The sequence below is a fragment of the Acomys russatus genome, chromosome 22, assembly GCF_903995435.1.
Source record: "Acomys russatus chromosome 22, mAcoRus1.1, whole genome shotgun sequence".
NCBI classification, from domain to species: domain Eukaryota; kingdom Metazoa; phylum Chordata; class Mammalia; order Rodentia; family Muridae; genus Acomys; species Acomys russatus.
The window spans coordinates 37,676,807-37,748,895 of record NC_067158.1 but is presented as its reverse complement, the minus strand read 5'-3'; the positions used below and the strand labels follow the sequence as shown (position 1 = coordinate 37,748,895).

Genomic DNA, 72,089 nt, shown 5'->3' with positions numbered 1-72,089 from the left:
AGGGACTGTCCTAAATATTCAACCACCTTATTATCTTAATTATCAATTTTTCCATGAACATTTAGGTCAAACTAAATGGCTACAAAAGATTTTATCCAAAGGAGATTTTCCAGCATACCAGCTTCCTTGCACTAGTAAGTTACACGCAGATACTCTAACTTTATTTAACAAGGCGAAGGGCATCAAGAGAAGTATGTGGCAGAAATTTGGTTAGGATTTGCAATTCTATCTGGATGCACTTATCCTGATTTTGTACTGGGATAAATGGCTTCCACATTTGTTCATGTAATTTGCTAAAATAGGTGTCAGAATTTTCATATACTTCTCTCAAACTTGGCATTCTCCACTAAAGTAGTAACTGATGATGAAATCTGCAGTCAGGTCAAAATTTTGCATGTGGTAAGGATTACTATTTACCCAGTGATGATGTCAGAGAAGTGTTATTTTGGGGACTGTCCTGGCTAGTTAAATGTTAACTTGACACAAGTTGGAGTCATAACAAAAGGAGGAAGCCTCAACTGAGGAAATACCACCCTAAGACCAGGATTCTAGGAAAGCTTTTAGGACATTTTCTTAATTACTAATTGATGTGGGAGGGCCTTGAAAACTGTGCTTGGGGCTACCTTTGGGCAGATGATCCTAGATTTTTTTTTTTTTTGTAAGAAAGCATACTAAGCAAGCCATGGTGAGCAAGCCTATAAGCAGCACTCTTCCACAGCCTCTGCATCAGCTCCTGCCTCCAGGCTTCTGCGCTGAGTTTCTGCCCTCATTACTTTAAAAAAAACATTATACTTTATTCATATTATAGCCCAGTTGTTATCCCCTCACTTATTTCTTCCTATTCCCACCCTCCTTCCTCTTCTGCCCCATTACGCTCCCCAAGACTTCTGACAGAAAGGAACCTCTTCTCCTACCATATGACCATAGCCTAACATGTCTCATCTGAATAGCCTGATTCCCCTTCTTCTGTGTGCTTTCTGGCCTCCCCACCAAGGGAAAGTAATCAAATGGGGATGCACCAGAGTTCATGTCAGAGACAGTGCCCACTCTCCCCACAACTGTGGAGAATAAGCTGTCCATTGGCTGGATCTGAACAGGGGGTTTAGGTTTACTGCATGCATTGTCCTTCGTTGGGGCACACAGTTTGTGTAGGCTCCCTGGGTCCAGATCCACAGGCCTTGATGGTTTCCTTGTGGGGCTCCTGAACCTTCTGATTCCTTCTATCCACTCTTTCTTCCATACCACTCTCAGCACTCCACCTGGAGTCTCTCAGAGGATATCTATGCTGGGCTAACATCCACTTATAAGTGATTATATACCGTGCATGTATTTCTAAGTCTGGATTGACTCACTCAGGATGATCACTTCTAGTTCACCAACCCTCATTATTTTATAATGAAATATTACTTGGAACTGTGAGTAAAATAAATCTTTCCTCCCCATGTTGCTTTGGGACATGGTGTTTCATCACAGCAATAACAAGCCTAAGTAAGATAAGAAACAATCTCTGTTCATGATAGAAAAGTTTATCTTGGTGAATAAAGCATCAGAGACTCTTCATTCATGGGGGAGGATAAAATATAATTTCATACCCACTACAAAAAGATTGTGAAGATTTAAACATAAGTTAACAATGGCCTGTTACTTAAATACATGCAAACATGTGAAGCACACAGCAGTGCTTGAAACAATATGTTAAAATGTTTTCTATTGCTCAGGAATCCAAGATGGCGGCACTGAACACACATCGTGTCTGATCAGGAGGACAACTGTGACTGCACAGCAACTTAAGGTCCAAACTGAAAACTAGAAAACACCACTGCTACTGATTCCCATGTGAGAGGGGTTCACACTGTGTGGATCAGAGGTGGGTCTGGCCTCCAGCCACCTGGCTAATCCACAAAAAATTCCCTGGTTCTAGCCCTACAGAAGATAATAGAAGGAAAATTCCAACCTAAGGAGGCTAACTACACCTAGGAAAACATGAGAAATAGATAACTTCACCTTAGCAACATAAAAATGAGATAAGTACACAAACACACTACCACAACCAATATCAAAATAAAATGACCCAATAGTCACTGGTTAATAATCTTACTCAACATCAATGGTCTCCACTCTCCAATACAGAGACACAGAATAAGAGAATGGATCTGTAAACAAGCAGTGTGCTGTATACAAGAAAATTACCTCAGCCAAAAAGATAGACATTACCTGCGAATAAAGACTGGAAGAAGGTCTTCCAAGAAAATGGACACAAGAAGCAAGTTGGAGTAGCCATTCTAATATCTAGTAAAATAAACTTTCAAACAAATTTAATAAAAAGAGATGATGAATGACACTTTCTACTCATCAAAGTAAAATTCAACCATGATGATGACATCACAATTCTGAACATCTATGCCCCTAATAAAAGGACACACACATTTTTAAAAGAAACATTAATAAAGCTTAAACCACATTGCTATCCCCCACACATTAATAGTGGAAGAAACAGAAGCTAAATTGAAATATAATGACATTAACAGATGCCATGAATTAATTGGACCTAATATATATCTACAAAACTTTTCTCATAAACACAAAAGATTATCCCTTCTTCTCAACACCTCCTAGCACCTTCTCCAAAATTGACCATATAGTAGGTCACAGAGCAAGCTTAAGCAAATACAAGAAGATTGAAATGTCAGACCACCGTGAATTAAAGCTGGACCTAAACTACAAAAGAAATAACAAAAACAACTAAATGCCACATCTGGAAGCCCTAGAGAAAAAATAACCAGACATACCCAAAGGGAGTAGATCACTGGAAATATTCAAATTGAGGGCTGAAATCAATACATTAGAAACAAACAGAACAATTCAAATAACCAACAAAACTAAGAACTGGTTCTTTGAGAAAATCAACAATATAGACAAACCCTTAGCCAAACTAACTAACAGGCAGAAAGACACGACCCAAATTTTGAAAAATCAGAAATGAAAAGGGAGACATAAAAACAGATACTGAGAAAATCCAAAGAATCATTAGGTCTTACTTCAAAAGCTTATATGCCACAAAATTTGAAAATCTCAATGAAATGGACAATATTCTTGATAGATTGAATTTATCAAAGTAGAATCAAGATCAGGTGAACAAATTAAATAGTCCTATATTCCTAGCAGAAATAGAAGCAGTCATCAAAATCCTCCCAATCCCTCCAAAAAAAAAAAACTCAGGGCCAGATGCTTTCAGCATAGAATTCTGCCGGACCTTCAGAGAAGAGTTAATAGTAATATTCTTCAAACTAGTCCACAAAATAGAAATGTAAGGAATATTACAAAACTAATTCTTTGAAACCACAGTTACTTTGATGCCGAAACCACACAAAGATCCAACACAGAAAGAGAATTTAGGACCAATTTCTCTTATAAACATTAATGTAAAATGATCAATAAAAGACTCTCAAACCAAATGAAAGATACTTCAAAGAGATCATTCACCATGACCAAGCAGTCTTCATCACAGACATTCTGAAATGGTTCAATATATGGAAATCATCGATGTAATCCACCATATAAACAAACTGGAAGAAAAAACCCACATCATCATCTTCTTAGAAGCTGAAAAAAAATTAACAAAATACAATACCTATTCATGTTTAAAGTCTTGGAGAGATCAGAGATACAAACACATACTTACATAAAGTAAAGGCTATATACAGCAAGACAACATCAAATTAAATGGGGAGAAACTCAAAGAAATACTACTAATATCAGGGATTAGAGAAGGCTACCCACTTTCTCTATATCTCTTCAATATAATACTTAATGTTCTAGTTAGATAATAAGAAAACAAAAGGAGATCAAGGGGATCAACATAGGAAATGAGGGTGTCAAAATATTGCTATTCACAGATGATATGATAGTGTAATAAGTGACCCTCAAAATTCCATTAGAGCACTCATACAGATGATAAATACCTTCAGCAAAATGACCAGATACAAGATTAATTTTTAAAAATCAGTAGCCTTTATATATACAAATAACAAACTGGCTTAGAAAGAAATTAGGGAAACTATACCAGTCACAATAGACACAAATAATATAAAGTTTCTTAATGTACTCTAACCAAGCAAGTGAAAGACTTGTATGAAAAAAACCTTCAATTCTCTGAAGACAAAAATTGAAGAAGATATCAGAAGATGGAAAGATCTCCCACGCTCATGGACCAGTATGATCAACATAGTAAAAATAGCCATCTTACCAAAAGCAATCTACAGATTCAATGCAATTCCTATCAAAATATATACATAATTCTTTACAGACCTTGAAATATCAATTCTCAACTTCATATAGAAAAAAAAACAGCTTGAAAAATTATGTACAATAAAAGATCTTCCAGAGGAATCTCCATCCCTGATCTCAAGCTGTACATAGAGCAACAGTAATAATTAAAAAAAAAAAAAAATGGCATGGTCCTGGCATAGAAATAGGCCGATTGATCAATTGAATTGTATCTTTGACACATAAATAAATTCACACACCTATGGACACTTGATTTTTGACAAAGAAGCCAAATCCATACAAGAGAAGAAAGATAGCATCTTCAGCAAATGGTGCCCGTAGAAAAATGCAAATAGATTCATCCATATTTATCACCCTGCACAATACTAAAGTCCAAGTGCATTAAATACCACAACCTAACACCAGACACACTAAATCTACTAGAAGAAAAAGTGGGGAAGGACCTTGTACTTATTAGCACAGGAGACAACTTTCTGAGCAGAACAAAGACTGTAAGAACAACACTTAATAAATGGGATCTCGTGAAAATGTAAATCTTCTGTTAGGGAAAGGACACATCAACAGAATAAAGCAACATCCTTTAGACTTTGAGAAGATCTTCATGAACCTCACATTTGACAAGGGGCTAATCTCTAAAATATATAAAGAACTCAGGAAATTAGACAAACACCAAACCAAATTATCCTCAACAGAGGAACACTGAATGGCCAAAAACACCTAAAGGAATTCTGAATGTCCTTAGTTATTACGGAAATGCAAATTAAAAGGACATTGAGATTCCATCTTACACCTACAAGAATGGCTAAGATCAAAAATTCAAATGACAGCACATTCTGGCAAGGATGTGGAGAAAGGGGGACACTCCTTCATTGCTGGTGGGAGCAAAGTTGTACAACCATCTTGGAAATCAATCTGATGCTTTCTCAGGAAATTGTCAATAGTGCTACTACAATACCCAGCTATACCACTCCTTGCCATATACCAGAAACATGTTTCACCATACAACAAAGACATTTGCTCAACTGTGTTCACAGAAGCTTTATTCATAATAGTCAGAATCTGGAAACAACCTAGATGTCCATTTACTGAATAATGAATAAAGAACCTGTGGTACATTTATACAATGGAATACCACTCAGCTATCAATAAAACATCATAACTTGTAAGCTAATGATTGAAACTAGAAATGATCATCCTGAATGAGGTAACCCAGACCCAGAAAGACAGGCATGGTACATACTGAATTATTTTTGTATATTAGCCCAAAATAGATGTCTTCTGAGAGACTCCTCCACCCAGTGAAAAATGGGGACTGATGCAGGGTCAAGCTTCTTGAGTCTGGATGGAGTGTAGAGTTCAATATGGAAGAATGGAAAGACCCAGAGGGTTCATGATCCCCACAAGGAGACCATCAATGCTGGTGTATATAGACTCAAGGGGGCTCTGCACAAGCTGTTGCACCTGGCAAGGTCAATGTATGCAGTCAACATAGACACCCTGTTCAGATCCAGCCAATGGACAACTTATTCTACACAGTTGTGGGGGGAGTGGGGACTGCCTCTGACATGAACTATCATACACTGGATTTGATCAATTCCTCATTGCAGGAGGTCTAGAGGCCACACAGGGGAAGGAGAAGCAGGCTATCCGGATGAGACCTGATAGGCTTCGGTCATATGGTTGGGGACGAGGTCGCTTTCTGTCAGTGGTCATGGGGAAGAGAATAGGGTAGAAGAGGGAGGGAGGGAATGGGAAGATACAAGTGAGGGGATAACAATTGGGCTGCAATATGAATAAAATAAAATAAAATATTCTATGAAAGACCACAAGCTAGGGGATAACAATCGAGATGTTATATGAATAAATTATAATAAATAAATAAATAATTTTTAAAAGTCTCAACTGACAGGTTAAGCACAGGTGATGTTATTGAACTTATTTAGAACTCATGTTTTGAATATTATATAATAGAGCAGGTACTCACATTACATAGTTTCATTGTTATTACATTACATTAGCATACTTTGTATTTTTTTTTAATTTTTTATTATTAATTTATTCTTGTTACATCTCAATGGTTATCCCATCCCTTGTGTCCTCCCATTCTTCTCTCCCTCCCCTTTTCCACTTTTTCCCCTCCCCTATGACTGTTCCTGAGGGGGATTACCTCCCCCTGTATATTCTCATAGGGTATCAAGTCTCTTGTTGGCAACCTGCTGTCCTTCCTCTGAGTGCCACCAGGTCTCCCCCTCCAGGGGGCATGGTCAAATGTGAGGCACCAATACTTTGTATTTCTAAGTCACATTTATATCTGTACATTTTTATGTACAAGCATACTCATATAGACATAATTTTAGTAGTTATTATCAATATCACGTAAAAAATAGTAGGTAAAAACTTTACTTATCTTTTCAGATGGAAATGCTGAGATTCAGAAAAAATAATTGATAGTTCAGGGCCAACATGACAAATAGGTGAATGTGGAATTAGTATGGTACAGGTGCTTATCAGCTTCATGAAAAAATACGAATTTTAAAAACCTTGTATCAATATTGCTTCCTCAAGAGAGATATTGTCTGTACAACCACAGAAGTTTGGTCCTTAGAAACATACCTGCTACACAGATGTCTTTTTCTGTTACATATGATGAAACCAGATGTGCTAAGAGAAATACGTCTTTTACTACACTGAGATAAAAAAAAATGATGGCTTATTTATTATTTGAGACAAATAGAAATAGAAATGACTTTTAAAAAACAGGAAATATTTCATGGATGAAAAGTATCACTATCCAAACACTCAGGATGAAATGAAACTGTATATATATACACACACAGAAAGAAAGAAATGGAGACAGGTGATCAACAGATAGATAACACATGATTGATAGAAGATGATACATATATGATATATATATATATATATTATAGAGAGATGATGGATAGATAGATGATAGACTGACAGACAGACAGACAGACAGATGATAGAAAGAAAGATAGATAGATAGATAGATAGATAGATAGATAGATACTTAGATAGGTAGGTAGATGACAGATAGATAGACAGGTAAACAGACTGATGATAGACAGACAGACAGACAGACAGACAGACAGACATGCAGTTCAACCATATAAAGACCATGGTTCAGCAACTTAGTAAGGAATCCAGAAGGGATCTCATTTCACTTTCTTTATCATTAAAACATTTTATTCATGATGGAGATAAATTAATTGAAAGAGTTTCAGTTTTCATTTGTCCTTTGTAAGTTTCAATTTGTAAAAGTAATGCTAGCTGAAGAAAGCATAAAGAAAATACTTTCTAATTCTATTTAAGTTACATGGAGAAAAATTGCTTTGTTGCTTAGAGGGATTCTGAAAAGACTCTTCGAGGCAGTTTTCCTACTGCATAAATTTTCATCAAGAAAATGAGATAAGTGGCATTTTATTAATGGGAAAACATCCTTTGCTTTAAACAGAATACTGACACTTGCATTACAATCAAGTTCTGGATCTATGGAACATGAAAGTAATTGCTGCCTTTCTTTGAAGCAAAGACAGCTCACAGATGCGATTTGAGTATAAATTCTAAGAAACCTCCTATTCGTTTTGGTTGTTTCTCTATTTTAAAATTACAATAACATTTTGCTTTAGCTTTATCACTGGAGGTTGTCATCAGTGTACACACACACACACACGTAGCAGATAGCAACAGACACAAAGTCAGGAAGGTCTGGAGACAAGACCTTTTTATTAGGAGGATTTTGCTTTGGTTATTTTTAATTTATATTACAAAATAGAATAAAAGTATAACATCTCTTTATTATTAAGAATTTGATAGTCTGAACACTCTTCATTTATCCTCTCATAAAATTAGATTTTTGCTTTCATGCAATTTTGCTTACAAATGTAGGTATTATATTACGAAGGAACAAACTTCATTAAAAATAAAAGTTGTCTAAGATGAAGTTTACATTTAGTTCATTTCTCTTTAGGGCTGTTTTTCTAATTTTCCATGAATATATTATTTTAGAATTATATAAAATATAAAACAATGCAGAAGAAAAATTTAATTTGACTTTAATGAGTCTCATGGATGCTTTTAGTGTACTCTACTATTTTCTTATTAGTTTGTCCTTTCCATATATTTTATTCTTCATTGTTTTTTAATGCCTCTAAGAAAAATATATCTCAAAGCAATTCCCTAAAACTTCTCTCCAAGTTTTGTTTTTCACTCATCTATGTATCGACTATCTATCTATCTATCTATCTATCTATCTATCTATCATCTATCTATCTGTCCACCCATTGAAATGATTAGCTTTATTGTCAACTTGACACACATAACCTAGTACTACCCGAGAAGAGATTCTCAGTGAGAGAATCCATACATTTGTTCTATGGGGGGGTTAAATGTAATTAACTTAATTGACTTGGGGATACCCAGCCCAGTATAGGTGTCACTTAGCTAGGTCCTAATGTGTAAATGGTAGAATAATTGACCTGAGCACAAGCAAGCGAGTGAGCATGTATGCACTGGTTTTTTCTGCTTTTGAGTATGGATGTGATGTGATACGTCTAGCTACTTCAGACTCCCGCCACTCTACCCTCCATGACTTTATGGAGCATAACTCAAAAATTGTGTTAGCTAAAACAAACTTTTTTTCAGGTAAGTTGCATTTTTTCTCAGGGTATTTTATCATAGCAACAGAAATAAAACCAGGAAATCTACAAATATATATATATATATATATATATATATATATATATATATATATATATATATATATATATATATTCTATGTCTATGCCATTTGTATCTGTGTATGTCTACGTATCTATGTATTTTTATCTATTTAGCTACCATCTATCTATCTAGTTATCATCTATCTATCTATCTATCATCTATCATCTATCTAACCTACACATGGCTCTAGTTCAAATCATAGAAGTTGATTCATAGGGAATAAACTTAGAAACAAGTCAGGTATTGTTCTTTCCTGGCACTTTAAATATCTTACATTGATTCCTGGTATTGACTAAAACTACATGAGATAGCTAATACACAAAGGTAAATATCCAATATTGGGAAGCAAAGACAGAATCACTGATAGGTAGCTACCCAAAGCATCCTACTAAGCTGTCTTTCCACTTGTATCATTTTGTTTGTACTCCAGGAGAAATTATTCAAATTAGTGGCTTAAAAACAGAAATGAGTTATCTTTATTCTGGAGTCTAGAGATCCGAGATCATGTTTTTAGGAGGGTTCTTTTCTCCTGAGAGCTGTGAGGGGACATTTTCTGAATCTCTTATACAGCTTTGCTGACTTCTAGTACCGCTTGGTTTTCCGAAGCTTCATTCAGATGTTTCACTTCATTTTCCCATGCAACTGTGTCAACTTTTATGTTCATATTCAATCTCTTAATATAAAAACATACTCATCACATTGACTATGGTCCATTATATTGGCCTGATTTTATCTGGATTACCTCTGAAAATCCTACTTCCAAACCTCCTCACAATAGGAAACAATGCAATTACGAGATTCATTGTATCTTATGTATTATTTCATATAATAATATATTATGGCCTGCATATTTGTATACCATATCTGAGTTATACAAGGCTGTGAACAACCATGTGGGTGCGGACACAAAACCCAGATCCTCTGGAAGATCAGTCTGCTCTCTTCACAGCTGCAATATTTCTCCAACTCCTGTGACTTCGAGCTTTAACTTTATGGGTATTAGTCATACACAATTCATCTAAAAATAATACAGTAGTTTGTTTAGTTTGCACCAGACGATGTTGATTGCTTACCATAAACCTTGCTCACAATAATTGTCTGTGCTTGTGGGAACCTTAACTTTTCTTTCTTTCTTTCTTTCTTTCTTTCTTTTTAATGATGTAACCCGAGTCCATAGAATAGCACTTGGTATAGATCAAGAGTTCTGTACACATTTGTTAAAAAGAAAATGAGTGATATTTATTGAAGGTTTTGTCTATTGCATGTTACATGAGAAGCACTATCAATATTTGCTTTATCATTGTATTGCATGCATTGATTTTTAAATGATATCCTTGACAGTTCTTCTGAAAAACATTCTGAAATGAATGAATCTTCATTTTTGAGAGTGCCAATTATTAAGATTGCCTTCATTATTAAACATGCCAATATGTGCAAATCTTTGTGATTTATTGTTACAAAGTAACTTCATTAAGAAAATGTTTATTTTTTATAAAACTATAATGATATAGGTTAATAAAGTTAGAAACATCTTTAGGAGAAGCATGACTACATATTAGTCCATAGTTGTCAATTGCATTGATCAGCCAGTGATTCCATAAACACAACTTATAATAGCTTTGCCTGACTGACATATTCTAGTATGCTCATACAGTACATTTTGGTGACATTTTGAAGCATTATATAAAGTTACAGTTACGGAACTTGTTGAATCTTTATTTCTCTTATTTTTGGGAATGTCACTTTAAGGGAATGAAAATAACTACTGTTAATTTACGAAGATTATGAGCCTTTTTATACCTTACTTTTATTGGTTTATTTCTTTTAAATATTAAAGCTATATAAACATTCCCAATTAAATATCCTCAGAAGGCCCAATAAGAACCCAGTTTGGTTCATTCAGTACAACACAGGTTGGTAATAAACTTTCAGTATAAATTAATGCTGCTGTTGTTTAACAATATCCTCAGAGAAGAGACATGTGAAAGGAGGTTCCTTGGGCCTCAGGAAGTTCTAAGTTGAAACAGTCTCTCCAGATAAGAGAAGCAACACTCCTGACTAAACTCAAGAGTAAACCAACTTCACATGTCTGGAAAAGCTGAGACTTAACAAGCTTCTCTTGACAATCCTCGAGGTTATACAAGCTGGAAACTACCGCTGGGGGCTGGGGAAAAGCGACTCTACAGCCTTTTGAAGTATTCACAAGTCCAGCAGGTTTTCAGCTTTCCTATGAGATCCCCTACTGTGGGATGGACATTTCAGTGATAGCTGCCTTTTAGTTCTCCTTAACTCTGAAATTACCCCCCTCTCACATTACTGTAAGTAGCCCCAGAAAACTCATTTGTTTGTCAAATCGGTCTTTAGAAGGGGAAAAAGCATCCTGACTTCAGTGTGTTGTCATTTCTCTGTCTGGGATGAATAGATATTTGTGCTACATCCACCTTTCCAGGAAAAGTCATACAGAACAGTTGCTGTCTGTGAGAAATCATAAGCAATCCTCTTATTAGCCCCTGTGTCCAAGAGACCTTCATCAGATCTGCCTCCAAGCCAGGCATTTGTGGTCCCTTGAGACTGTCAAGTCAAAGGAGTGCTCAGAATAAATTAAAGTTAAAATATTGTCCAGAAGAGACCATATGTTTGAGCAGACTGCATTTGCCTTGATGGGGGGATGTAAGTGTTAAGAGAAATCATGTCCCACTTGTCAGAAAATTGAATTAGGACCGGAAGGAAGAGGGAGATTGTAGACTTGGGAGCCAGGAAACTTAACAGATATTCTCCTGAAATTAACAGATGTAAGACTAGTGGCCAAAACATCCTTAATCATTTCACTTTATCCCCGGAGAAAAAGGCATAATTTTTTAAAAAATATTAAAAATGGGTGCTCTTTCTTATTTTCCCATAGCATATTTTTTTAATTACAAAAAGCCTAATATTGACAAGTTAACTAAGTTTCTAGTTAACAAGAAAGTTTAAAAATTTACAATAGTATACAGATGAAACAGGTTATAGTTAGAAAAATATGTATATACATATATGTATGTAATAATAAACAGTGAGGCCATAAATTTTAAGGGAAACAGTGAGGGGCATGTGGGAGAGTTTTTGAGAGAGAAAAGGAAGGGAGAAATGGAGTGGGTTTATACTTTCAAACATGTTTTAAAAATTAAAAAGAAACAAACACCAAAATTAACAGAGGGACACATTCTATAATCCAGATGAAAACTATTATCCAAAGCAGCAAAGATGCTTCTGGTTAGAAAAAAAATATCATATTTATTTAATGTCTACCTTATACCAATTAATAAATAAAGATATGTTTTGACAGAAAACACATGTTCTTATTTACACATAGTAAATAACAATTTAAAGTGTCCCAGTTAAAGAACATGTTAATATGTGAGCAGAAAAAAAGTAAAACAAGTGATGGGGTAGATGACTACAGACCACATATTTGTCAACTGAGAAGGGAATTAATAAAAATGCTAGCCCATGAATGGATGAATGTATGGCTGTCTGGAGATATTGTTCCAAAAAGGGAACCACAGGTTAAGGGTGATTTCAGTAGTCTAGGAGACCAGCTATTTTAGTTCATGACAAAAATATCAATGGAGGTGTTGAGAATTTCCGAATGGAAAGAATACAGAAGTCTGAGAGGACAGCCAATAACAACCTCAATTTAGGTTTAAAGTGAACTGAACCAGAGATGGACTAAAACAAATCCAGTATGTGAAGAAAAAAAATAAGAAAGTAATTCTACAGTAAGTATTGTAGTGAACTTTAGCATGCAGAAGCAGAAATTTAGATTTCACAAAAGACTTCTTGTATAGATAGATAGTAAAAGTGCAGGTAGGAAGAGTAATAATAAAAATACTCATTGGATCAGATACATGATGCATGGTTAGGATATTGACAAGTGAAAGATGTTAGATGATAAATGGTAAATAGGTGGTACATACATAAATTGATAAATAAAAGAGATGATACATTATAGGTTGATAAATGATAGTTATGCAGATAAATAGATGATAAACATAGATGATAGATGATACATTAACTATACATATATGAAAAGAGATGAGGGGCTTGAGAGATGGCTCAGGGGTTAAGAGCACTGTCTGCTCTTCCAGAGGTCCTGAGTTCAATTCCCAGCAACCACATGGTGGCTCACAACCATCTATAATGTGTATGATGCCCTCTTCTTGCCTGCAGGTGTACATGCAGATAGAACGCACGCACGTATGCACACACACACACACACACACACACACACACACACACACACACATATATATAATATCTGGGCAGTGGTGGCTCACGCCTTTAATCCCAGCACTTGGGAGGCAGATGGATTGCTATGAATTCGAGGCCAACCTGATCTACGAAGTCAGTCCAGGACAGCCAACAATACACAGAGAGACCTTGTCTCAAAAAAACCAAAAAACCAAAACAAAAGAAAAGAAAAGAAAAGAAAAAAAAACCAAAAAACCAACCACCCCAAAAGAGAACAGATGGTAGGTGATAGATATATCCACACTGATTAGATAGGAAGATGATAGATAGATAGATAGATAGATAGATAGATAGATAGACAGACAGATGGATGATAGATACAGAGATGATAAATAGATGATGATAATAGGTGATAGATGATTGATGATAGATAGATATATAGATGCTATAGATGGATATTAGGTAGATAGATAGATAGATTATAGATACAGAGATAGATAGATGATAGATAGATCATAGAAAGACAGACATATAGATAGATGATAGTTGAGGACTGATAAAGTATAGCTAGATACATGTTAACTTGATTGTAGAAAGATTCTTGATGCTAAGGAAACATGAAAGGTAGCTAGATGATTAAAAGTTAGATAGGTGACTGCATGTACACATGACACTAAAGTCATAAAGCAGTTATGTAATATTCAAGCAGTTAGTGTCAAACCTCTCTTCTGGGGAATAAAGGGCATAGCTATAAAAGAAACACCAAGAATGTAAGTTTCTGCACACACAGTGAAGAAAGATTGGTGGACTAAAGAGTATAGCATTTTGTTCATGAGATAAAGGTACCTGACTGTGAGACTGAGCAATATGAATTTACAGTCACATTATAGGGAGGAAGGTTTCTGTATATGAATGTAGATATAAGCAATGAAAGAATTTTTCTTCTGATTACCACAACTTTTAGGGACGTAACTAGTTTGTTGCCATGACTCATAATGGGAAAGGATGTAATTGAAGTTTATGAAAAGAGAAAGAAGATATCCATATATAAAAGATGTAAATAAAGCCTACATTTATAAATATATGATAGCTAGTTGCTGACCATGGTGGACGAGATCCTGGGTCATGGATGTAAGAGGGTCCAGCTTCTTCGCTCCTTTGTTTTTACAAACTTTCTCATCTGCCTCCGACAAAGCAGAAACTCTGAGCTAAAAATTAACCAAGGTGATTTCTGTGCTACATAAGAAAAAAAAAGAGAGCTATGATATATTGGCACTGATCATTTATATAAAGAAAGATTATAATAAATAATCTTTAGACTTTTAAACACTCCGTTTTATGCTTTGTCTAAATCAGAATAACTTAATGCAGATGTAATCAGTCAGCCTCTATTTACCTGACCATGTTTTTTCAAAGGGTATATTTACAGATTCCTTCTCCAGGTCACCAACATTAAAGTGGGTTCTACAGATCCATCAATCGGAGTAAGGGAAATAAAGGAGTGTAGAACGACAGGAATTTGGTTACTCTTCTGAAATTTTATCAGGCAATTGCTTTAAAGTAACCAATACTCTTAGAAAATTAAAACACAGAAAGAACAAATCTGATGTAATAATTTTGGTTAGAATCCTTTTCTCAGAGGTGATCAAGATCCTAGAGGTAACACGAGCATCCTCCTTACAGGCTTTCCTGCTACCCAGTTCTATGTGATAATGACAATTCACTAGAGCAACCTATCAGGGACAGAAAAGCAGGACCATCATGACCAGCTATTGGCAAAACCAACCTTGAAAACTAAACAGATATGGGATGTTTAACAACATTTAGCCACAAAAGAGATTAAATGTTAGCCTCCCATATGGCCTGGGAAACAGAGAGTAGTGTATGGAAAGACTATACCTCAATAGATTGAGTATGCCACATAAAGAGAATGGTACATAGTGTCAGGTTTGAATTGTCTAAAGACAGTCTTCAAATATGTTTACCAATATTTGGTACAGCAGGGGATCACATCAGGTGAAGATATGCCCTTTTTCTACTGTTACTTGCCTCACTTTACAAGTCCTATCCCTGGATTGAATAATTTGATGCAAAAGTGGATGGAAAAAAGTAAAAATCAGAAGCAAGAAACAAATGTTACAATAAAGAAATATTCAATTCCAGATACTAAGGAAACTGAGATAAAACCATGCTTTTCAGGAAGAAGAAGGAGGAGGAGGAAGAGGAGGAGGAGGAATAGGAGCAGGAGGAGGAGGAGGAGGAGGAGGAGGAGGAGGAGGAGGAGGAGGAGAAGAAGAAGAAGAAGAAGAAGAAGAAGAAGAAGAAGAAGAGAAGAAGAAGAAGAAGAAGAAGAAGAAGAAGAAGAAGAAGAAGAAGAAGAAGAAGAAGAATTTTAGTGGAAGAAATCATAGAGGATCGTGAGTTTAATTTAATTTTCCCCATTGTGTGATCACTGGATGGAGAATTGGTGTCCCGATAGACAAAAGTAAAGATGAAAACCATATGTTACACTTGTCTTGTGATTGTAAACCTTCATTCACACCATAAAAGGTGCAGAGTCAACTCTGATAGAACCTTCAAAAGAAAAAAAAAATTTAAAAAGGGAGTGTGCTGGTTGAGAATAGACAGATTGCTTTGAAAACCACAATAAAGACACATCCTGCTTTTCTTGCTTTTTCTCAGCGATCATACACTGCCATGTCTTTAAGTCTTTCAATTGTGTGTGTGTTTGTGTGTTTGTGTGTGTGTGTGTTTGTGTATTCTTGCTTTATGTTCCATGAAGCCCAAATAGAGGTCAGAGCACAACTAGCAGTAGTGTGTCCCTCATTTTTCCATGTGGGACCCACAGATCAAACTTGGGTCATTAGACTCAGCAGAAAGTGGCTTAACCTGACAGCCCATTTTGTTAGCTCCTTACTGTCTGATAATTTAAAAGGTCTAAGGTAACACAATAATACCTACAACAGAAGATAATCAATACTTATCCCACCAAATGTCTAGTTTAGAGACAAAGAAAACACAGCCAGGAAATCAGATCAATTTCAGTTCACATATTTGGATCAGAACCAGAGTCACCTTAAAGTTTATTCAACTGTATTGTGCTGATGCATTCCTTTAGGAGATGCTACTTATGTTTACATTAACGAAAAGTGTTACTACTTACCCCAAAACTTCGCAGGAGAAGAACATAATTACACTTTAGTAAAAAAGACTTTGAATATTGAAAATAGTGGAAAGGGTAACTTCCTTGAAGTAGTCATACTGCCATATATATATGCATGACTAGGCTCATAAGCATAAATAATCATTTTAACTAATTTTATAGCCAGAACATGGAAACAGCCTAAGTGTCCCTCAGTAGAAGAGTGGATAAAGAAACTGTGGTACATATACACTATGGAATACTACTCAGCTATTAAAAACAAGGAATTCCCAAAATTTGTGGATAAATGGATTGAGCTAGAAATGATCATAATGAGTGAGTTAACCCAGAAGCGGAAAGACTCAAATGGTATATACTCACCTATATCTGCATACTAGCCCAAGGGGCATGTCCCACGAAAGCCTTCACCTACCAGGAAACTGGGACAGAGGGGAAGGCATCCTATTGGGACTCTAATTGAGAGACGCATGGGAGAATAGCAAAGTAGAAGGATCCAGAGGGTCCTAGAAACCTACAAGTAGAACAATATGATAGGCAGATTTGGGCCCAGGGGTCCTGCTCAAACTAAGGCACCAGCCAAGGACAATACAGGAGGTAAACTTTAAACCCCTTCCCAGATCTAGCCAATGGGCAGAACATTCTCCACAGTTGAGTGGAGAGTGTGATATGACTTTCTCACGTACTCTGGTGCCTCACATTTGACCATGTCCCCTGGAGGGGAAGACCTGGTGGCACTCAGAGGAAGGACAGCAGGTAGCCAAGAAGAGACTTGATACCCTATGAGAATATATAGGGGGAGGTGATCCCCCTCAGGAACAGTCATAGGGGAGGGGAATAATGGGAAAATGGGGCGGGGGGGGGAGGAATGGGAGGATACAAGGGATGGGATAAACATTGAGATGTAACAAGAATAAATTAATAAAAAAAAAAGTCTATAAGTATGGAAGATGAAAGACCAGAACAGTGTTGTGAGTGAGATGAGCTGGATTCTCTAATAGTCACCAATAGGTTTGACAAAACATATGTTTCTAGCTAGTATCATTGTCAGATCACATGGGGTAGAATAAACGTTTCAAATAATTGCTAAGTAAATATAATGAAGAGGATAATGAAATAAACACAATATAATGATGTTCTATGAATTGTCTGGAAAGATTGTCCAACAGCAAACAGCATGTTGCAGGGGAACCGAGTTTGAGATCTAGCATCCACATCCAGAAGCTTACAGTTGCTTATGTTTCCAGCTCTTACCTAGCACAATCAAATCCCTTTGTCCTTCAAGGGCAGCAGAGCATTTATATAAATACCCACACACAAACAATGAGAGACACAAAGTTTTAAAAATTAAGACATATTTTTCAATAGATAGACAAGCTGGCATGTTGCTTACAAAAAAGCTAAGTGTTGTCTTCACATGGAAAATCTCTCGCTTCGTTTTTGCATGTCACATGTTTTTTTAAGTTTTGCACAATGAACTCATCTTATTCACATGATAACAAACATCCTGTAGTTAGTGTTTAATTTTTGCAATGGAATCACGTGGTTTACTTCCTCTTCCTTTGCATCTATAAGAATTATTTGTAGTTCATTAATGGCCACTCAAGACATATGTATTTCCTGTATTTGGAAACATGAAACACTTCATTTCCTTTTTTGGCTTTTTACCAACAATCTCCCCTAATGGGCCAGAGTGAGATTCTAGCAGAATCTGGTTGACATCATTGAAGTAAGTGCCTAACCTTCAGAAAGTGACAAAGGGAGCAAGCAACTGGCTTCCTGGCATGCAAGCGTCTAATTTGGAAAGTGCTACATTCTGCATGTTACTCAGCTGCATTAGTACAGATTGTCAAAGACAATGGTATGCATAAGATCATCTAAACTATACAGAAAACACAGTCTCAAACCTAAACTTAAGAGAAAAAACTCTAATAAAATTCTAAGAATTTATACTCCCAACAATGCTTTGCTTAATAAATGATCTTTAGAAAAAGAAGCAAAACATATACTTTTTACAGACCTTTTAAAATCACATTTTCTACTAAAGTAAGGTAAATTTGTGGGGGAAATGTTTTTCTTCTGGTTCTTTCTGCCATCATGTAGGGCATAGAATGATTGCATCTAACTGAAGGCCCTATGAGGTGTGGAAATAATTTAGATGGGCAATGTGCACATATAAAATTCCTTAATTGGTATATGCCTTAGTTTTTCCAAGTTATAATCCATCCTGTATTATTAAAAGATGTATATACAAATCATGCTTGGAAGAATATTTGAAATTAATTTCTAAAGCACAGAAACAATTATAACTAGATTATTGAAAAGCATTCTTTAATTTCTTGCAATATATATTAACTATAGATATTCAGAAAGTTATATGGCCTCTGAAAATGTCAATTTTTATGGAACATAAATAGAAGACTCATAAACATTCATAGGCTTGCAAAGATTTCACTGGCAGCTTTTTTCCTCCATTCAACAAATATTCATCGAGCTTTTTCTTTTTTTAATCACATGCCATGCATTATTATAAGCAGCATGGAAATGAATGTAAATGAGAAATAGTTTTCAGCCTCTGAAATTTCATTCTACTGAAAGACAAGCATTGTCAAGTAAGGAGTTAATATGCTTTACCTCTCTGAATATAATAAAGAACATGCCCATTGAGTGTAACCAGAGCTGTTCACAATGGGTAGATAACAAATAGCTCATGGGCTGAGGATGTGGCTCAGTAGGAGACTGCTGACAAGCATGGTCCAAGTCTTAGAGTTGATTCCCAGAAAAACAATCAGAACAACATATGACTATGACATATGATAACCTACCTAGAGTCTTAAATTTTTTGTAATCATGAGTATTATTTTGGATGTGGTGGCAACCTCTGTGACTCAGTTTTGGAGGTCAAAAACAAACCTATGAGACAGCTATTAGCTTTTATCATGTGAGTTTTGGGGACCAAAGTTAGACCATTATTTGAGGTAGCAGGCTTCCTTACCCACTGAGCCTTCTTATTGGTCCCAGTAACATTTTCATTTTAATTATAATTGTGCATATATTGAGACACCTGTCAGAATATATTTAAACTCATGTACAACATAAAACAGAACTCAACAATGATTTTATAATTGACAAATTCTTTAAAATTAAATGAACATAGTAGATTCCAAAAATATGCACTGAAGAAAACACATTCTGCCCAACAAATGTTTTCTGGAAAACTGGATACGGATGTTTACAAGACAGAAAATAGATCACTACCCCTCATTCTATACAAAATTCAAACAAGAAATGGTCTAAGACATTGACAAAGGACCTGACATATTTCTCAGGGAAAATAGAAACATTTCAAGATTTGGATAGGTAGGACTAACTGAAGAATTCATTTGCTCAAAGAATAATAACACGATTTATAAATTTAATTGAACTAAAACTTTTATGCCGGAAAAGAGACAATTTACAGAGGAAAAAGACATATCACTAAATGGGATAAAATCTTTGACAATTATTCATCTTACAGGAGATTATTATTTAAACTACATAGAAAACAAAACTCTACATTATGAATAATTCAATTAATAAATGGTAGAATTAGCTGAACAGACACTATTTAGAATAAAAAAATATGTTTGTCAAAACACATGTAAGAGATCTATGATTAATGATCAATGAACATTAGCCATTAGAAAAGTGCAAAGCAAAATGAAGTTTCTTTTTCACCACAATGAGAATATTTAGCATCAGTAAGAGAAAACATTGCTGCCAAGTATGTAGGGGAAAGATGACTTTGTATATGGTTGGTGGGAATGTAAGTTGCTGAAGTGCAATAGAAATCATCATTAAAGATTCTGGAAAAAAAAAAAAAAAACCTAAGTTTTTTCGTATACCCCTCCTGGAAATATACCCAAAGTCAATATCAACATACAATAAAGATATATGCAAATTCACATTTATTATGACACAGTTTCCAGTAGCCAGGTCTTGGACTAAGTTAGGTGTTAATTGGTCAATAAACAAATTAAGGAAATGAGCATAATGGAGTACTCTTTGTAAAATGAAAGTAGTCGTTTTCTATGAAAAGGATGACCTTGGAGTCTATCACTTCGAATGAAAATAAAATCTTGTACAAATACGATGTTTATCTCATTTTTATCAGATACGAAAATTTAAGAAAGCATAATGGGGACCAACTAGGAAACACAGGAGTAAGAGAAAAATGGAGAGATGGTGCATATGTGTGTAGGAATATCACAGTGAATCGTTATTTTGTGTAATTCACTTATGCTAATGATATAGTGTTAGAAATAAAAAAAATATCAAGTTCAAATCTGCAGGAAAGTTTTTGAAAGGTTTCCATAAAATATTCATAAAGTTTAAGAAAGAGATAGCCTCATTTAATTTCTTTCTATAATATCTGACACTCTGAACACAAACATAGATAAAATTAAATGACTGTATCTGCTTCTAAAATTGTTGTGCCATTTTTCAGTGTTACCTGCACTAGATGCATTTCTTGAGGTTTGACATACTACCTATTGGGGGATATTTCATGTTGCTATCCCTGTGAAAAATTCAGATTATTTCTATAGTAATTTTGTTTTCAAATATATTTTGCCCATGCTTATATAATTTTTATGGGATTTTTAGACTATTTTCATTTTATTTTATTTTTTTGTATAGTGTTCAAAAGTTTATTTTATCTATTTGATTTTTATTAAATATTATACAATATATTTTGATTAAATAGGTATACTGTAAATGTATAAATATTTGAATCCAAATCAAATATAATTTTTTAACTAACATTCAGGAACACTTGGACAAAAAAAATCTTTTGTTTTTTTTCTGAGTACTGGTGCAAATGCTATTTTTATTTTAAATTAGACTGTCATATTATTGTGCAGTTATCAGAGTCATGTAAATATCCGAACAGGAGTCACAGGCTCAACAGATTCCTATTCTCTCTGGATTTGTTGCATTCTGATTATTCTTTCCTAACGGTATGATTTTTCAAGTAAACATTTAACAATCTATTCTTAGTGTTAGATGGAGCCTGATCTGTCATTTTGTTTCTTTGTTATTATTATTTTTTGTCTCTAAGATATTTTTACATATTCCCAAATAAAAAAGATATTCTCAAATATTTTCCTTCAAAATACTTGTTTTTGAATTTACATTGTGACATGATATTATGTATAAATGTCATCAATCTGTGGTATCTACTTTTAAAATATCTTGAAAAACAAAGTAAAATTACACTACACTGAAACCTTTGAAGATAACTGAATGTTTTACTTATCCTCAAAGTTCGTATTTTCCTAATAGATTTTAGTGAGTGTGCATGTACTACTGACTTAGTATATTCCACTGGGTTATCTGCATATTCTTATCCCAGTGACATGCTTAATTTTGTAGAGCACCTCAATTCTGAAAGATATGCATTTTTTGCAAACAACCTCTGTTCTAACACAAGATTGCTTTTCATAGTATAAATGCTTTGCATGCACATTTAGAGTTTTACACCTAGTTTACCTTGTAGTGGATGAAAATCTGTTTTTGTTTTTATCCCAAGTGTGGGATTTGAAACAGATTTATGTGAGGGTGTGTGGTTTTTTTTTCCCCCTCTGGAAATAGACTTGTGAGAGAACAGATGATGTTTGTCCACTAGTAGAGGAACTGCCTCCTGCAGGGCCATGGTCTTTGCCAACTGATAAACATCCTAGTATGGACTATAAGAGGAAATATATGAGCCCAAAACAAGAGACAGGGCTTTTTGGTCTTGGCATCTTTTCCTGTTCTTTGGCTGTTCATTGTTGCCCTTAGAGATGCTCCTGGAGAGAACCTTTCCAGTGAACACTTCAAGGCTCTCGCTGCTGCTCTGGGTTCTGGCTGCTGATTCAAATTCCAGCAGCTATGGATGCAGTCACCTTTGCTGAATTGCCGGTTTACTATTTAACGAGTCTGCAGCAATCCTGCTGACCACACCAGTGGGATTGCTGCAAAGAACTGAGTCTGAAAAGGTCTACTTCTCCTGTTCTCATTAGCCTCTCTTCTCTTCTATCTAGGCTAGGTGGGTTGGAAGGGAGGTATAAGCATTAAAATACTGTAAATAAAATAGGTTTGAAAAAGTTCAAAGTCTACATTTCCTATTTCTAAAGAAACAATCCACCCAATTTTTTATTTATGACAACAGTTTCTGAAAATCAAATTGTAGATAATGCATTTATTCATCTTATTGAGATTTCCAAGTATGAAGTTTTGTACTTCTCAGGTAGTTGTAATACATCAGCATTCTGCAGGAAAAATGACTACAATTATGTAAATGAGCCCATGGCCAATTTAATACATTGCTGCATCTCAACATCTGTTTAGAAACAGTGATCATCAAACCCATGGACAGAATGGGCCTTTTGCCTTATTTACTTTGAATTGAGAGCATTACCTGCTGCAATGTTATAGGAACATTACTCTATGTTTTCAATATTTTGTTCTGCACATATAAAAATAAGTTGCTGTCACTAACAACACGAAAATTTAAGACTTTGTATTCTCTCCTGGACCTGATTGTTACATAATAGTACGACAAGAGTTTATGTTTTCTTCAAGTTGCTTCAACTTCAAATGTTAGACTCTCTTTTCTTCTTGCTTTTTTGACAATAGATTTTTTTCCTCATACAATACACCATAACTGTAGGGTTCTCTCCCTTTTGATTTCCACCATCTCTCACATCCAGATCCATTCCCTTTCTGTCTTTCATGAGTAAACAAATGACTTCTGAGGAATAAAAATAAAAGAAAATATAAGATAAAATAATAATTAGAACATTGGAATAAGATAAAACAAAGAAACAGAAGGAAGAGTGCTGAAGAAAAAGGCAAAAGAAACATATAAACTCAGAGATCCACTCACTTGCACATTTGGGAAGCCCATAAAAGCAATAAACTAGAAGCCATAATATATATGAAAAGAAACTCTAAGTTTAAAAATCTGAAAAGAACACACACACACACACACACACACACACACACACAAACCTTAAAGACAAACACATGAATAAAGGATAAGCCTTAACACAACACCATAAGACAAGGAATCTCTAATGATGCCATTGAGTTCATCTGTTAGTGATCTACTGCTAGCCATGCATCCTACCCATAAGAGTAGTTTGTTTCCCCAGTGAGATTTCTTTGCAGAAAAGTGAGTTTTCACTTGCAAGTGGTTATCATCTGGAGATAGCTTCTGACTTAGGGATAGGGCCATGTGCCCACTTTAAGCTCTCGGCCCTGCCTGGTACAGACCTGTACAGGACTTGTGGATGCTGCCTCCATCTCTCTAAGTTCATATGTGCTTAAGTCTTCTTCATTTAGAGGTCTTATTTTCTTGGTGTCCTCCATAACCTCTGGCTCTTACCCTCCTGTTGCCTCCTCTTCCTTGGATTCCTTGCATCCTAATGAAGACACTTAATGGATATGTCCTCTTTAGGGCTGAGTTTGCCAAAGTCTCTTACATTCTGCATGATGTCTGCCTGTGGGTCTCTGTATTTGTTTCAACTGCTGCAGAAAGAAGCTTTGTCATGATTAGCCTCTCTTTTCCAACTTGAAAAAGAAATTGCATATCATTAAGTTAAATGGAATTGCCTTTTCTTATTGTTTTGATTTCAAGTAATCCCAAACACAATTATTTGCAACTCTTCTAAGTTACTTGTCCTTTCAGATATGTATAATATGGTACATCTGATGCTTGACTGATATGGACACAGTGTGACAGATAGTTTCATGATTGTGTGAAATCAGTGTTCAAGAATTGAACATATATTACATTACAATTAAGACTGTACTGTTTTTTTATCCAGAGTTGAGTTTTACCTCCACACAAAACATTTGCCACATTTTATATTGTCCTAATTGGGGGAAGTGGTGAGGTTTGCTACTGGCATCTAGTGGACAGACACAAACAAATTTATTAAATATTTAGACATCCTGAAATGTAGAGCATAGCTCTAAATGACAAAGGATTTTGTCTGATAAATCAGTAGTTCAGTGTATTTAATGTGCTCTACAACTGTCCTTCAGTTGTATTATGTGTCATTAGTTTATGTTCTTGACTCAAAAGTCCTTGTCTTATAATGGACATGAGGGTTAGAAATATATTAAGACATTTATTTATCTTTAATTTTATTCCCCAGTTACTCACCTTAAAGATAATCACTGTTTTAAACTTCAAGTATAGGCATCTCTGAATGCTTATATATTTTATTTCATATTTGTGGACAAATGTTCTTACATGAAAGTATCTATACTGATACCTTTTATCACTCAGTACTAAATTGGATGTCTACATTAAATCCCTACCTCAGGACTCAGGGAACTCTGAGAAAGAGAAGGCAGAAAGTTTTTAAGAGCTACTAGGGATAAAATATTCTAAGGAAACAATACATCTAGACACAAGAGTACAGAAGCCAATATGAATTCATAAAGATGATGGTAACATGCAAAGGGCCTGCACAGGTCTAAGCCAGATAAGGTTTCAGTGTTGATCAAGGAGGTAGACATAAGGCCCTATCCTAAACCTAGAATCTATGTCCAGTTGACAACTAATCACACAGGAAAAATTATTTGCTCCAACAGCATCTCACTGAGTATTGGAACCACATTTAACAGTAGGTCCCATGCCTAGCAGTAGATAACCAATGCAAAATGAACGCAATGGTATTGGGGGTGGGGGTTCTCATAATAATGTGTCATGGTATGCTTTTGTTTGTTTGTTTTTACTACAGATCTTTTGCTTATATATTATGGTTTCCAATTTTGTTTTTACTGGTTGTCCATGTGTGTAAGTCGAGTGTCACAGTGTCTGTTTTTGTGTAAAATTTGGCTCATTTTTATTAGTTTATTTTGCCCTTAGTATTCTAGACTGTTTTTATATTATGTTATTTTATTATCAACATCATTATTATTTTATATTCCTTCTTGTTGTCTAAATGAAAAAGAAAAAATAAAGAAATGATGTGGGTTGGCGTGTAGGGAAATAGGGAGATTCTGGGAGGAATTGGTGGAGGAGAAACGTTAATCAGAAAAATAGTGTTTTTTTTTTTTTTTTTCCTTTTTCTTTTTTTTTTTATTAATTTATTCTTGTTACATCTCAATGTTTATCCTATCCCTTGCATCCTCCCATTCCTCCCCCCCCCCCATTTTCCCATTATTCCCCTCCCCTATGACTGTTTCTGAGGGGGATTACCTCCCCCTGTATATTCTCATAGGCTATCAAGTCTCTTCTTGGCTACCTGCTGTCCTTCCTCTGAGTGCCACCAGGTCTCCCCCTCCAGGGGACATGGTCAAATGTGAGGCAGAAAAATAGTGTTTAAAGAGATTTTATTTTCAATTCAAAAAGAGATATAGGGAAAAACAAGTCCATATGGGTGAACTGCAGTCTTGTTGCATTGTCTTAATCAGAATGAGGAAATTCATATACACACAGGGAGGACTGGCAAATGAAAACATGCAATTATTTCAGTCATAGCTAATCAAAAGGTAAGGAACACCAGAAACAGTCCAAGAGATAGCAGAGAGATAAGATACAAGTGGGACAGACTCTTCCTCAGAGCAAACACAAAGAACTTGCTTCATTCTTTGAATTTCGACTCCTGACACTCAGTTTGTGCAAATCTGTGAGGGTGGGTCTAAAAACCTGGTACATAGAGATATGAGATCTACTATTCTAAAATTCAAATAGGTGGAATGTAGCGGTACCACTGGACTACTGCCCTTACATAATTAGATTATCTAAATTTCTTCATAATCTAATCCACTTTGTATCATCCATTGGTATTTATAAATTTGATGGGTTAGAAATAGTGTCTAATTTTCTCCATTCACATTCTATGACTATTAGTGATAAGAGTAACTTTATATAATTTTTGTTTATTGAGTTGTGGTATTTTCATTTTTATGTGGAAGATTGGGAGGGGATTTTTTTTTTTTTAATCTGATATGTAGGGTGACATAAGACACTCTGAAAACTTTGTGTCAGGTGTGATAAATATCTTTTCAAAGAGTATAATTTACTTTTATCATTTTATATTGGAGTTTCAGTAGGAGTTGTATATATTATATATAACCTGTGCCTAATTTTAATGACCTTTTACTTCTGTGAAACCAACTATTGCCATAAAGATGTTGGCCTACATGCTATTCTAAATGTTTGATATGCATATTTTAATATTTTTAAATGTAAAGTTTATTTTTATTTATTGTTATTTAGATATCTACTTTTTCAAAGAGAAGAATTGATATCATATTCTTCATTATTTGAATAATAAATTCTCTTCTCATTTGACTTTAATATGATCTCTGCCCTACACTTTTCCTTATAGCTTTTATTTAGAATTTCATATTTGACTCCAATGACCCATTTATCATGTAGTCTTAAAAGATGCAATTTTGAAATAGTTTTCATTTGTTGGGGGCCTGGTGTTCAATTTTGTTAGTCCTCAAGTATATCATAAACATTCTTAGCCTTTTAACCTTCCAGAAAAAAAAAAAAAATAAGATCACCTTGTAACCCTCTACAATCAACACTGGAAGGATTTAAATTTAAGTCACCTTGAACTTGCAATTTATTGTTATTTTTTATATTTATAGTATTAAGTCACATTATACCAATCTTAAAATCTTTCCCTGGAGCCTTAGGATAGTTCTTTCTTATTAGATATAGCAATTTATTCAGATTTTCACTTTCTGTTACAGTATCTGGGAACATTCTGATTTATTCATAGATTTATGCCCAGAATTTTAATGAACTCATCTTACTATTGATAGCGTGTACATATTGTGAGTATCTTAAGTATGTTAAATTTTATCTTAAAACATAAATGATTATCTTTATCTCTTTTATTTTAAAGTTTCAAGTTAATCTTCACAGTGTGTAAGAATTCTGACAAATTTCCAGTAGTAAAGATGGCTCCAAGCATGTTTTCTGTGTATTTTATTTAAATGGTACTCTTCCAAAATGTAGTACATAATTATAAGCTTTTAAAGTTTTGGTACATATGAGGTAAATATGTTTCCTTTTATTTAAAATTTGCTGAAACTTTGATATTGAAATAATGAATTCTAGCAGCTTTCACCAAATTGTAAATGAATGGTGATTAATAACATGGCAACTGTACCCACCATTTTATAAATATTATTAATGGCAGGGTACTAGTATTACTTTTTATAAAAATATATGCTTCTAATATTTTCATTCATGTATCATTTTCTATATGAACCTTAGAATGATTCCAAATGTGGCTTTAAACATGTGCCACTAATTTTAAAGTTAATTGCAGGCATAAAGTGTTAAGACTGTGATTATGAATGTTTATGTACTTAATGATAGTATTTTCTGATCTCTTGAGCAGATATTTATTTAATCAGATCATTAAATATTTGTGGAGGTAGAAAATAGCTGAAGCATATGTAAGAATTCATAGGGTATGAAACATTAGAAGACAGATGAAATTGATTTTGCAACCAAAAGAGACCTTTACGGTAATGGATACTAGCAGAGAATGCAAATGGGGGGGGGGCTTTGTTCAAGAAATCATGAAATTTAGATACCTGTAGAAGGTGTTCAAGATTATGAAACAGAAAGCTTACCATATAAATTAACTACACTAATATTTTTGTTAACATGTCCTAAGGTTGGCTAGAAAGACAATCCTAGGATGCTGTGGGAAATAGAGCCAGACCCTTCATGTCGTATATCATCCTGATTATTTTGGAAGAGCATGTATCAACTTATGTCATTTGATTCTATTCCATTATTCCATACTGTACTGGAAATAATATTATATATATATGTATATATATATATATATCCGTTATTGTATACGTGTGTTTCACTTCTCATATAACACAGTAGAGCAAGACCAGATGGTTATGTAATAAACATGTGAAATAAGTATGGGTGAAAAAAAAACTGCTGCAATTTTGCATCTTATAGTCACTACACTGTGTAAACAACAGAAGCGTTACTATTTTGAATGGTTTTTCTCCTCACATCTACCTTTTTATATCTCTATTATTTGCTATTTTTCGTTCCTATCTTTATCTATCTCTTGAATTCTTTTCTCCCCTAAAAATACACTGATAAATTATATGAATTGACTAGATTTATTTCTTTTTTAAGTAACATTGTTATTAAGTCATTAAATTCACAGTTTGTTTTAGCCATATTCATTCCCTTACCCTCCTCCCTAACTGTTCCAAATTCACTTCCACTTCTCAATGCCCCAATATGTTGTTCTTAATGTTAAGACTCTGTAAAATGTCTCCAAAATATTGCACACTTAGTAAATTTATATGTTGTTTAAGTTTTCATCACTAAGTTTAACTTAAATATTTTATAAACTGTTTCCTAGAACAAAACATCATGAAGTATTTTATAATTCATTTTATGGGGCTCATTTACATGTGACAAAGAAAGTAGTGAAGTAATAATATCATTTATGGATATTAATGAGATATATAAATGAAATATTATCAGATTCATTTCAACAGGATATTAAAATAATTGTCTTCATAGTAAAAAAAAAAAAAGGTCATTAATCTCAGTACAGATATGAATTATCTGATGAATTATCTCAACATTTTAGTAAGAATAGAATGGGAATTCCACTCATGTAATGTCCCTTTTTTAATAACTCTCAGATTATAAAATACAAAGAGCCATTTTCTTAACATAAAAGAGCAAATATTAACATTTTACTTGCTAACTATAATACATTCCAATTCAAGGTAAAAACAACATTACAATGACAATTTTGCATTTCTTAGATAAACTTCTATAAATATATGAGAATATTAATGGACATCAGTGAAAAATTGCCAATTATAACATTTATATGTGACTTGTTTTCATAGGAACAATGTTAATGCCAATAAAAATCAAAGAAGATTCGGCAAAATGACTTCTCTAAGAGAAAAATCTAATACAGAAATATAATAGGATATCTAAGAATAAATGTAAAATTAGTAATTGCTGATTGCTTACTCAAATTTGCCTATTTCTAAAGTATTTTCATGAGCATATTGAATATATTATGTCATCAAACAGTCATTTTCTTCTAAAAATAAGGATAACAGAGACATTAATCCATGCCTTAGTCCCTACATCTAGAAAATTGAAGAACCTGAATTATATTCAGTGTTGTCTTACTGTAAAGACTTTTTACTTATTTAGTTTTAATACACATTTTTTAAAACTTGCAAATTTTACTACCAGCACTCAGAAGGCAGAGGCAGGTAGATCTCTTTGAGTTTGAGGACAGCCTGGTCTACAGAGCAAGTCCAGGACAGCCAAGGCTATACAGAGCAACTGTATCTTGAAAAAGAGTGAGAGAGAGAGAGAGAGAGAGAGAGAGAGAGAGAGAGAGAGAGAGAGAGAGATGTGTGATTATTTTAATATTTTTCTTATTTTTCATTGCTATAAAGTATATGTAACATTTACAATCTTAATGATTTATTAAATGCACAATTCAGTGTTATTTATGGGGTATTTTTATTAAATATGTTTAAAAGCACTAAAATAAAATATATTATCAACATACCTTAAGTATTTATTATAATTGAATTAATTTGAGATTTTTACACAATTAGCCATAGAAATAAAAAACTAAAATCTAATGGAATTAATTAGAGAAAAGAACCATCAGAAGTGGTCTCTTATCTTTGAGAATAAATCAAATTATAGCCTTACCTTAACAGACATAGCAAAGCACAAGCCGGTAGATTAATGAATGAGTGCAAAGGCACTCCATTCATATATCATTGTATTGTTTCCTGATCTTTAAATGCCTAAGTCATTAATTACTAAAAGCATGGTATGAAAGAGTTAACAGAATAACTGACTGATATAAGCCAATATTAGGCACATCAACAGACACGTATTATATGAATGGTTAATATAATGGATACAGAAGGAAAATAAAGTAGTAAGATAAACTCTAACATCTCAAAGAAATGACTAGGAAAATAATCTCTTCTGCCCAGTTGACCATATATTATTCACCTCTTCAGCAATTGCTGGCCTACTGTGCTACATTAACATTTTTGCGCAATGATGGTTTTAATGCATTTGTAAATGAAGTACGTGGAAGGATATACTTGAAAATTAATCAGTTCCTAACATCACTTGGGACAGGACAATCACAGAGTCAATGACAAAACACTGATGTGTATTTTAAGATACTGTCACTTGAAACCTAACCCCAAAATCAATATTCTTCACCAAAATAATGTGCAATGAAATAAACTTTAAAAAAAAAAACTTGAATGGTGGATTGATAAATAGACGGCTGTAGCGATCTTATCCCTGAAATTAGCCAAGGACCTAGCTTGTTGGAAGGTTATCGGATTTCTCTGATGCCTAGAGGAAGAAAGAAAGAGTATATTGGCCTACACACTCAGGATGATCATGCCGTCTACTGCTGCATCTTAAGAAGGGATGAGCATATGTTTCCAGATTCTGAACTTGGAAAACATGGAGATTACAGGACAATACAAACTATAGTGTTATGTGACTTTCTCTGGGAAGGGAACCAAATGTCTTCTCACTTCAACAACAAGAGAAAAGGGGAGTAGTTCTACACACAGTAGATGGGTGACCCAACGAAATGAGCTGAGATTTCTCACAGGAGATTGCATACTGTATGAAAAGAGGTCTCAGTAGAGGAGAGCTCTCATAGGAACTGTTAGCTGTCTATAGATTCCTGATAAAGGGTCGGGATGCATGACCTTCGCTCCCTCCATTACAGAAAGCGAGCGGGCCTAACCTTGTGCAAGTCTCCATGGTGTGATCCCAGCTGTTGAAAGATGAAAAGGGGCAATGGGCTTGCAGACCCGGAAGATGGCATGACACACGGCGCACAGCTAGAAAGCCACAGCAATGATGAGGCCGGGGATGGAGATACAGGCCTGACCCCAAGACGATGTTACGTAAGCTCAGTGCACAGACACATCCCTAAAGCAAAGAATTCTCCAGCCCTAACTGTTCACTGGGTTGACGTCTTTAAAATTTGACTTAACCCCCTTGTATATGCACCGAGGAAGACCCAGATGTCGAGGTTAACTGTAGTTTTGTTACTCCACATCTGATCAGACACGCTGGATTTATACCAGGACATTTACCTGAAAGAACCACATATACCTTTAGCTAGTGTCTGGTTCATAGGTGCTGTTCTTAGGTTTCTAAGATGGCTCTGTATGGAGAGCTGGGCGGGTAGTACCCACACTCTTGTCCAGCTTGCCTGTTACTTAAATGCCATGCAAGGGTAACTCAACTTATGTGTTTTCTTATAGTGGAAAAAAATGGAAAATAATATTTCCTAGTTTAACAGAGCAAGCATGTTTCTTCTTCCGGTGCCCAAAACATACAAAAAGAGAGATTTAATTCTCACATGATCCAAATTCTAATTAAAACAACTTTTTTATTGGCTCATTAGTGTTATGGAAGGTAGGGAGGAATAAGGATCAAGTTGACTTTTTCTTCCTCTTTTAAAATAAATTACTGTCTTTATAGTTCCTTAGCTGTGAGATACAACATTTTATAACAACTCTGGGGAAACGCTCAAGTTATACATGCTATTCATTGGTGTATATACTGAAAAACACACTGCTTAATTAGTGTACACATTTGAATCTGCATGGCACTGTGTGTAAGTTAATGGTGGATATTTCAGAGCCAGAGAGATGTTGCATGGGGTTTTATGGTAAATAACTGTTTTACACTCTGTAATTAAGTAAAGCAATTACTTTTTATCCTTTTTAAGATTATGACTTACAGGGTAATACCTGTGAATTCGTTATACATTTTTTTCTACAAGCTTTTAGAAAATAACAAACTAATGTCTACATAAGCATTTGATCTCTATATCCCTAATATATTATGTGCATAAACAGAAAGGCACACACCTATATACATGTTTAATTCATGAGATGTGAAGGCATAATGGATTTATGTGTGTACATAAAATGTGAATTTCAAGTATTTAATTCTGTTTGCAGATATTCTGGTAATCAATTCTTCACTCAGTTAAATTTACTCTGAGGTGATACATTTGAGGAGTTACATTTAAGGAAAAATAATATTCCTTTGTACTTAGAGCATGCAAAATCCTGTGTAGATTTTTGAAGTGTACAGTATATTATATTCACTCTACTGTGCAGTAGCTCACTAAAAATCTTACTCCATTGTTAAGGTGACGTGATACCAGTATTCATGTCCCCTCTCATTCCATCTATTGGTCCCACATTCTGGTAGTCACTATTCTGTTCTCCAAGTCTATGAGATTATTTCCTTTAGATTGAACATATGAGTGTGATCACAAGGTCCTTATTCTTCCCCTGACTTATTTAACTTAACATAATGTTCTACAGTTACACTGTGTCGTTGCAGGTGATGGGACTGTATACCTGCCTAGAACACACTTTACTAAGTTCTTTGACAAGGTCTTCTGGAGTTTTGAGTAGAAGTGTTTGAATCCATGCATCAATATAAAAACAATTTTCAAATAACATTGCCATTCAATCTATGACTGTAGTATATTTATTTAGTTAAGATTTATTTCTCTGCAGAATACAAGTTATGTACTTATTATGAATACAAGCAGGTCTACTTCTTAGTACGATAGTATACATACCTCAATTTCTGATGCTATGTTCAGTAAAATTTCATGATTTTATTCCATATTCAAGAACATATATTATTTAAATCAATCACTTTGATGGTGACTTCAGTTCTTGACATTTGGCTGCTGTTATACTGAGGTGTGTTAGTTCCTTCAGACACAAGTTGTGTAGTTGTATTTATTTATCTTGTACTCTATTAATGGCATTGCTGACATATTTGTTCCCATAAGTTTTAGGGCACATTTTCATGCCGTCTAGAAATGAAGATAACTAAGCTCTTTCATTTCATAGCAGAAAGAACAAAATGTCTTCATTATCCAGGCATGAATTTGGGAAAAATAATTGTTTCTTTGTTTCTGGATGAGGAGTTATGTATCAATTATTTGAAAATGGACTAGAATGTATCTGCAGAATCTGTGTATATTTTACTCTTTGTAAATTATGTTATTCTTTTCTACTAGTTTAGAAGTTTTTAAATCTATAGCGATATTAATCTGGTCAGGTGCCTTCTATGGTATTTGGAAATGATCATGATCATGAGTTTATTTCCCTTTTGAGAACTGAATGAATTACAATGGAATATGTGAGAACATCCTACTAAGCTCAGCTCCAAGCACGAAACCACTTAATACTAATGCTGTTTGTACACTTTCAGATTTAACTCCATTTATTTTTCTGTCCATGTTCACAGATGGCATTTCTTCTTCTTTACTGATTTCTTTCTGCATAACACCTTTGTTTGAATTGGTTTGGTTTATTTGTATGGGTAGAGAAGTTCTTGCCATATACTCCAGTTGCCTTAAAATGAGTGACATAATACCTTCCTTAGTCTCCTCGATCCTGAGATTGCAGAGGTATATCACCATACTAAGGCCATGTTTGGTTTTGCTTTGTGGTACTGTGGAAGCTAGTCCTCAGGAATATGTTTCCTTGTCAGATCCATCTTGCATCCTCTGAGTCTGTGTAGAAAGGAAGGCATTTTGCAAAGAACTTTTTTGGCTTTCTCCAGCTTGAACAGAGAGAGGTGAAGATAAGTCATGAACAGTTTAAGTTCCAGCTTGGGTCCTGGCATCTTGAGGGAATTGCTTTAAAAATCTATGCTTTGGTTTCTCTTCATGATCACTGAAGAGGTTTGGGATCCAACCCTGCAATGTAATATGATCACTGTCCAGATTTGCTTCCTCATTACTCAGCTTCCTTCTGCCAGTGAAAACAAACTAGGAGAGACCAAGGGACAAACGTCCTGGCAAAAGTCTCATAAGAACCAAGGGTATTGGTTTGTGTCTGGGGTTGTAAATGCATCCCTGGGGACAATAGAACTGGTATCTGCTTGGAATTTGCTACAAATGAACTTGTGTGGTATCACCCTGGACAAAACAACCCAGGGTTTCAGAGGGTGGGTCTTAATAGTGTCTGCTTCACAAAGCACTGCAGGCGACACTTGTGTGTACAGATGGTGACAAAAGCCACTGACCTAATGCTAGTCTCATTACAAAGTGAGAGATTCAAGCTGAAGAGACAATCCCCTACCCCTTCTGTACACACTCAAGAGTCAGTAGTGTGGGGCTTAGAGCGATTGTCTTAAGAAGGATTAGGAACAATCCCTCTGTTTTAACTGGGAGGTGCTCTAGTCTTGCCAGGGATTTTTGAATACATTTAGCTTTATTGGACTGATGAAATGAGGATACTTGCTTCCCTAAAGATCAGTTTAAGCCTGAACATGAAGTAAATCAAAGGGAATCCTAGCCTTGGAAGCTGCAGATGCCATTAACTAACAGGAGGCATTTGGCATTTACATTCAGTTAGAATCTCCACTTGGGGAAAGTGACATTTGAAATGCAGAGTGCTGGCCTTGGAAAATGCAGAGATAGTGTGTAAAGGTACCAAAGTACATGAAAACGACAGTTAAGAGCATCAGCCTCATTCTTCTGAAAGTAAAACCCCACTCCACACATTGGAAATTAACACGAATAAACAAAACAACAACAACAACAACAAAAACACGAAAAAAAAAAAACCCACACACAAAAAAGATGTACCTTGCACACCTAACTGAAAAGAAAATATCCTACCATAGAATGGATATTGCTTCTGCTTTGAAAAACTGGAAATAATAAATACTTAAGATATGAATATTATAGAATAATGATTTCAGAACAAAAAAGAAAGTATATAGGATCATTTACTTGAAGTAAGATTTTCTATTAAATCAATCAGGTCCTGTGGTTTGAACACCAACAATTAAGAAACAGAGATTGTGACATATCTCTAAATGTGAATGCATACATTCAAGTATATACATATACATCCTGTGCATAAACATATTTATCTATAAATCCAAATGTATAGAATTATATATGTATATATTTACACATATACACTATATATTATATTAATATGTATTTTGTATATTATATATGTATACTGCATATATTATATATATTCATGAATAGGGATACATATATGTTCACAGTTCTGTGTGTGTGTCTCTGGATATTTCCATAGTTGTTAAATTATAATTGTTTCCATGGGAGTTATTAAAAAATTAGACTGTATAAGACACCTAAAAATCTTTAATTATTAGGAAAAGTGTGTTCCCAATAATTTTTCCAGAGATTAAATTATTTAACTGATTACCCTATAGCATCCATGAGACATTCCTGTAAAGTAGAAATAATTTGAATCATCACACCTGCTTAATCTCCTTTGAAATTCTTCAGTCAATATATTTCTGCATAAAGATTGTGTGCTGTACTATCCAAAAACTGCACTTTTAACCACTGTACAGATTACAGGCGCTACATGAAACGTGTGTGTGTGTGTGTGTGTGTGTGTGTGTATGCATGTTTGTGGAGAGAAACACATGTAAGCTTTTTCATGCCAAAGATCACTCCTTATGAATAATCAACATTGTTCCTTGAACCAGCATCTTTCACTGAGATGAGGGGCCCCCAGTTGGGATTGGCTGACAGACAGCTAACCCAAAAGAGGGTCCTCTTGACTTTACTTCTCCAGCACTGAGGCAAAAAGTTTGTATTTCTATGTCCACACTTACATGGGCTCTAGGAGGTTAAAGTCTGGTACTCATGGTTGCATGCCCAACTAAATTATCTACCCAGACCCAGAAAGATATTTTCTTTGGTTTTGCATTTCAGAGATCTTTAACTTCACTTACAAACCTATATAATATGTGGAGGAGGCACAATGGAAGCATCACTTTTTGACCTCTATGTATAATTCTGGGCAACATCCTTATCAACGAACAGCTAGAATTCTAGAATTCAAGTACAGCATTCTCTCCACCTTCGCATACTAACTCATGATTACCTCATACATTTTCACTGGTCAGTGCAATGGTGTTTCTTAATGAAGACTTAGGTTGTAGTGTCAGATGTTTACTTCTTTGTAAATTTTTCCACAATATTTCAGAAATGAAAATTGAACAGAGGATAGTTTTATAGAATGATAACACATGAATTTGTGTGTACATTTATACATTTTCATACATCTACTTGTATGTGTACTTATTTAGGTGTGTGTATGTATACAGATGACCACAGTTCCCTATAATGAGCAAATAAATAGTAAATAAACATATTCCCTACAGTATATATAAGTAGTCACTTTTAGCATTGTTGAAAAATAAAGAATAGGTAAAAACAATAATTTTGAAAACTATGTATTAGTTGTAGAAGGGTCTGAGCAAATTTTTTAAACTTACAAATCTTTTGCTTGTATGTTATGGTTTCCCATTGTGTCTCTCTAGGCTTTCTGTGTATGTAAGTGAGTATGTCTTGAGATCACCTGATTTTTGTTTGGCTCTTTTATTCTGTATGTTCTGTCCCACTCTGGTTTGTTTTACTACTACTGCTGTTGCTGCTACTATTACCACCACCCCCACCACTACTACTACTAGATGCATGTTCTTAATTCTAATGAAAGAGAGAAAGAGAGGCTATAGATTTGGATATGTGGGGAGATGGGGGAAGATCTAGAAGGAGTTGAAGGAGGAAAACTGTAATAAGAATGCATTTTGTGAAAAAGGTGTTATTCCCAATAAAAACAAATAAGCAGATTATCTATCATGGATATGTAGTTAAATGTTAGAAATATTAATTCATAATATTCATCAATGGGCTTATATCAATCTTAGAAAGTAATAACATAAACCAAGCAAAAGGTGTATGTGTCTTCATGGTAACATCACAGAAAAAACAAGAAATTGTTCTTTACCCAGTATCCTATTTACTTTGATGTCGACTTGACACAAGCTAGAGCCATAAGAGATGAGGGAGTCTCAATTAACAAAATGCCTCTGTAAGTTGGGATGTAGGCAAGCCTGTAAGGCATTTTCTTAATTAGTGATTAATGGGGCAGGGCTCTTCCCATTTTTTGTGCAGTCATCCTTGGGCTGGCTTCTATTAGAATATAGGTTGAGAGTGTCACGTGAAGCAAGCCAGTAAGCAGCACCCCTCTATGCCCTCTGCATCAGCTCCTGCCCTCTGGTTCTTGCCCTGTTTGAGTTTATGTCCAGGATTTCTTCAGTGATGGACTACAGTGTGTAAGTGTACTTAAAATAGAGCCTTTTCTCTCTAACTTTCTCTTTCATCATGATGTTTCACTGCATTAGTAGTTACCCCAACAATACCAGCCAGAGTTTGGTGGCAACTGTAAAGGTTGGATGCTGGAGGCACTATAGGAAACAAAGAGAAACAAGTGTAAAAGGAATATGACATCAGCTCTCATGGAAAGAGCAAAAAATTGGGATTTTAGAGATGAGACTGAGGTAAATAACCTGATGGGAACTTGGAAAACAGTTTATATTTCTAAAGTATGAGACTCAACTAAGCAGGGATGTTATAGGTTAGGTAGAAAGGAGGCAGCTCACGGTGGATCTTGCTCAAGTATAAGAAATATTGGACATCATGTGTTGGGGTCAGAGAATCTTTGGAGAGAATGAACTAACAAAGAAGACAGTGCTGTGGCTTTTATGAGTAGTTTCTAGAGTGAAGAGAGGCAGGACATTGAACAAGGAGAGAAATCCAAAGGTCACTGAAGTGGAAAATCATTATGACCTGTCAAGTGTGTATGTGTCCATGTGAGAGGGCAGATGAAAGATTCCAGATTTTTAAGATTAATGGTGACAATGTAAGAGAAAGAAATAAGTCTAGGAGGAAAAAGGGAAGTTGATTTAAAAATAAAGTGTTCTACTTTAAAGAGAGACCACGTGAACCCATGAAGACAGTGCTTGGTACCTGCAAGTCCCATTTGGGAGTTATTTTAGCAATGAGATACAAAGAGGCCAAGTTGTTACACTAGCTTATAGTCAATCTTAAGCTTGCCATTCAGTTTCTTTCAGCCTTACTTAGAATTTCCCTTGTAAAATAAAGTACAATTTGCTGGGCTGTTATAAAGATCAAATGAGATCATGTCTATGAAAGTGTTCTTTAAGTTCAATATTTTTCCTGCAATGATGCCATGTTATCATCAGATTAAGCCAGACTCTGGCAGAGTTCCATCCCTATTAACCTTCACTGTTCCAGCTAGCTTAATTTAGAAAATTAAAATATTGGCAAAGAGGATAAAACTTAACTTTTAGGTTTATTTTTGAAAATCTATGATATTCTTTGAGAATAATACAATTTCTATTTGAATGAAACTTTGGAAGGACTGTAAAAAGCAATGAATAAACACTATGGCCCTAAAACCTAGCACTGAAAATGTAAAATCACAAGCCAAATTAAGGCACCAGTATTTACAGCAGAGAGTGGACATCATGAATATGACAGAAATTATTAGGGCACTTCCATATGGCAGATCTCAATGCCTAAAATGCTCCTGTAAAACCAACTTACAATTGTGAAAAGAATTGCACTTTTGATTGTAAGCTGTTGCTTTATTGTTCTCTGACCTTGTCCCAAGGGAAGGCATCTTACATTTCTTGAGAGAAGAGCCTATAAAACACAGGAAGCTGCAGAATGTCCTTTGGGAAATGTGTAAGGAGCTAGTCCTTACGGGAAGGAAACCTCTCTCCCTGGCAAAAGAGAAGGACTACACAAACAACCGCAGAGGCCAGAGATAGAGACACTGGAATAAAAAGCAAGGGCTGAACTTTCAAATAGGTTTTAAGTAGAGCAAAGACTACAAGACAAGACAGAATAAGCATGAGCCACAAAGAGAGAAGGTTCTAGTGATTTAAGAGAATACAATAAAATGCTCCCTTTTTTAAAGACAGAAATTGAATTTTCTTTTTCTTTCTGTGTTTTATAAGAAACTTTATAAACTCATGTAGACTTGTGAATTTGGAAGCAAACAAGGGAAACAGCTCAGAAGAGAAGCAAAAAGAAGGATATAAGAGGGATATCTAAGTTGAAAAACAGGAAAAAATAGAAAGACCTTTAATTTTTAAATGATTTCATAACCAGTAGATGCATGAATTGTTAGACCCATGAGTTACTCAAGAGAATGTTAAAGATAAAAATGAATTATGTTATAAATATTGAATGTGTGCTAAAAATAGAAACAATCCAGTATATTATATATGAAATATGGCCAATCTGGTTTTGTGCTCCATACCTTAAACAAGGATGGAGTAAAACCACCAAACAGGACCAGTCCACAGGTAGAAAGAAAATTTTAATTGAGGAGTCAAATTGCCAGACAGTTTCACTGGAATAGAGAGTTGCAATCCAGCAGGAAATCAATTAGATATACTCCGCATGGCGGGAGTCTGTTCTGATGCAGGCCACTGGATTAATCAAGACCTAGATGCCCTTGCTAGAGGTAGCTGACTTTTGGGATAACAAAGGTAGTGATTTTCCTAGTAAACAGAATCTGTCTTACAGGATTCCTGTAGAGTGCTGAGGTTAGGTTCTGTTTATCCAGCAACAATCTTTCTGTTTATCAGGTCAGAGTCCTGCTGTTAGAACATTGTCATCAGCACTGCCTTTTTGAGGACCCCTTTTGGATGTAACAGCTATGTTACTCTAAAAGCAAATTCATGTTATGTTATAATCTATTTTTAGAAGACCTTTACTGTATTAAAACTATGTGATGCTATTTACACAATATACAATCCACAGAATTATAACAAAGTGTTGGCTGCGTGGATAGGCAGGTAAAGTCATCTGTCACCAGGCTCAGCCACTTGAGTTTAACCCCTGATCCACATGGAAGAAAGGAACTGACTTCTGAAAGTTGTCCGCAGAACTCCAAGCATACACCATGGAGCACACACATGCACAAACATGCACAGATATAATCACGGCAAAGAATTACATATATTGAAAATCTATATGGACAAAACCCAAGTATCAATGAAAGTGTGAAAAATACGTTACAATAAAATTATAAAATTATAGAACAAGACTTAGATAAACACATAAAATTGTTATGGAAGGAGGCCTAGTTAGGTACTACACAGAGCACACAAATTCTTAGGAAGCTGCCTCTTCCATGGAGAGTACAGCACCCAGGTACTTGTACAACTCTTTTAAAGTTATGATAGTTTGACTACCATATGGTATGTATGTGACAACATACACAGCCATGATGCGCACACATATTGTTTTTACATTTTTAAAATTTTATCATTATGGTTTGAACATTTTTTTTTATGAAAACTTATTTACACATCTTTTTGTTTTCTAATGCCTAAGTCTTTTCTTTGAATACTGCCACACAATCAAACTTCCTACTTTCCTTTGCTATAGACAAGGTCAAAGTCAGAAGATCTAGGAGATCAGCTGAATCATTCTGACAGAAAGATTTAAGCAAGTTTCTGAAAAGGCAGATTCTCATACACACACTGCTATTTCATTAATGTGGAAGGTAAGGCAGTGAGAACAGAGGTAACATCAGAATTTGTGGCTTTATGATTACTAAATATTTCTCACAGTTCTCTTGATCTTCCTCTGTCCCTCAAAAATTGACACCACTCATTTCAGCTTAGACTCTGGATGGGCTAACGGATAATTGTAGTTTCAGCTAGCACCTGAGAGTCCCGTGGTTTGTCAATGAAATCAAGCCATGGTGATAAGCCATTAATATGCAAGGAATTCTTTTATACCATTGGATCTCAGTGCAAGCTCGCGAATGCAGATACAGTGGTGATGTCTTAAAAAAACCAAAGTAAAGAGGGCCCAGGCCACAGGTCGGCAAAAAAGAACAGGCAAAATGATAGAAAGCTGGAAAGAGCAGAGGAGAAGGCTGAAAAGCCCCCATTTCAGGATTGTTCCCTTTGCCCCCTATCTTCCTAAGGGCCCCTTCAGTAGAAACTTAGGTAGTAAAATAAATAATTTCAGCTTCCTCAATGAGTTAATTTGTTTCATGTAATGGATACACTGAGTCAGTATACAGGTCATGTTCTGTTTTATATTTTTAATACTAAACGCTTTAGAGACAAAATTTTAAATTTAGAAAAGTGGTATCTATAGGCCTTGCATTTCTATATTGCCATCAATTCTGTCTCAAATTTACTCCCCACTCTGCCACCTTTCAAATTTTTCTTTTGAAAATTACGCTTACATGTAGTTTAGTGTAAACAAAAGCTGTTTTCTACATTTTCTGTATTTATGCAGTAAAAGTTATGGATGCATTTCTATGTGAAAAACAAATCATATGGTTATTAAATATCCACTGTATGCTATATATATGCTTTCAATATTCATAGTGTTTTTGGGAGACTACCTAGATCTATAACTGTACCAATTAATCAGACAAGGAACTGTGTATTCATAGAAGTTAAAGTTTGTCAGTGGTGGTGAGAGAGACAGCAGGAAGAGAAAGTAGAAGGCAAACATTCAATTATCTGCACTTTCAGAACAAAGTTTCTTATATTGTGATGATTCTAAATAGCCTAGACTTTGCTGCAAAGTCGAAGGTGCTCTTACTTGATAGTTGGTAATGTTAATAAACCCAAGTGATAATTAATGAGAGTGATAAGATACCTTCAAACCAGAGACTGTTTTTTCTTTACCCTTCATTGTAATAAGGCTTTACATAAAAGCCCTTTAATATCATAATCAACCCATCATTAGCTACTTACAAAACCAGATTCTTGGGCACTGCTCACATGTACACAGTGCTTTGATCATGAAATTTCAAAGCCATGCCAAGTCTTCCTCTGATTGCATGGCATACAGCCCTTAGTAGCTTTTATTTTGGTCTTTATGCAAATAAACAATGGCATGTAACTGGAAAGCAAATGGAAGATGAAAGTCTGTTCACGAACATGCCAAAGCAAATTGTTGTTTATTCTTTTTCCTATCACTCCACATTTACTTCTTCACAGATAGAAATAAGGACACTGAGTAGGCATCAATAAACTAGGCAACAGAAATAGCAAACAGAGAGCTGGCTGTGAAAAACACTAGCATAAAATCTCAAGGGCTCCAAGTCTTGATGCAATTCAATTTGGTAGTTAGCACTCACTGAGCTTAACATGTCATCATTGAATGGAGCATTGGGTGCAGTAGTTACTCATCCATATTTGTTTTTGCAACAGCTCAAAGAAGACACCATCATCAGTGAGGAAGCACAGTGGGAGATGCAATTTTACCATCTAGAATAGTGTAGATCATAAATGCCCTATTGGAACTCCATCACAGGCATATCAGAATCTAAAAAAAAAAAAAAATATGATTTCTATTCTATAAGAACTCTAAGAAAATACCTTGTTCTTGTGATAATGATTAATATGTAGCAATAATTATTAATATTACCTCAAGGTGAGTAAATTGAATACAGTTTGACTATCATTTATCTTGCACCATTGAGATTAGAGGCTTTTCCTCTGTTACAGTTTCATGGGTTTTAGAACATTAATATAGATTCATTTAGCCTCACTAAATACCTTAAACCTTACAAGTGCAAAAATCTAGGACATTTTCCTACACTTGTGGTACTCTGATAGTTGCATATTTTGGACCACTGGAAATTTCAGTTCTCCAATGATAGGCCTACTGTCACAACTTTTCTGAATTACATCTGCAAATTACAGCCTTTACAGAGCATTCAGTTCACATTTACCCTGCCCTTCATTAACATAGGACTCCTATCATTTCCTCTAAATCATTCCTTCTCTAAAGAACATGATTAAATTCACGAGATTCCCCAAGTGTGGAGTTGGACTCAAAAAATTAGATATCTTTATATTCTTCATGAACAGTTAAAATAATAAGTCTTTCTCAAGAAGTTTTGCAGTGGCTGTCTTGCGTTTGTAAGCCAAGACAGTAGCCTTACTTTGCTATAACGTTTTGGTCAGGGATAGTATAAAAGAATAGTAGAATTTAAGGTTTAAAAATGAGCATATACAGAGGGAGAAGGACCCCCTCAGTCACAATCATAGTGCAGGGGAGTAAGGGGAAAATTGGAGGGAGGGAGGAATGGGAGGAGACAAGGGATGGGATAATGATTGAGATGTAATATGAATAAATTAATAAAATATATTAAAATTAATAGATTTAAAAACTCTCTCTCTCTCTCTCTTTTTCTCTCTCTCACTCCTCTTTTCCCTCCATCACTCCCTCTCTTCCTCCATTCTAACAACACTGGTTACTACTGTAGTAATTCTGTAAAACAGATTTTTAAAACTATAATAATCAAGACAGTGTTGTATTGCCAAAGAAGAGACACAAATGTAAATGAAGTGTTTTCATGAACTACCCTGCTCTGTCTCTCTACATTGTTCTTAAGTAGCTTCTCTTTCCTGTCTGTTCTCTTGAGAGTTGGCCGTATCTTACCTTTGACTCATTCTGTCAAATCCCTCTGATCCATCATTTTGTCTATCCATCAAATAGATATCATTGTTTGAGATTAAAAGAGTGTACTAAATTCCAGCCAAAGAGATTAAACTTGTGTCATGTCTGTAGTCCAGCCAGAGGGATTATGGGTATGAATTCCAGCCAGAGGGATTCAAGGTGTATACTAAGAGTGTATCTGTATTCCAGCTGGATCAGACAGACCTATGTCTTTGGATGTGAACCCTTGTCAGAGCAGCCATCATACTTGGTTAAAATCTCTCTACAATTCCATACAGTAATTTCAATGTTGATTGAACCAATTATGAACATCTTTGGATTTCTGAAAAGCTGTGAACACCAGAGAATATCTCTCACACATACAAAAATTCAGAAAAAGGAAAATTTCAGTGTGAAATTATTTGGAATTGGAGTGCTGGCCCTAAATTATTTTAAGAAAGAACCAAAATTGAGGTCACTTATTAGCAATCTATACACCTTCAGTTTGTCATAGTCTTTTTCCACCACAGGTGTCACCCCATCGTCAAACTCCAATACCAAAGTACATGGGGTAAGTTAGAAGTATGTTCTACTGCTTCAGCCAATTCTGTCTTTAAGGGATTACATTTTTTTTACACTGGTTTGTCAAAAGTAGAGGACTGCTAGAAATATGTAGAAGTTCCTATGGGGGTACATGTAAAATTTTGAGTATGGGATAAGGACTTTCTTTTTAAACTGAATAAAATAAACATGTATGATGAATAATTCCCTGTAAATAAAGGTGCAGTGGACTCAGGTCAAAGCACATACATCTCCTTTACATTAGTACACGTTTAGGCACATGAGTTTAGAAACACAGAAAAAAATCAGTGAAGCTCAAAAATATAATAGTCATCTCAAACATAGTTTATGTGCATTAAAAGGAGAGAGATTATTTTAATAGCTGTAAATTCACTGGAATACTCACATTCTGATGCATCCAGAATTACAGAGGTAAGGGAAACATAGAAATGACAATTATTGAGATTCCTTTAAAAAACTAAGGTGATTTAACAATGCAATCTCCTGTTCTCTCCTCATTTCTTAACTCAAGACTTCAAAAGCTCACTACACTAAATAATTTTGACCAAGGAGAAGAACATTTTTGAAAGGTCTGAGAGTCTAGGAACTTTGTAAATAGTCATAGAACACATGAATATAAAAATATCAAGAAAATTAACATAATCTGCAAAGTTCCCATAACAATTTACAACAAATGCCAACTTTAAAAACTCATATGTTTTTAGCAGGGCATATTATAATCTTATTATTATTGTTATAATAATTATCATAATCAAATTAGATTTCTTAAAAATAACTTAACATAAATAGATACTTAATGCATATGACCATTGGCTTAATTAAAATACAACAATGTCAAATAGTAAACAATAAAAATCTATATGCAAAGTCACTTAATAAAACTTCCCCCATAGTATGTTGATTTGCAAGTAATTTTAAATATAAAAAGACTTAGCCTATTTCCAAAACACAATATAGCACACAAACAAGCATAGTGTCTAAAATTTGATCAAGTGTTATACTAAATATGAACCAGGAATGTGTGAACTAAACCAAATTAAGATGAAAAATCAGTCATAAAAATGGAACTGGAGACTGTGTAAAATGTATAACTATATGGCATAAACACAACATACATTTAAATATAATAAAAAGCACTACAAAGTATATATAACAAGAAGAGACATTTTAACTACAAAGTATCAGCAATTATAATTTCTAAAGGTAAAAACAAACATCTGAAGTATTTCTAATTTCATAGAACAAGCATAAAATAAAATAAAATGGTATAAAACAGATAATAGTATATAGTACAAATAATTAGAAATTAGAGACCAAGATAATGAGAGAGGAGTGGGCATGAATAATATGGAGGAGAAGTAGGCCAAAAAAAAAAAATAGAATTAAGGAAGAAACAGACAGGACAGAGTAAAAGAAGGGGAGAAAAAGAGGAAGAGAAGACAAACAACTTATGGAAATGTCTTTCAAAAATCAAGTAAATTCACATACATAGTATATCGTAGAAGTCCCACTGTAAATAAGATAAAAGGTGTGGCATCCAGAATAATTATATGAAGAAAAAATAGGTTCATAAATACCCAAAACAACTATAATCTTAGAGATCTAAGAAGTTCACTTTATCACAATCAAAATAAGCACAAGAAAACCACACTAAGGTACATTATAATCAAACCACTGAAAACTAGGAATAGAAAGAAACATCATAAGACAATGATAGTAGGAGTGATGGTTAAATTGCCCCTGGGATAAATAGACAACAAATAGTGAAACTTAACTCAAGTGAAATAAATGTCAATAAGACATATTTGTAAAATGTGCAAAAATACACTTTCAATGTTGAGGTGATATAAAGATCTTTTAGATGCTAAAAACAAAATGTCATAAAAATTTTTAAATAGGTATTGGGACATGCACAAGCAAAATTTTCATGCTGACAGAAACTGCTAGATCTTGAAGCTCAGACTGTGATAAAACTAAGATAACCAGAATATTAGATACATCATATGTATGCAGTATTTTATTTTGAATGTTAGTACTATAAGTTCTATTTTGGGTGAGATATACCAAAACTTTACCGTCTAGTGCAGATATGGAGAGTTGTGTCTTAGGGTTTATATTACTCAGATGAAATTCCATGATGAAAGGGCTTATTTAGCTTACACTTCCACATTGTTGTCCATCATTGAAGAAAGCCAGGACAAGAATTCAATCAGGTCAGGAAGCTGAGGCATGTTCATCATGGTTTGCTCAGCCTGATTTTTTATAAAACCCAGAAACACCAGCTGGAGGATGGCATCACTCACAATTGGCTGTGCTTTTTACATCAATCATAATTAAGAAAATGACATATAGACTGATTTTATGGGAGCATTTTCTCAGTTGAGGTACCTTTCTTTCACATAGCTATAACTTGTGTCAAGTTGCAATACACACACACACACACACACACACACACACACACACACATACACACACAGTAGTATATATTGTCACTGGTTTTTATGATGTATGTAATTTGACAGTGTACTTTGGTATTTTTGTGGCTCAAAGTACAGAAAAACATCAATGTAATCCACCATATAAACAAACTAAAAGAAAAAACCCACATCATCATTTCATTAAATTCTGAAGAAGCATTTGAGAAAATTCAGTGCCTGCTCATATTTAAAGTCTTGGAGATATCAGGGATACAAGATACATACCGAAAAACAGTAAAGGCAATATACAGCAAGCCTATAAACAACCTCAAACTAAATGAAGAGACACTTAAATCAATTCCACTGAATTCAGGGACAAGGCAAAGTTGCCCAACCTCCGTGTATCTCAATATAGTACTTGAAGTCCTAGCCAGAGCAATAATACAACTAAAGGAGACCTAGGGGATACAAATTGGAAAGGAAGAAGTCAAAGTATCACTATTCATACACACACACACACACACACACACACACACACACACATACACACATATATGTGTGTGTGACCCCAAAAATTCTGTGAGAGAACACGTTCAGCTAAGAAACACCTTCAGGAAACTGGCTGGATACAAAATCATCTGAAAAAAATCAGTAACCCTTCTGTATACAAAAGTCAACTGGGTTGAGAAAAAATTAAGGAAACAACAGTCTTCACAATAGCCACAAAAACATAAAGTATCTTGGTGTAACTCTAAACAAGCAAGTGAAAGACTTGTATGGGAAAAAACCCAACCTTCCAGTCACTGAAGAAAGAAATTGAAGAAGATATCAGAGGATGGACAGATCTCCCATGATCATGGATTGATAGGATCAACAAGTAAAAATAGCCATCTTGCTAAAAGCAGTCCACAGCTTCAATGCAATCACGATCAAAATACCTACACAATTCTTTCTAGATCAATTCTAAACTTCATAAAACCAAGAATAGCTAAAACAATCCTATACAATAAAACATCTGGAGGAATCGCCATCCCTGATCTCAAGCGGTACTAGAGAGCAACAATGATAAAAACCACATGAGACTAGCATAGAAACAGACTGGTGCATCAGTGGAATCGAGCTGAAGACCCAGAAATAAAACCTACAAACCTATGGACACCTGAGTTTCAACCAATAAGTCAAAACCATACAATGGATGAAAGATAGCATCTTCAACAAATGGTGCTTGTCTAACTGAAATTCTACATGTAGAAAAATGCAAATAGATTTATATTTACCACACCTCACAAAACTAAAGCACAAGTGGATTCAAGACTCCAACAGAAAACCAAACACATCAAGTCTTTGAAAAGAAAAAGTGGTGAAGAACCTTGAACTCATTGGCACAGGAGACAACTTCCTGAACAGAACACCAACAGCCCAGGCTTTAAGAGCAACAATTAATATATAGGACCTCATGAAACTGAAAGCTTATATAAAGCAAAGGACACTGTCAACAAAACAAAATCACAGCCTACAGACTGAGAAAAGTGCTAATATCCAAAACATATAAAGAACTCAAGAAACTAAACACTAACAACTCAAGTAATCCAATATTTTAAAAAGTGTACAGAGCTAAACAGAATTCTCAACAGAGGAATACCCAATGACTAAGAAGAACTCAATGTCCTTAGTCATCAGGGATGTGCAAATCCAAACAACCCTGAGATTCCATCTTATATCCATCAGAATGGTTAAGATAAAAAACACAAGTGACATGATAGTGAGGCTGTGGAGAAAGGGGAACACTTCTCCACTGTTGCTGGGAGTGCATATGTATATGACCATTTTGGAAATCATGTGGTGACTTTCTCAGAAAACTGGTAATAGCTTTATCTCAAGACCTATCTATACCACTCTTGAGTATGTACCCAAAAAATATTCCATCACACAACTATGTTCATAGCAGTTTTATTTATAATAGCCAGAACCTGGAAACAACCTAGATGTCCCTCAACTGAACAATGGATAAAGAATATGTGGTACATCTACACAATGGAATACTACTCAGCTATCAAAAACAAGGAAATCTTGAAATTTGCAGACCAATGGAGGGAATTAGAAAAGTTTGGCCTGAATAACATACCCAAGATGCAGAAATAACTCATGATATATACTCACTTATACGCTCATATTACCAATGTGATACAGGATAACCACATTACAGAACACAAACATAAAGAAGCTAAATAACAAGGAGGACCCTAAGGGGATGCTTGGTTGGCATTCAGAAGGTCAAATAGAATAAACACTGGAATTGGTTGAAGAGAGAACAGGATAGGAACCTACCAGAGATGTCCTCTGAAAGACTCTACCCTACAGGGGATCAAAGCAGATGCTAAGGCAGCCAAACTTTGGACAGGGAACAATGATGATTCATGGAAGAGTGGGGGGGGGGGATAAAAGAAACAGAAGGGGACAGGAGCTGCATAAGGAGACCAAGAAAGCCATCAAATCTGGAAACAGGGGGCCTGCAAAAACTGATGCACCAACTAAGGACAGTGCATAGAGATAACCAAGACACCAGGTTAAGATATAGCCTATGGGCAGCTTAGGTTCCATATGAGTCTCCGAAGTAAGGGGAGCAGGGGCTATCTCTAACATGGACTCTGGTACCTGCTATTTGATAGCTTCCTCTTGGGCATGTGGCCTTGCAGAGCCATAGAAGAAGATGCAGGTAGTCTTAGTGAGCAGTCAGATAGTAGGAGAGGAGGGCTTTCTCTTTTAAAAAACTAGGGGAAGTAGATGGGGGAAAGAGGGAGGGAGAGTGGGAATAGGAGGAGACGAGAAGGGGTTACAATGGGGATATAATATAAGTACATTATAAAAAATTAAAATTAAAAACATTATCATGAGCCATGTGTGAAATTTCTCTGATTATGCGAACTGAATTGTGTCTGCCTTCCTGGTTAGTGATGCACGTTTTTCAGATCTGATCCATTTCCTGATATAATACGAGATATAGAGACTAAATTTTGTGCTTTCCTCCAAGACATGCGTGCTAAAATCTGATCCCTGGTGTTACGGTGTCTGGATGCAAAGGCTGTAGCAGATGACCATGTCATGAGAATGGAGACTTCATGGATGGTCCAGGCAGTCCTTGTAAAGTAACTTACACTTATGATTGGTAAATAGGACAAAGAGCAATGATTGGCTGGCCATACATCCTAAGGGAAAACCTAATAGTATTATTTGGCTAAGTGAACATAATATAAAACTGCCTCCTAAATGCCTACCTCTATACTTAGAGGTTAGTACATTTTTCATGTCTTATTAGTGAAGTTTCTTTTTTCAGTAGATGGTGATAAACCCACAAACACACACATGGACAATGCACAAACAAATAAACAAACGGGACTTTCATGTTTTGCTTTAACTGGGATGTCTATAGAACATCGCTTTTCCCAATGACTCTGGAATCATCAGGGAAGAAAAAGTGGAAAGATTGCAAGAGCCAGTTTTTTGCTTTTTTTTTTTTTATTGTTTTGTTTTTTGTTTCACATCTGTAGTAGAACACCATCTCCTATACATGACAGAGCTGGTGGTGATTGCAATGCAAACTCAGAGCTGCTGTGGCTGTATGCACAACAGCTCAAGCAAGCCAAGGTCCCACGCAGCATGGCCTATGGCAGGGATCATGATGTCCCATGCTAAAGAGCTGCTTTGGGCAACTGATGGCTTTTGTGGGAAGGATGATGAGGTTTTTTTTTCAGGTGTTGCATGCAGTAAATTCCACACTCATGAACATACTAAATGAAATCAGTGGCTATTGAGGTTGGTCTGGAGCTATGCATTCAAATGCTAAACTACTGGTACCCAAGATCTAATTGCAGCGGATATCAGCACATTCTCACATACACCAAGTGATATTGTGTAAACCTTGCTACCCAATTTAAAGTTGGTTGGTTAATAAAGTTATTGACAGCCTATAGCTGGGCAAAAGGGAAGTGAGCAGAGCTTAGGCTGCAGGGATGGGGTTAGATGAGGATCAGGAGAGGAGAGAGGTAGCAGGAGAGGAAGCTGGAGAGAAGGAAGTCACTATAGATCAGTATGGACCATGAGCACATGGCCGTGAGGGCCGGCCTGATGGAACAGAAGCAGCCCAGGCAAGAATAATTATGGAAAATAACTTAAGGTATGTAGCTGGGACATAGGAAAGTATCTTAGTGGGTTGATATCTGTCCAGTTACTGTTCCTTAAAGCTTTTACAGTTCTAAAAAGTATCTGTGTTGATTATTTGTGAACTAGCTGGGGTAGAAAAGCCCTCAAGAGTCCAATATCAGTTCCACAACAAGTGGCTTTAAAAAATAGAGCACACAGAATTGGGAAGAAAAGAGGCATGGAGGGATTGTGGGAAATGGATTTGACCAAAATACCAATATAAATATGTATTAAATTCTCAGCAAAATAAATTACTATATACTTTAAGATGCAGCTATACCACACTTGGGCATATATTCAATGGGTACCCTATAACAGACACCTGCTCAAATGTATTCTTCACTGTATTATTCACAATAGATACCCAAAAGTACTTCTGACTCAGAGTAAGATTCCCTGCTTCCTCCCATGTATATTCTACTGAACTGAGCTGAGATATGTGAAGAGTAGAAGCAAGAAATGATTATTAATTTTCAAGATGTTATAATTTTGTAATTATGTCATTAAATATACTTTTCATCTAGCTGTGACATGTGAACTTTGGATTACACTAAGACATTGATGAAGAAAACTGGTTCATTCATTTGAAATGTCACAGTTTTCTTATCTTTCTTTCTTTCATTCATTTTTCCCTCTTTCTTTTTCTTTCTCTCTTTCTCTCCCTTTCTTTCTTTCTTTCTTTCTTTCTTTCTTTCTTTCTTTCTTTCCTTCTGCAAGATAGTATTAAACATCTTTACAGGACAACATCCTCCCTCTAGACCCAGCTCTCAAGACCCTGTTATGCTTTCGGCACTGGCTGGGGCATGGCCGGAGAGGAAGATAGAGAAGAGAATTCCTAACAGCCTAAGCTCTGCTCACTTCTCTTTTACCCAGCTATACACTGTCAATAACTTTATTAACCAACCAACTTTAAATTGAGTAGCAAGGTTTACACAATATCACTTCCCACCCTTCTGTTCTGAGATAAGGTGATAGGTCATCCTTAGGTACCACATTGAACACATGATTGGGCATAGGCTTCTTGGGACCGATCTTACCACTTGGGTCTGAGGGCAGCATGATCTCCACTTTGATGCCCAGCACACCCTGTCTTAGGAGCACATGGCACATGGCAGTGTCAACATAGTAGCTGAGAGGGTCTCCACTGTGAATCATCATGCCACCTACAAACTTCATAAACTTGGCTCTCTGTCCTTGGAGCTCCCCAAATATCACAACGTCACAGCCTTTGGCCCCATTCTCCATAATGAACTGACGTACTCTGTAACGGTCCTTCCAATAGCAAGCCCTCCAAGGAGTTTATAATGTAGAGACACAAACTTCTTGTGGCCATCTTCTCTGCATAACGTTATATGCTGCCCTCAGAGAAGATGAACCTTTTTTGGACCATTGTAGTCAACTCTCTAGTCCAATGACCCTTTTCCTCAAGAATATTCTGTGTTCTGCTGGCTAAAATAATGATTTCTGTTCTGGTTGGTGTAACTCAGACTTCAAATCCAGAGTAGGCATCTCCAGCCAGCTCCTGGATGAGGAACTCATTCAAGATACTCATTTCAAGATACCATCAGCCAAAACTTCCTCTTCTTGGAAATCTGTACCTCCATCTTGCAGCCGAATACCTCCAAAAGGAAAAGGGACTTCAGAGTATTCTTAAAGAGATTTTATTTACTTTTTAAGTTGTTATAAGAATTATTTTTAAAATTTATTATAATTTACTCAGATTATATCCCAAATGTTATCCTTTCCCTTTTATCTTCCCATTCTCACCCTCTCTCCCTCCTCCTTCTGCCATATTTCCTCCCCTAGATCTCTGACAGAAGGGAACCTCCTCCCCCACCATAGGACCAAAGCCTACTATATCTCACACAGATAACCTGCTTCCCTTTTCTCTGTGTGACCAGGCCTCCCCACCAAGAGTAAGTAATCAAATCTGGGCCACAGGAGTTCATGTAAGAGATAGGCTCCACTCTCATCACAACCATGGAGAATGAGATGTTCTTTGGCTAGATCTGAACAGGGACTCTAGATTTACTGCTTGCACTGTCCTTGGTTGGTGCAAATGTTTGTTCAAGCCACCTTGTGTCCAGATCCACCGAAATTGATAGTCTTTTTGAGGGACTACTGATCCTCTGGGTCCCTCCACACCACTCTCAGTGCTCCACGAGTCCAGCAGCAAGTCCCAGCATCGATCTATATTCCCCCACTGGGTGGAGTCTGTTGGGAAAATATCCACTAAGTGAATATATACCATGTGTGTCTTTCTGGGTCGGGGTTATCTCACTCAAGATGATCATTTCTAGTTCCCTCCATTTGCCTTCAAATTTCAAGATTTCTTTGTTTTTAATAGCTGAATAGTATTCCATTGTGTAAATATACCATATTTTCTTTATCCATTCTTTGGTTGAAGAACATCTATATTGTTTCCAGATTCTGGTTATTATGAACAAGGTTGCTATGAACATAGATGAGCAAATGTCCTTGTTGTATGTTGGAGCATCTTGGGATATATGCCCAGGAGTGGATAGCTGGGTCTTGAGATAGCACTATTCTCAATTTTCTGAAAAAGTGATAGATTGGTTTCCAACATGGCTGTACAAGTTTGTATTCCCACCAGCAAGAGATTTTGATATACTTTGCAATTGGTATAATAGGACACAGGTCAATGAACGAAAACACCAAGGTCTTCTGGAGGTGTGGCAGATGTTCCTCAGTGTTCCATTTCCTGCTTGAATGTAGCTCTGTTTATTTAAGCCATTTTCACACAAACATGAAGTGGAAGCTACCCTGAAGCAAATTTTTTCAGGTACATTATTCTTTTACTAAGGATAGAATTTCAATTCTGGCCTTTGATGCCAGTATTTGGACCAAAGTGAATACTACATATGTTCCATCACTGATTTATTCACATATATCAGTTTATCTTCTGATTAGTTGTTTAAGCCTACTTAGTTTTGAGTTGCAAATTTTGGCACATGTGTGAAAAATATTCAGACACATTAATGACACTGTTCCCACTGATAAATTATCTGATCAGTTTGAGCTTTAAAGTTACTATCATACTTTCCAAAATAATAATAGGGATGATGTTTCATTTGGGGAAAAAGACAAACTCATAACAAGCAACCCATCCACAAAATTACTAAATTCAGAATTACTACTCCATGTGAAATATTCTGCCTTCACTCTCACGATCAATGCATTTATATTCATATATATTTACACACTGTATGTTTCTGCAAAGGTAGTGGTAGTTTGAATGTTTGAATGAGGATGTCCCCCCATCAGCTCATGTAATGCTTAGTTACTAGAGAGTGGACGTGTTTGAAAGGATTAGATGGGTCAGAGTTGTGACTTTATAGAAAGGAGTATGTCACGGGGGGGGGGGGTGAGGGAGGTTAAGACTTTAAAGGCTTATACAAAGCCCAGAGTCTCTCTCTTAGACCAAAGTTCAGGTTGAATTACTAGGCTACTTCTTAAGCAACACATATGTCAGAAACCATCCTTCCTGGGGCCATGACCCCTACCATGGTAACAATGAACTAACCTCTGAATCTGTAAGCAAGGCTCCAAGTAAATGCTTTCGTTTAGCAGAGTTGCCTTGGCTGTGGTGTCTCTTCACAGAAGTAGAACAGGGACTAAGACATAACAATAATCAGAAAAAACTTTTAGGTCTAGCATTTTAGTAGTGGAGCAGCTCGTATTGCTAGTTGTAGGGCCACGTTTCAATTAGAATTTCATAGATGATGCCTTTGATTTCATACTTTTGGAAACTTCTAGATCAAGTGTATTGTTTGGGCCAGTTTCCATCAACTCTTTATCAGTAATACCTGTGTCAGATTTATTTTCCTGAGCACATTGTTTATAAGTGTAATAATAGGCATCTAGAAAGTCAAAATGTTGCTCTGTTAGCAAAGAGTAATGCTGAAATAATAACGCCAAGACTGAACCAAGGTTCTTAACACAGAGACTATTTGTACTGGAAGAAAACACAGATTTACCAAGGGGGGAGTCACATTAATTAAATTTAAATCATATTGACCCATTGATGATCAAACCTATCCATTCCTTTTTGAAGTAGACTAGAATGGAAATCCATACTTAAAGTAAAAGAACAAATTACAAATGTATTTGCTTGCATTTTGGAAATTTGAGTATCAATCCTTCTTTCATTTAATCACATGCCTGCAAATAACAAGCATTATTTTATACTGACTTAAATATCTCATTCTTATAAAGTAAATGCTTCTTAAATACCAATACAGTAGAAACATTTTAAAACAGGTAATATGTATAAAAATAATATATTTACAATGTCAGTTTTCTAGAAAATAATAGTTTATAAAATATATTTTGTGTGATGACAAACTCGGTAGGTAACGATGTTAGTTGTCTGAAGTCTGGTGACCTGTGTTTCTTTTCTAGTACACATGTGAAATGGAAAGAAAGAAAAAAAATTCTATCAAGTTTTCTACTAATTTGTGCACGTACAGCACAACACACACACACACACTCACCCACACACACACTTCGCACACAATAACAATTTAAAAATAACTTAAAATATTCTTTTATTGAACAACTCAGCAAAATAAAGTTCTGGTTTATTGTTGGACATTGTTTCACACATACATTAAACAGGTAAAAATAATAATAAACAGCAGCTTCATAGATAAGGAAAAAGAGGGAAAAAGAAATTTTTTCATTTTGGGCCTTTTTAACCATCTCAGGTAAACCACTACTTACAGTACAGCTAGGGACATACACAAAAACATACTTGGATGCTCAAGTTAAGATTGTTTTGTTGTTGTTGTTGCTGTTGTTTTTCATGAAAATTATGCTTATTTTAATAGTTCCTTTTTATTTATTTATTTAAATAATTTATTCATATTACATCTCTATTGCTATCCCCTCACTTGTATCTTCCTATTTCCCCTCCCTCCCTCTTTCACCTTATTCCCCTCCCCTAGGCCCCTGACAGAAGGGGACCCCTCCCCCACCATATGATCACACCAATCAGGTCTCATCTGCTTAGCCTGCTTCTCTTGCCTCTTAATGCCACCACAGGTTTTTTCTCTCTCCTTTGAGATTATAATGGACATGGTCACACCGCAAGTAAAGTCAGAAGTAGGACAGAGAATGCTCTGAAGCCAGGTTTGGTCACCCCGTTATCATTAAAACTTGCTGACCCCTAATATGTTCAAGAATATAAAAATGTAAATAAAAATATTTTTAAAGTATTTTTTTAAGAAAAAGTGGAGGGCCTGGGACGTTTTTGTTCCTTTTTCCTCTCCTGTTACAAATTCACATTGTGGCTTTAGTGGGGTGGTAGATGGCGTATGTCAACTGTGGGTCGCTCTGTCTGATGTGCGACAGGGGGCGGGGCTGCTTCTCTATTAAATGGTGACCACGTTTAAATCCTGAGTTGAGACGTGGAGGGTGAGTACGTCAAGGTGGCCTAAAGTTCAGCTTTTCCTTTTTGCTATCTAATAATCCTCAGTCTTCTACTTCTTGGTGTCAACATCGTCATCCTCATCATCTTCAGCTACCCATTTGCCTGTAGGAGCCTGTTTCCTCACTTTCATCTCCACCCTTTTCTTCACTATCACCTTCTTCCTCCTTCTCCTCTTCCTCCTCTTTTTCCTCTACCTTATTTTCAGCCTCCTGCTCCTAATTTTCCTCATTAGCATTCCTGTTTGCAGGTGCATCTCCATCGTTCTCTGCCTCCTCCACAACTTCCCTCCTCTCCTCCAAATCCTTGGTGGTGATCTCGGAGCAGGCGTCCACTGCAGCTTCTGATGCAGTCGGGCGCACCGATGGTCCCATGCAGCGAGTGAGAACCCGGGAACCTCTCTTTGAGCAGCCCGTCTAATTTTTAAAATGCTAATGAGTGAAACGGAAACAGTTGTGCCTGTGTTGCCAACACACTTCTCTTGACTTCTTTAATGCGTATTTATTTTTGTTCATGTTAATGTGTGCATGCTCCTTCATACTTCATTCGACTTATCACATCAACGGATTTCAGAATAGAGAGAAACCATGTTTTGTTAAAGTAACATCTGCATATAGATACATAAACATAAATTACTTGACGAATTTGGCATGACATGAATTAGTGGAAAGGGATGGCGGGAATGCAACTCCAGCGCCTTATGTATGCTGTGTGTTACATTTCCAGACCTGAAATAGAGTATTTTGATTTGTTTACTATTGGCAAGAACAGCTTCCTGTCTTTAATAAAAAACGAAAGAAGATTCATGCTGAATGTCAAATATCTAAGGATGAACCACTTTCTGTTGAGTTGTAGAGAGGAACGGGAAGCATACGGATTGAATTTCCTTGAACAAAATATCTGGGTTTTTAAATTAAGAACAGGAAGTCCACTGTGGACTGTGCTATATTTTTACCAAACCTGAAATGTTGCAAAATTACATGATAAATTTGATAGAAAAATGGTTTTATATCCTCACTCTTAGTGTTTCATAGAGGAGAAGAAGCCTACGATGTAGGTGTATTCTGGTTTGTCTGGTTTCTTTAAATTTCTGAATTTTATGATAGAAATTTCTGAATCCTGTAAAATGTGGATACCTTTAAAGAATACAGCATCTGTTTTGTCCCAGGGAGCAGGGTACGAGACTGTCTTCATGCAGGATGAACTACTTGGAACGGCAAACAGTGGCCAGGGCGCATGGTCTCCAGTCTGAGCCTCATAGAGCCCTCGTTCCTTGTTTAACTGGACGCCTTTTGCCAAGAACTGCCTGAAAGTAGAATTGTGAGAACCTGCGAAAATCGGCAGGTAGATTATGGCTTTTCAGATACTGTCGCTAATCTTTTGTCAAATAAATATTAAACCACGTCCTACGGAATATGTTTAATAGACGAAAGGGCAATTATTTCAGATACGCATTTAATGTTTTGACCTTTCAGAACATTTTCCATAGTAGTTTAATAATTCCATTGTGGCCCACAATGAGCACATCTGTTAGCTCCCAATCTTTTCTCCTCTGTATTCATTCAACTCCAAACTTTGCATTGCCTGACTTCAATTCAATCAATACGCCCCACGTACTAATCTCCATTTCAGCTTCTTAGGGCTTTCTATAGAAGAGCCGAATTTCATTTGCAACTGATAAAATTTTATAAACAGCACAAGTCCAAATCCCCATTTCTTTGATGTTATGAACAGAGGAAAGTTATAAAGATGTATGAGAAGCCATCAAAAATATTTACTGTACCGTTTTCTCAACTTTTATTATTTTTATAGGCCAGAAGGTAACAGTAATAGTTTTAAAGTTCTTGTAGTAGTGAAACTTTTGATTATTTTTTGACCTTTTTTTTTTTCAGGTGGTTGCCACATGTTTGGCTACAATACCTAGGTATTATTTGATTTCATTCCATGGTGTTTCAATTGTTTCAGGATGGAAGCACACATTTCCTTTTGAATATGCATGTTCATTGAATTATGAGAAATCCATCCGGAAAGAGGTAAGACACGATGTGGAAGGAGAGAGTACAATTCATTAAAAAAGACAAATTTTAGGCAGTTAAAAATAGTATCAACTAAAAGAACCAAACTACAAAAACAATCCCCCCATACAATTAGCCTAATATGCATAAATATGGGACAGTTCATAGTTATATTTAGATGTGAATAGCATTTATTCCTAAATAATATAGTATAGTTGTTCTAAAAATAGGACTATTTTCATATATCAAAACAAAAATTAAAACCAGAAAATTATATATTATTATGTAATCATATTATATAACACAGAGTAAAATTTCAACAGTTATCCTGGGAAAATATTTTATCATAGAGTCTTCATAGACGAGAGTTTCATTCCTCCATAGACCACACTTCTTATGGATTTTCTTTTTCAATTTGACTTTCTGTGCTTTTCTCCATAATAAATATTCAGATTGCATATATTGACAACTACTATTTTCTCAGATTTGTACATGTCCCTTTGTACATGCAAATAAAAAAGTATGTTCAGTGAGTTTTGTTTATTTGTGATAGTAATAAATTTAATATCTTAATTAAGTTGATGTTTAGTGTTTGTTGTACTAAAATTACCATTCTTACAATCAGTTATTTGTAATAAGTTCTTAAAACCACATAAACTTATTAAGCTTTCTCAGACTTTTTTCATTCATCTTTAATTCCTGATGTAACAGATATATTCACATTAAAAGAAATAGTTCTTTTATATCTCTGTATTTTCTTTGTTGCAATTCCAACAATAATATGTGCTTACCTGTTCTGTTTCCTTTGCCTCACTGTCTCTTTTTATTGATTCCTCTCCTATTCTTTTTTTTTTATAAGCAGGACCTCACAGAGTTCTATGCTGTTTACGCTGCTTAATCTTCCTCGAAATGTGCATTCCGAAAAAAACTCTACTATTTCCATTGTTTCTCGATGCTCAAATGTCACTAGCTTTGGTGAGTGAAATTCAACTTGAGTTGTTCCTTTGTACTCCTGACACTTTCTTAAACACTTCCTTAAAGCGACGGTAAACATGGGTGCTCCATATGTGCAAACTTGTCAAACCGTGCAAATGCAAAGGCTGGGGAAAAGAGAATATGGAGAGCAAAAGAACCTGACAATTAAATTATTTTTGGTAGCACATGTTGGCAATCCCAGTGCACCAATACTCTAGAGAAATGAAGGCAGAGATCAGAAGTTAGAGACTCACCTGAAGTCTATAGGGAGAAGTCATCTTCAAATGCATACAATTAAGAGATGAATTCAGGAAAAGAATGAAAAAACGTCAGTGAGGTATAAAAAGAAAAAAATGTTATTTAACAAGCCAGCATGAGAGGAAGTGATATTTATTGAGGTTAAAGAGAATAACTGACTCCCAGAGACTTTGCAAATAAGTCAGTTTTTGCTGTAAGACAGAAAGGAACAGTTCATCCAAATGATTGTACCTGTGGCTTGCCTTACCGCTGTAATGCATCACAAGAGCCAGCTAAATGGAAGATTTCAGAATGGAAGAAGATGACAGTGAAGAACTACAAAGACTATCGAATTGGGCTTGAGTGACAGCACTAACTATGGAGAGAATATTAACCATAGGGAATAGCTACTGTTAAGACCAAACAGAGCTTGAATGAATTTTGTGTTGTATATAGCATACGAGGCAAAGAAGGCTCAAAAGTTTCACATGGCTTCAAAGACTGATATTAATAGTGAAAGAATGTATTTTTAGAAAATTTAGAAATGTTATTTTGGAAAGATTAATGTTGAAATGACTGCATGCAAATACTAATCTCATAAATAGCACTCAGAATCTCAAAGAAGTATATAATGACAGAGTTGTAAATTTCAGAAACAAACATGTATGCATGTAAGTATGCATGTATGTGTATATATATGCAAAAATAGGAAGTTATGAAAAATATGCAAAAATATAGGTATAAAATAAAAATAGGAACTTATTTAATTTATAGAAATTGCAAAGGTTAATACAACTTTCATAAAAAAAAAAAAATCCCAGAGAAAAACAGATGGCCAAGTCATAGATTATTGGAAGCTTCTTCAAAATAAAAAAATGAGAACAATTATAGGGGTCCATATTGTGTAAAATTCACTTTAAATAATTGCTATTTACCATGTTAGCCATCTATATATAATTTATACTAAAATTAATTCCTGTATTCTCTCAATGTCTGTTGCATCATTATTTTGTATGTAACCGAAAACTGGAAACAGCCTTTCAGGGCCCCTCTTGCTCATGGTTTTGTCAGGATGCATGTTAGGCACTATTATAGACTGCCATCCTCTCAAGCCCTGACTGAGCAAGAAGGAACTAGGAAACTAATATTTTTTTTTTTTACTATTTTCAGACTTTTAAAAAATTTTCCCCCAAGAGTCTACATACCAATGCTAAAATTCTTCAAAAGTGCTGATTTTAAGTTGTATAATTAGGCCCTCAACAGAGGTAACTGAAATGCTTTTTAGCAGAACTGAATGATTCTTCAAGGCTGTCAACTACAAATAGCCAAAACACTAAGAATGTAACATTTATATAATTCCTGATTGTGTCATGGTTCTTCTTGTTACAGATAGCAATATGGTAATATAAATGTATATGTAAAAATGCTTAATTAATAAAAATAAGGTCAAATGAAGCTAAATTGGAAAAAAGGACTGCTAAAGACAGACACCCACCTGTTCATAATCTATTCTCAGAAAGTAAGATTACAGGTGCTTGCCACATCCTCTTATGGGGAGAAGAATTGCGAAAGTATGAGGAAAGGACATGACAAAATAAAAATGACCAGTAAGTAAGATCATTGAGGACCATCTGAGAACGTCCAAATTCTATCCAAATATTGTATCCATCCACTCAAAGGTACAAAACCATTCCGAACTTTGGCTTCATTTTCTTCATAATATATGAAGAATATATATATATATATATATATATATATATATATATGATATCTTCATAACATATAACATATTTTGGTACAGATAAAAAAATATGCAAAACAATGTAAAGAAAAACACTAACATAACAAGATGGATAAAGCATTCAGATGAGATTTAGAAGGAAAAGGAAACTATATAAAATAGTAAACAATACATTATACTATCAACAAATAATATTTTTAAGAAATTAGCAAATTTGCTGTCACTTTAAAAATATCAGGTAGTATAAGAGTGAAGAAAAGCTGGGTGGCTGGGATGAGTCCATATCCCACATATCAACCTCAGTACCAAATTTTATATGTGTAGCATATATATATGAGAGAGAGAGAGACTACAGTTTAAAGTAATCAATGTTTATCTGCCCTACTATGTATCTTTCTTAACTTTAAAAAAAAATACAGTGTATATCCTTACTTCTGTTTGTGGGAATGCACACATGGAAGTGCAAGTCCCATTAGAATCTAGAAGAGGGTGTGAGATTCCCTGGAAGTATTCAGCCACTGGGTAGGGTGCTAGAAACTGAACTCTGATCCCACACAAACACAATACATCCTCTTAATTGAGGGGCCACTCCAGCCTCTGAGAATGTCATGTTTAAAAATATAAAGCATTATTATCTCTAGAGTTATAAATATAATTTTAAAATCCTATATTTCTAGGAAACTTCTGCATGAAGACCTTGGACTTAAGCCCACTCAGTACATTGGTAGGTTAAAAAAACAATCAAGGCAAAAACAAACAGAAGCAAACAAAACATCTCTGAAAGTTGAAGACTCTTACCAAAAGCCCAAACTCTCTCACAGCAGTTCTAGAAATGCATGTAAATTTACCAAAATAAGTTTTCAAATAGAAACAAACTTTCGAATAAGTTTCTCTCATATATTTTGTCACATAGCAGAAGGCGACAAACTCAGAGAACTTATTAGAAATAACAAAGGAAAACATGCTAGAATTTTTTTCAGATGTGTGACACTTGAAAAAGAACTTTTTATTTACAAAAAAATAAAAAGTTTTTTCACTAACTCTCACCCCCTAAGCATGTTTGTGTTTTTTCCATGTAGTGGGGCACAGCTAGCCTACTAAAATCTTTTCCTCAAATAAACATTCCATTCCAGCTCAAAATAGCATTGAATTATGGGTGAGATGAGAATGCATATTATATTTTAAATTTTGAAAAATTTAAAAATATTTTCAATAATTTCTAATCACACTTCTTCGGGGTTGCTATGTCCATTCAACATTCCATGATAAACAAAAGGGTTTTTTTTTTTTTTAGTCTTAATCTTCAGTTTTTTTTTTAAACTTTAGTTAAATCCAGCATACTTATAGCTAATTTTAATAACCATGGGCCCAGTATCTACCATTCCAAACTGTCTAGTACCACCCATGACCTACTGAAAGCAACATGGTGCCAGGATAATTTACTGTATCTTATCTTCAAGTGTAAACTCATTATAAGTTTATAAGTTGGCTCTAAGACTTCTCCTATAATATGCCTTCTTCTCTTGACTCCATGATAGTGTTTAAGAACTGAGGTGTCCTGGGAGGATGTGAGGTGTGTGTTTGTGTAGTTGCGTGGTACTGTGAAACTACACGTAATTACTGTGGTTTGCTGTTGTCTTTTGTCACTGGACATCAGTCTGTTTTCTCTGAGTACTGGATGACTGGGTCTATGTTTTGTAACCATGTCCATCTATTTTAACAGAGGTCAGGTAGCAGTAAGTATTACGCAGTGTAAAAGCCTCCTTGGCCATTTACCATTTCTGCTCTTCTCATTTTTGAACATGACAATAAGCCATGCTTCTTATTGTATGAATGACTTTCTTAGTACTTAATAGGGTTCCTGCCACCACGTCTCACAGAAACTCTGATTCTCCATTACTGACTAGAGAATACACCAGCTCTCAGCACAGATGCTTGAGTGCCATCCATCTGCAGGGTACCTCTGGGCCCAACACTTGGTCTTGCACCCACTGTTACTAAGCTGTTTCCTGGTGATAGCCAAAATCTTATAGAATCTCCATACTAAAATCAGGAAACAGAAAAGCAGCACTGAAGTTTTACAAATCTCTTCAAAGTCTTTTGAAGTGTTTGACAAAATATAACACATATCTTTCAGTTCCTTTTATTTTATTCTTTCATCTATCTGCATATTGCTTTAAGAATTTGTAAGCAGTGAGAATATTGATGATTCATGGCCTGCTATGTAACTGATGTATACATAAGCTGTATCTCCCTCCTCAAACTTCAAGCCAGTCTTAGTACCCTTTTGTCAGACACACATCATCTTCCAACCAGTTAGAAGAGAAATGAGGAACTGTCACTTGCTCTTTGTCCAGAAAACTACTACTATCTACCCACATGCTTTTTAGTTCTTCAACCTATCCATGCTGTGATTATTTTCCTGTCTTCCACAACCCTTAATTTTATGTTACTTTAAAAATTCGATTTTCTAAACAAGATGGGGTTCAGAAAACCAAAATGAAATTCTCCCCTCCATTCTTCTGATTCTTTTCCCTTAGAGATCTCTTTTAAGTCAATGTACTCCATTTCTTCATGAATCCATGAATTAGGTATCAAAATTTTGCTGGCTTCCTTCAGTTTGCGAAACTTAACAAATTTTATGGGATTAGTAGACAAGTAACTGAACTAAAAATAGACAAACACTTAACTTTTGAAAATAGAGAGCCTGTATGCTATAGAAGTCCATCTTTCCTGTCACTCTTGTCTCTGTCAGATCATAGACTTTGACTCATGGTCAACCATCCTTTCCGAAGGTGGCAATTCTGCTTAACACTGGGACTTGGTGATCTATTGTTGGGTTTCAACAATGACTTCAAAACATTTTTAATTCTGGACTTTTTATCCATTATGGACTATATGATTTTATTTCTCAAATGAGTTTGTTATATATTCCTACATAAGTTTTGTTTGTGAACATTCAGACTTAGTAAAAATCTGCTTTCTGAAGGTCTTCTGTAGATAAAAGCCTATGGAAGCCTCTTTTCTGTGAAGTGTTGTTTACATCAGATGGGATACAAAAGAGTCTTTGCCATGATGAAATTTACAACTCACTTCTCCTTTATCTTGCTTTCTTAGGTATGGAGAGACTCAAATATAATACAAGGTTTACTTCCAGTACTTTGAAGATGCTATTCCAGGCTGTTTAAGATATTTAAGTAATACAAGTTAATTGTTGATTTACTCAAGTTCATGTCAATTACAATTCTATTTTATCACAAGAATATACATCCTAGGTGTAACGACAAGTAGATATGATTCTATTGATAGATAAGGTAAAATAGTTATACAAGATCTCCAAAAACCTCAGAGGCTTACAGGTGATGACATTTAAAGATGTTTTTATGTGAGAAAGTCATATCACACTCTCCACTCAACTGTGGAGAATATTCTGACCATTGGCTAGATCTGGGAAGGGGTTTAAAGTTTACCTCCTGTATTGTCCTTGGCTGGTGCCTTAGTTTGAGCGGGACCCCTGGGCCCAAATCTGCCTATCATATTGTTCTACTTGTAGATTTCTAGGACCCTCCGTATCCTTTTATTTTGCTATTCTCCCATGCTTCTCTCATTTAGAGTCCCAGTGGAGGGGGAGACCTGGTGGCACTCAGAGGAAGGACAGCTGGTAGCCAAGAAGAGACTTGATACCCTATGAGAATATACAGGGGGAGGTAATCCCCCTCAGGAACAGTTATAGGGGAGGGGAATAATGGGAAAATGGGCGGGGGGGGAGGAATGGGAGGATACAAGCGATGGGATAACCATTGAGATGTAACAAGAATAAATTAATAAAAAAAAAAAAGATGTTTTTATGATTGTAAGGATCCCAATGCAAAAAAAACAGGTTAACTCCAGGAAACAACCAGCCTACCTCAGACAATATGATGAGCAGCAAAGAACCTCCTTATGGAGATGATTTCAAGTGTGGGAAACAAGCCACTGGGTAAAACGTCCTCCTTTCTACCACAGACAGACTTCTGCCTAAAAAATGGGCAAGCTGGTGTTTAATTTCTTGAGTTCTTTATATATTTTGGATATTAAACCTTTGTCAGATGAAGGGTTGGTGGAGATCTTTTCCCAGTCTGTAGGTTGTCGCTTTGTTCTACTGACAGTGTCTCCTGCCTTACAGAAGAGAGGACATCCTGTTGAAACTCGAGGCGAGAGTAGCATGGAAGAATGGGGAAATAGTAGGACACACAGGGTCCTGGAAACCTACAATAAGAACTTTATAACAGGCAGATCTTGGTCCTGGGGGCCTCCTCAAACTGAGGCACCAGCCAAGGAGAATATAGGCAGTAAGCTTCGAACCCCTACCAGGACCTAGCCGACGAACATGATATTCTCCATCGTTGAGTGGAGAGTGAGATCTGACTCTCACACAAACTCTGGTGCCCCTTTTCTGACCACGTCCCCTGGATGGGGAGGCCTGGCCCCACTCAGAGGTAGGATAGCAAGTTACCAAGAAGAGACTCGATATTCTAAGAGCATATATAGGGGGAGGAGGTCTCCCTCAATCACAGACATAGGGGAGGGGAGAAGGAGGGAAGTGGGAGGGAGGGAAGAATGGGAGGAAACAGGGGAAGGGCTAACAATCGAGATGTAATATGAATAAATTAATAAAATTTAAAAAAATGGGCAAGCTTGGGTGTAGGCAGAGTCAACAGCCAAACTCTGCAAGTCCTCAATAGTTCCTGCTTCACAAAAATGTCTGTAAGAAATACTGGGCCAGAAGGCTGAAGATGATGCTCCCACTTTATAGAGAGTTTTGGGTGACTGCTCAGGCAGTGAACTGTCTCTGTCATCTTCGCATTTTGGAAGCTGCTAACTCACACTTCCTGTTTACACAGATACTTAAATTTATTCCTTCTCAAGTGTCTGATGGGGTTGAAGACCAGATACTCTAGTAGTAAGCTTAGTTGTTTAGGATTTAATATGTTTTTAGGTCTAGAGAGATGTTTTTAGGTTGATAGAGATGAGATATGATAGATATTAATTTACATTCAGAATTGTACACTCACCAAGATAGGAAAGATGTTTTCTCCAAGGTTGCCAAATACAAATAGCCAAAACACTATGAATGTAGCATTTATATAATCCCTAATTGTTTCATTGTCCTTCTTGCTGTGTGTAGCTCATTGTATATATGTGTAATGATATAATTGTCTATGTAAAAGAATATGAAAGGAAAAAAAGAAAACCAACATTACTTACTTGGGTACCTAGAGTCTTCCTTGGATCATGTTGTTAATATTAGGTCAGTGTTCTGTTAATTACTCTGGCCAACTTTCCAGTTCCAGTGGTGTGTATGTATGTATGTGTGTATGTGTGTGTGAGTGTATGTATGTGTGTGTGAGTGTGTGCATGTGTGTATGCATGTGTATTTATGAGAGAGAGAGAGAGAGAGAGAGAGAGAGAGAGAGAGAGAGAGAGAGAGAGAGAGAGTATGCCACTTCAGCATGACTACTCCAGGAAGCATTTGTTTGTCTGTTTCCTACCTCTAATGGTTTGGAAAAAAATTTGTGAGAAAAAAAATGTTCCTTGTGAAATAACCTATCTATTGTTCCTATAATTTAATCCAGATAGATTTCCCTCTAAAGTCTCCTGTAGCTATAATAACTTCTTATTTAATACTTTTTCCTCACATGGATTGTCATAAGGGATCTGTGACATTCTGTGTATTTGCATTCATAACTGTAAAATCTCCCATATCAAAAATTTAAGTACATTAAGTATTCTGATTAATAAAGTGTGTTGAAGTCTTAGATATGTCCTTGTACCAGGTCCTCGAGATTCTAAGAGAAAGTACAGTTGCTACTTTGATGGGAAATCACTGTGTACAGGGTGCATGCAGGTTGGAGAAAGCAAGTGAGTAATTATCATGACAGATTGTCATGACTAATAGAAATCAGGAGAGTAGTAGGTGAATCTGGTGTGGATCATAGGTATAAACTAGAAAGGAGTTGGCATTGCTTTAAGCTTCCTAAGAGTACTGGCACATTATTTTACATTACTGTACATTTGTGTGTGTGTGTTTGTGCATGTGTGTGTGTCTGTGTGTGAAGACATGAAATTCAGAAGAAAAAAGGTTTTCTTTTAAAAGGAAGTACAAGCTTAGCATTGTCTGTAGATTTTGTTCCTGTCATTTCTTTTATATTTTTATTTATTCACTAGTAGTATGAATTCAATGGCAAGCTCACAGCTTGTGTGGCCCATGTACCTTATGCTATCAAAGGGTTTGCCTAAATCTAACTTGGCTTTTTTATTTGTTATTCATCAAGGTAAATATATACCTCAAAAGCTGCATGTAGTAAAATGAAGGCCCATGTTGTTATTTTATGATGAGAAGTAAATAATGCTCAGTGTATTTTGATTTCATCAGATTAATTTTCTTATGCCTCCATGCTTGGCCAGTGGAAATTTCTTTTACACTAAAACCTGTTCCCCTACTTCACAAACATTGTCTAGCTCCAGCACCCCTCTGACCTTAGCAATCTGTTCCTTCGCTGATGAAATTTTCTTTCATTTAAGAAAGAAAAATATTCTGTTCTGTTCTTCCATTGCTACAAGTCCAAACTTCTAATTATCTATAATGGAAATTACACTTACAGATTAGAAGTGGAGAGAAGGTTCCCTAAATATAATGTTTCCTCTCAAGCCACTCATTAGTCCAATAAATGTTTTCAGATATGTACATGGTGATGATCAGATTCCAGAATAGAGCTCATGAGAGTATTCATTCAGTTTCAATCATCTCTCAGTTTGTGACATTGTGAGGAAGGCCCATTGTTTTTAAACTGGTGTGCAGCAGTGAGAACTAATAAAGCATCTATAAACTATCTGCTGTGAATGTGTTTCCTATGTGATGTTTTGAGAAATCATTGACTTAGCCCTCTATCACGTGTGTGACATTTATAATTTGTGATTTAGAATGCTTAGTTTGGGATACATGATACACACCTAAAGGCAAACCTTTTTAATTAGAATGGATTACAATCCCTTCTTAGCCAATAACATAGAAAATAAAAGTGCCTGACTTGAACTACTCTTTGGTGGTTTCTGGTTTGTTTTGATTTTACATGCTGAATACATGTGAATTGTTTACTTTTGGCAAGGCCATAAAAAGACTATAGTTTAGAACTTAGACATGTCTTGAATTGTGGACTTTGGAACAGCAGGCAAATGAGGTGAGCAGTTTATTAAACACTTTTAGCAGAGTGGATTAAGCATTCAGATGATGGATTCTTTTTTATGCCCTTGATAATGAATTCACTTTTCTTAAGCAATGAATTCTCTGGAGATTCATAGTCTCCTTCTAAACCTTGTAGTAAATTTTTAACCTCAGATTTAAAATACTATGGGACTCTTTATGATAGTAAATGTTATCCTTATGGAATTGTGAATTTGGTGATTATACACAGTGCTTCAGTTACAGACACCTTAACTACCACATATACAATTTAAGGTCGCATGTGAGTTATAGTTTTAAAATTCATCAAGACTATTTTATTTAATATTTTTTTTCAAAACCTGAAACACACAAGTAATGTGTTTTGATCAGGCCCACATCCCATTCCTTCTTCTCCTGTAACCCCTGCCCTATCCCTCCCACCCACTTTCCCCTCCCAGTTCAGTAATCTGCTATAAAGCCCACCAAGTCCTCTTAGTGTCTGCATGTGTTTTGGGTTAGGTCCCTATATTTCAGCAAAGCCATACTACTGAAAAAACTGAGTCTTCACTAGAAGTTATCCTCTCAGCTATGGGGAGGATATCATAAGCTTCTCCCTTGTCTGTGCTGAGATTTTGCTTGGCATTGTCTTCTGCACGTCTTGTGTGTGCAGGCCCAGCCATTTTGAGTTTATGTTTGCAGTGACCTGCATCAAGACCAAGTCAGAAATACATACGTATCCTGTCATCCTGTACTCCTAAGTGGGTTGATTTCTCTTAGAATCAATAGCCTAAGAGTTCCTTTAAACATACGATTCAGCCTTTCCTATATTTAATCAACTCTAAATTTTGCTGTGTAATATGTTAATACCCGCTAAACGTTACTGCAATATGACACTATTTTTTATTTGAAATTAAACTATGTTTTTTTTTTAATTCCTGAGACAACTTACAATTCTGGACAACGGCACAACTAGAATAATTTGATGTATTTTGTTTTTTCAGATAAGGTAGAATGGTTATAGTATCAAAGATGCAAAGGGAGTATTTTCATCCTGTTCTAGAATTCTGTCTACCTATATTAAAATAAACAATATTGTCAATGCCATTCAAATTTTATTCTATAGGTACTTGCATTAATATTAAAATATCACGTGAGGTTTGGCATATAATGGCAGCAATTACTAAACAAGCAATAAGACATATAAGATTAAAATTTTATTCAAAATATGTGTTGGATCCATGGGCTATGGAAGCACCGAGGTGGTGCAGTAGAGTAGAATTTTTTAAACAACGAACGCAATTCATTTCTGTTCAGAAGAGAATAGTCAACAATATAGAAATATTTTATTAAAATACACAAAACAAGAAAAGTAACACAATAGGAAAACGATGATTATCCTTTTCTGACTCTATGTCTTTGTTTCTACATCATGTAGATATGTGTATACAAAGAACAACTGTGTGTCACACCCAGCCGGGACATGAAGTTGCTAAGTTTTCTACCCATTGCTGCCCATCACTTGCAGATCTGGGCAATAAAATGCTGCCCTCTCACATTTCTGGAACACCTGCCACTTTCATCTGAAACTCACTGCAAAAAGGAAAAGATAGTCAGCTAATGATTTTCAAGAACAGAGTTGTACACAGAAGGAGGGAAAAATCCAGTGAGTGCTGGTGGTGTTGGCCGTACACGTAATCAGCTCTGACCTGGAAGTAAATTAGTAGAAGTAAATATGAAAAGAAATATAAATATAGCATCCATAGGACCCTGTATTTTTCTAATTAATTTTATTATGTGTCTTTTTAACATATACATTTATATTATTACACATAAATAAAATAAACTACATACAGCAGGAAGAACCATGAAACAATCAAGAATTACATAAATGTTACATTCCCACTTATTTGGCTATTTGTATTTGGCAAATTTGAAGTAAACATCTTTCCTATCTTGTTGAGTCTAAAATTCTAAATGACAATCAATATCTATCATATCTCATCTATATTAATTTAAAACATCTATCTAGATCTAAAAACAATTTAACCTTGTGCTTTAATACTAGTAGACAATGCATGGAGACTGTTGATTTTGAACTTAAATCTTGAGAATTAAAAAAAAATTCTACTTAAAGAAAAGATAAAGATAAGATAAAAATTAGCATTGGAAAAGAAATTAGTGATTAGTTTGATTTCCATAATTTTTTTGTAGTCTGGAGACTTATGCATTTTCTGAGGCTAAAATTCCAAGATCCAATGAACTTGTCCTGGGTACACCACAACATAATATGAAGGCTGGCGTTATGGTAGGAGTAAGTGTGAGACAAAGACACTTATTATCAATAGAGCCAGAAAAGTTGAGCAAAAAACAAAACAAAACAAAAAAACGCAAATCACTTTCTAATATCCCATTGTAGTTATGGCTAATCCTACAGAGACCACCTCCTATAGGAGCAAATGAATCCAACGCGTAGGCAGCTATTCCAGGGTCTAATTATCTTCCCATAAGCCCCATCTGCTAAAAGTGTTAAAACCTACCTACTCTTAGCATCACATGGAGAACAAGCTTCGGGCATAAGAGGGCTCAGAGGACAAGTGAAATGAAAACAACTAGTCCCAAATACAACAATACCTGAACTAACTCTGTGCTCTAGTTCATTGTCTTCCCTCCCTATCTCCCTTCATCCATCCACCACCATCATCCTGCCATGTGAGTGTGGGCATGTGCATCTGTAACTAGATTCCAAGAGAACGACCAAGGAAAAGTAACAGAGCATGTTTTCTAGGGACCTTGGTAGGGATCCCTTTCTCCTAGTGCCAGGAAAAAGAGACCCAGGAGCATCCAAGTTCCCTTCTCAGTCTCAGCACCCATGGCTCCACTAAGGTTCTGCTTCCCTCACACTTGAGGCAACACTAGAATGGGCATGGCAGCTGTGCGCTGGTGGTGAACTTGAATTGTCTGCCTCAGCCGGTCTGGATGTTACCTTATTTTGTTTTGTAGAAATTGATCTTAGAATTCTAAGAATGCATAATCGTTTCAGATAGTAATTCACAAATGAAAGAAATACTAGGGAGTCAATAAGCTAGATATTCAATATATTCAGGATGAAAAATGAAAAATAATGATCTCCATGATTCATCTCCATGATTTAAATAGTTTGGTGTTCCATTTTGTTTGGGTTTGCTTGTTTTTCTTGTTGTTTAAAAAAAATCAAGTTTGCATCAGGCCAGGGTGGTGCTCACCTTTAATCCCAGCACTTGGGAGACAGAGGCAGGTTGATGACTGTGAGTTTGAGGCGACCCTGGTCTACAAAGTGAGTCTAGGACAGCCATGGCTACACAGGAAAACCTTGTCTCAAAAAAGCAAAAATAAATTTAAAAATAAATAAATAAATAAATACAACCAAGTTACTGAAACAGAAAATTTGACACCTAGGCAGAAC

At 35.5% G+C, this 72,089-nt stretch overlaps 2 pseudogenes; both read right to left on the bottom strand.

Moving 5' to 3' along the window:
- Nucleotides 1-51,964: 51,964 nt before the first annotated feature.
- On the bottom strand, nucleotides 51,965-52,630 carry LOC127205738 (40S ribosomal protein S3-like; annotated as a pseudogene).
- A 3,879-nt stretch (nucleotides 52,631-56,509) lies between these two features.
- Nucleotides 56,510-56,849, bottom strand: LOC127205737 (prothymosin alpha-like; annotated as a pseudogene).
- Nucleotides 56,850-72,089: the final 15,240 nt, after the last annotated feature.